The sequence below is a fragment of the Vulpes lagopus genome, chromosome 4 (genome assembly GCF_018345385.1).
Source record: "Vulpes lagopus strain Blue_001 chromosome 4, ASM1834538v1, whole genome shotgun sequence".
Taxonomy (NCBI): Eukaryota; Metazoa; Chordata; class Mammalia; order Carnivora; family Canidae; genus Vulpes; species Vulpes lagopus.
This window is the reverse complement of record NC_054827.1, coordinates 144,804,491-144,875,800: the sequence shown is the minus strand read 5'-3', so window position 1 is coordinate 144,875,800 and position 71,310 is coordinate 144,804,491. Positions and strand designations below refer to the sequence as shown.

General features: G+C 48.4%; 1 protein-coding gene and 1 long non-coding RNA gene across 2 annotated transcripts; one reads left to right on the top strand and one right to left on the bottom strand.

Annotated features, from left to right (window-relative positions):
• Positions 1–33,813: 33,813 nt before the first annotated feature.
• On the bottom strand, positions 33,814–38,037 carry LOC121489634. The gene is made up of 3 exons (XR_005987376.1): positions 37,745–38,037; positions 36,744–37,261; positions 33,814–36,573 (listed from the first exon to the last, which is right to left on the bottom strand). It is a non-coding gene; the product is annotated as an uncharacterized LOC121489634 (long non-coding RNA).
• Positions 38,038–38,234: 197 nt separating this feature from the next.
• Positions 38,235–51,088, top strand: SMIM20 (small integral membrane protein 20). Its single transcript, XM_041752786.1, has 3 exons — positions 38,235–38,430; positions 49,398–49,454; positions 50,415–51,088. The coding sequence occupies exons 1-3, from the start codon at positions 38,322–38,324 to the stop codon at positions 50,450–50,452; spliced, it is 204 nt and encodes a 67-aa protein (XP_041608720.1). The 5' UTR covers positions 38,235–38,321; the 3' UTR covers positions 50,453–51,088.
• The last annotated feature ends 20,222 nt before the right edge of the window (positions 51,089–71,310 follow it).

Here is a 71,310-nt window from a genome sequence, read left to right as displayed (position 1 = left end):
TGCAAAGGAAGAAATGGGAAAGCCGTTTGTGCATTTCAAACCTCAAATTTCGAAGTCGGCTTGCAGAATCATAAGCTCGACTTCCCTCAGTGAATAGAAGAGGATCGGCCCCTTGGTTGGGAGTTTTGAGGAAGGCTTGCGGGTGGTCATTTTCGTACGTATGCTGTGCGTCTAAATGGTTTGAGAAATAAAGGTGATTTTACGTTGAAAAACCACTAGCCATATTCCGTATAATATATATTTTTTAAATTTATGTAAATCTTCAAGTTTTTGGCAATGCTTATTGTTAGTTCACAAAACCATCTACACTAGATGTATTAGTTATAACTCCCATATTACAGTGGCTTCAAGCGGCAGGGAGGGAGGACTTTGCTCCCTAGGGGACATTCGGCAATGCCCAAAGACATTTTTGGTTGTCACAACTGGGAGACAGGGTGGTGTGCTATTGCTGTCTACTGTGCAAAGGCCACTGTCTACTGTGTTAAACATACAACACCCAGGACAGGGGCGCCTGGGTGGCTCAGGGGTCGAGCGTCTGCTTTTGGCTCAGATGGTGATCCCGGGGTCCTGGGATCGAGTCCCACATCAGGGGTCCCTGCAGAGAGCCTGCTTCCCCCTCTGCCTGTGTCTCTGACTCTCTCTGTGTGCCTCTCATGAATAAATAAATAAAATAATAAAAAAATAAAATAAAATAACGCCCAGGACAGCCTACCACAATTAAGAATGGTCTCGGCCAAAATGTCAATAGCGCCAAGGTTGAGAAATCCTGCTCTAAGACAATCACAGTCAAAATTCAGGAAATAGTTGCCTTTCCCTTTCCTTCCCCCCCGCCCAGGACTCTGCTCCTCCAAGATTTATTGTTGTCTTAGAATGCTAGCCATTATGATAGCTTGAACCGAAAATATTTTTTTCAGGTCTTTTGAATCTCCCACCGTTGACTACCTGGGGGATGAAAATGCTATTATGATGCATTTTATTATTAGCATTATGAATGGAGCCCAGAAGTTTATATTTTGAATTTATCTATATTTAATCTCGGTTGTCGATTGAAGCCCCGGCACACAAAGGCCACACATTATCTTTTCGGGAGAGATTATGCCAGTTGGTGGGGTGCCTTGTGTTCTATTAAGGTTGCAGCCAGGCTTCCCTGTCAGGCCGTTACAGTTAAACACATTCAGATCTGCAAGCAGCGAGCGCGAGCTTCCTGCCCAAGTGGCTCATTGTGCACAGAGGAGAGAGCAGATCCAGACCAGCGGAGCGTGACCCTCTGCCACCCCTGAGTATCCTCCCTATTATCCACTCAGGCCTGGGAGGCCAGCCTGCCTGACAGCTCACAGCTGTCGGGGGACACCTGTAATTGAGTCAAGCTGCTGACCAGGGACTGCGTAAAGGCAAGAACAAGAACTTCTAAAACCCTCTTCCTCATCAACCTCTGAGTCCCACAGCCCACACTGTGAAATTGGATGTCTTCCGGTCCTCCACCCATCCTCCCCCACCTGTCAACTTGGCTTCTAAGGGCAAAGCTCCTTTATTTAGGATCCACAAGGTCTTTGCTCACTCTACTCCTGCCGCACTGACCTTCATTCTCATCCTCATGCAAGTCAGACTCTCTTCCATCACAGGGCCTTTGCACAAGCTGTTCTCATTTCCTCAAGCCCCCCGCCAACCGCATCCCTCCATGTCACCTAGTTAACGCACCTGTTCATTGAACAGATATCAGCCCAGGCATCACTTCCTCAAGGACACTTCCCAGACCTCTGTAAGTCAAATCCTTCTAATACCCACTTCCATTGTGCATCATGTTCCTCCTTCAGAGTGTTCGCACTGATGCAGTTTTACAATTATTTGAATACTGTCTGTTAGAAAAAAAAAATACTGTCTATTAGGACACATTATGATACCCTGAGAACCAAGCATGACACTTGGCACATAGTAGGTGCTGGGTCTTGCCTGACCATCTAATTAAACAAATGAATCAGTGAATGAACAAATGAACAAATGAATGAAGAAATGAAAGAATCCTAAGATCTAAAATCAAGAGCAAAGCCATAGATATGAAACCGTGTATGTGACATCTGGACTGTCACTATTTGGTATTTAGATTATTGAGAAGAGCAGAAGAGAAACCTTGCCTACAAAACATGCAAATGAAAAAAAATTGTATACTGCACTTAGAGCGTCATTAAGTTAGAGAACAACTCCTACACTCTGCTCTAAGATGAAACCAACATCCAGATTCTCATGGCAAACTTAGCTTCCCTACAATTCCCTTTTCTTCTTCTCCTTCATCCCACTGCTTCCTAAACGTGAAAAATCCACAGCTGAGCCATTTCTTTATGTTTCTTGGGTGAGGTCAACCTGCCTTCTCCAGTCGTATATTGTGCAATACCCAAGAGGCCAACACTACCATTTGAGATATTTAAATATGACTTTGAGAAATGAGTCTGTCTTAGATATAAAAGCCTACAGTCACCGTGATGAACATGACTGTAATGTTTAAAATCCCTAAATAAAGAGATGCAGTACTTCCTGCATATTCATTGCTGAAATGAATATCATATATGATTCCTGATTTGGGAAGTATTCAAATAAGGCAGTGGAAGGGAACGTGGATTGACTCACTTTTATCAATGAAAACAACTGCACTCGACCAGAGGAAGAACCGTCTCCTCTCGTATCAAGAGCAACGTGTGCATGGGAGGCAGTTCTACAGATTAGTCTCTGAGCAAAGCTTTATTTTTATATTATTGTGTCATTTTATGCACAGTCCCCAAGTGCCCTGTCAGTGACAGCCATTCATTAAATCACTTACACTATCATATAAAAATAAAGATGGATTTTAAGCTACGCTGAGCCCGTCAGTCGGTCAGCAAATACTGATTGCTCCCCAGGGGGTCTCAAGAATTCTTATAGATGAGAAAGGTGTGTATTAAGGAAATATATGGTCCATTTCCCTGAAAGGACTTGGGAGCTAATCTAAGTGACAAAGAGATGAGCCTGTAATAAAAATAAGATTGTTCAGATAAATACCATCTTGGCAAAATGGATTGAGGGTCAACAGCGAATCCTCTTCCCATTCAGCCAATACGACTCAGGTGCTACTCTGGACAGAGTGGGGAAGCCATTCTGTGACTATTATTAAACAGCTTGATGAAAGCCTAGAAGGTCATGACCCTGAGTGAAGAGGCTCTAAGAGGTCAGCTTGGTTCATATACAGCAGAACTCCTCCAACTTGGACAGGCGAAACCACAGGATGAACTTGGTGCATCGTCCAGAAAACACCATTTCCCCCTTTCTGGCATAAAACGTGTAACATTTTTCAACATGGAAATGGACCTGGCTATGTCGTGGAGAAAAAGAACAACAACAACAACAAACTCTGGGAAGAGGCAGATCCACAGGAGCTCTCGTGGACTGAAGGTGGGAGAACGGATTGGTTCAACCACTCTGGAAAACTGGAAGTACTAGGTTAAGATAAGCCCAATGCATGATCCAGCAATGCACTTCTAGACATCTACAGTCCTGAAGTCATGCTCAGGAGCACCACAGATATTTATAGGAATGTTCATGGCAGGGGCGCCTGGCTGGCTCCGTCGGTTAGGCGTCTGCCTTTGGCTCAGGGTCCTGGGATAGAGCCCCGCATCCGGCTCCCTGCTCAGCGGGGAGTCCTTCTCCTTCTCTTTCTGCCCTTCCCTCTGCTCATGCTCTTTCTCTCTCTCAAATAAATGAACGAAATCTTTTAAAAAATTAAGAATATTCATGGCAGTATTGGTCATAATAACCAACAACCGGACAAAGCCTAAACGCCCCTCGACAATGAAATGTATAAAGAAATTGTGATGTGCTCACGTATAGACACACAGCAATGGCAATGAGCAGATGACAGCTGCCCAAAGCATCATAGGTGAATCCCAAAAATGTGTTGAGTGGACAAAGACCTGCACAAAGAAATAGTGTTTGAGTCCATTCACATAAAATCCCCAAAGAGCCAAAACTGAACAATCGCATCAGTGGTCAAAATAATGGTTGGTTTCAGGGTGCCTGAGTGGCTCAGTCACTGAAGTATCTGACTCTTGATTGTGGCTCAGGTCGTGATCTCAGGGTTGTGAGATTGAGCCCCGAGGTCTCCACACTCAGCCGCAAATCTGTTTCTCTCTCTCTCCCTCTGGCCCCCCTCACCCCCCTCCCTCGCGCTCTTTCTCTCTAAAATAAATAAATAAATCTTTAAAAAAATAGTAGTTGGTTTCCTTTGGGGAAAAGATAATGAGGCACAAAGGGGTGGGAGGCTGCTGCTGGGATATTCGTTTACCTGGTGGCCATATGCCTTGTGATAGTTCATTAAGCCGTATATTTGTTTTGTGTACTTTCTGGAATGTATGTTATACATGCATTATATTTCAGTGATTGAAACCTCTTCTTAAAGCACGTGGCCCTTTGGAAATAAAACCACTAGCGTTCAAAGAAATATATTACTTGCAGGTAGGTGCACCCACCCCCAGCAGCCCCAATTTTGCTGAAATATTTGCTCATCCTTTGTAATTTTTTTTAGAGATTTTATTTATTTATTTATGAGAGACATGGAGAAAGAGGGAGAGACACAGGAAGAGGGGGAAGCAGGCTCCCTGCGGGGAGCCCAATGCGAACTCCATCCCAGGACTCCAGGATCATGACCTGAGCTGAAGGCAGGTGCTCAACCACTGAGCCACCCAGGCATCTCCCTCATTCTTTGTAATTAAGCTCAAAAGACATTGGCTCAGGTGGTGGCGGTTGAGGGGAGAGGAGTTATCTAAGACCTGGGAGCTGGAAGGTGGTAGGAGGTTGGCCGGGTTCTGTTTCCTAGCCCTGGGAAGAATCCACCAGGAACACTATTGCCTGGGAACTGTGCCAAATGTAAACACTAAACTGGGGCTACCTGGAGAGGCTGGAAACAGATAAATCAGCAATGGGGGCAGGATTTGGGTATAAGTGTAGAAGCCAGAGGGCAGAGCACGGCAAATGACACCAAAGGACAGATCTAACTGGCAAGGCAGTAAAGAGGGAATAACTGGAGATAAGCTGCTGAGGACGGACTCTAAGAGCAGGTCACAAAGGGAAGATGGGTCAAGAGCTGGGGCCCGGGGGGCTAGGGCTGCTTCTCCCCACGCTGCCATGATCCGGCGTTAGAACCCCCCAGCAATCAGAGAAATCGGAATTTGAACCTGGGCTTCCAGGTGGTGAAGAGGGCATATTTATCAAGGCAGGAGGATAGAACACATTTTGTCGAGCTGATTGTTAGCTTGATTTATAACTTCTGAGTATTTGAGGGTATGGATGCGGGCCTCTGCTGTAGCCTTGCCCCAGGGCCCATGGACATTAGGGGCGGACCTGCTAAAACCTCATATTCCTCACTTAGGAGAAACTGCCTCTCTGGCAGATAGTATGCTTTGCTCCCTTGCCCGAGCTTTACAAGAATTTTCTGGAACACTGATGCTTACGTATCCATGCCTGATATTAGCTGCCCCCCACCCCCACCCTCCCAGCTATGGGCAAACTCCACACTGAGGTATCTATGCCAGTAAAAGTGCTGCACGGGACAGGAGCAAGTCCAGGGCCTTGTAGGAACACGTAAGAGGTGCCCCAGTAGTCTGTACACCGGGGAGGCGGTGAAAGGTTTCCAAACTCTGCTGAAATCAGCTGCTGTCCCTGGCAGGCTGCAGACCTCACACTCGGGGCCCCTGCAGAGCGGAAATGGAGTGGTTTGGCCAGACTTGCCCGCCTCCTGGTGCGCACTGCTCACTCCTCTTCTGTAAGCGTGTGACTCTCCACTCTGTGTCGCATACTGGCAATCGAATTTGGCCACTTGATTAAAGGTGGAGGTAAACAGCACAGAGGAAGCGTTTGTGGTCATCTCCGAAGTTGCTGGTCTGATGGGGGAGGCGGCAAAGACTTTGGGGCAAGGGTCAGCAAGCCTTCACCCTAAAGCACCAAACCAAATTCTACCTATTTCAGGCCTGTGGGTCATCCCTTGTAACCACGAAACCCTGCTTCGAAATCAGCCATGGCCCAAAGGCAGCCAGGGACAATAGAGAACGGAGTGATGCGGCCTGTGTTCGAATAAAACTTTATTTATAAAAACAGGTGGCCGGTGAGATACTACCCACGGGCCATTGTTTGCAGCATGTCTTAGGGATAAATGCCCCCCGAGACTAAGCCAAAAACCGTAGGAAGTGAGTTAATTTTTTGAATCAGTGAGAAAAGCACCACTGCCACCACTGCGTAACCTGCTTCAGGGGGAATCTTGTTGAGAGGCCTGGGCTCCGCGGGTGGAGGCCAGCAGGGAGGCCGTCTAAAACATGAATCTGTGCACGCCTTTCTCAGCCCCAGAGCCTCCGGGGCTCACAGCCACCACGGGGCTGGCTCAGTCACCCTGCCGACCCCTCCCACACCTTGTCGCTCTCCCACACACCACACTGTTCAGCGTGTGTCCTTGAGAGCTGGGCAACACAGGTGGGTCTTCCAGCCTTTGCCAGTGCTGAGACGCCCCTGGCCGCTTTCAAACTCGGTTCATCCTTGAGGACATCATTCAGATGTCTCCACCTTGATGTTTCCCTGGCCCCGTTAGGTTGGGTTCACGTCCACTCTTCTCTCTTCCCGACCAACCGACCGTGGCACCCTGGCCAGACCTCTACTTGGTCAGTACCAGTGGGAGGTGGTGGCTCCTAATTGCTCTCCGCTGGCTTAGCCCTAGCCTGTCTCACCCACTTGCTCCTCCTCCACTGGGCCGTGAACTTTCAGTCCAGGCAGTGCCTTGTGACTCTTCCTTTGCCCGATTTTTTAGCACTGGCCTCTGAGGTGATCGTGCTGCACACATGCTTGCACGACTCCTAATTCGGTGCGGAAACGGGTGGTGCTGGGCACCCCGGGGGCTCTGTGGATTCGCCGTTGACACCGTCTGCTATTTTTTCTAAGATACTTTTGGTGCCTTAATAAGCGACTCTTCCCTACAAGGCGCTTGGGAGCCGTTCATAAATGACAGAACGATATTCAAATCAAATCAGGTCCAGAGGTAAATACACAAATCTCCCCTCTACCTACATTATGTGCTCCCTTCATCAGGAGAGAGGGTTGTTTTAGTTTACACAGAGGTTGTGTATTTATGACATGCGTTTTCTCTTTGAAAGACAGCTCATGAAAATCTCCTCCTCCCACCAGGCAGGGGGACCAGGGCGCATCTTTTTTTTTCTTCTTCTTCTTTTAATGGATTTCCCAAACTGTGTTGATTTGCCCTCCAGCTGCATTTAGAGCACCAAACTGATCATTTATTCGGTGGAATCGCGTCTCCAAGTGTGGCTCTTCAAAGTGCCTTCGAGGGTCAAGTGCCGGGAGAAGGGGGCCCCCAGGCCTACGTCTACACCTGTTACCCAAGGGAAAGGCCTCACCGGTGTCTGAGATCACGCATATGCACGGGAAGTTGGTATTTGAACCTGCCTCGCCAGGCTGCTGCAGTCTCCCCCCGCGCCCCGCCCCCCGCCCTGTTCCCAGGTACTGCTCTCTCTGCAAATGAATAGTTTAATGTTGTTATTAATATTAGGCCCTCCCAGGACTGGGGGGCCAGATGTGTCTTCTCTGCCCTCGGGCTTAGCCTGGGGTAGGGGACAGGGGCAGCAGGGCCACCTTTGGGGGGGGAGGGGAACCACTTTTTTATAATTTGCACGCAGGCACCTTATAGACCCGGACTGGCCTCAAGGAAACCAAGGCAAACATTGCAAAACCTAGGCCCACCCCGATGAGCTCGATAAACCCTCACTTCCTCTAAAATGCCACACAGCTTCATCTTTTTCTCTTTATTTGCCCGGAGGATTCTTGGGGGAAGGTTAGGTCTCTAAGATTCCACCTCAGTTGGCAAGGTGGACTCAGGCCGCCCTCCCCCCCACCCCACCCCCGCTTGCCCTCAGCCTGGCCTCTCCCTCCCCAGCAGCGCCTGCTTCTTTGCTGGAGAATCTGCCTCAGTGGAACCCCGAGCCCACCTGCTGCACCCGGCCCAGGGCATCGAGGTCACGAAGCAGGAGAGAGGAAAGGGGGAAGGAGTGGAGATTAGTTCCTCTTAGGCTCGCCTGATTTCCTCTGGGCCCCGAGGATGGCAGGACATAAATAGATAATCAAAGATTTTTACTTTGCCAGGTAGGGATTATGTAATGGGAGGCTGCTCCTCGCTCTGTGTTCTGGAACTTCGCTGGGAGGAATGCTCCGCGCGTTCTCCCTCACGCCGAGCCTCTTCCCTCTGCTTTTCCTTGGAAATCTTCACGCTCAAGTCAGCAGCCTCTGAAGCTAATCAGATAATTCTGTGTAAATTAATACACACACTGGAGTTTCAACAAACACGTCTTTTAAGATCCTTTGTCGTGTGTGTGTGCGTGTGACGCGAGCTGTTGCATGGTGACATGGATAACTCGTGTCTTGGTGGTTTTTTCTTTAAAGATTTATTTATTTATTTATTTATTTATTTATTTACTTACTTATGAGACAGAGAGAGCACGAGTGGGGTGAGGGTCAGAGGGAGGCTCAATCGCAGGACCCCAGGATCACCCCCAGAACCCAAGTCAAATGCTTACCCGACCGAGCCACTCAGGTGCCCCAGGATAACCTGTTTCAAAAAAGAACCTCGTTTCCTTCTCCCAGGTCCCCTGAACCCAGGACCTCCGCCCAGGGCTTCAGGAATGAAACCCCGCTCTGTCCCCACCCCCACTCTGAGAAGGCACACTTCTCAATTCCTATTAACAGAGGGAGTAATTTCTTCCCTTGGCGTGTGAATCCTGGTTCTCTGAGGCTTGGGGCCCCAACTCTCTCCCCTCGGCCCTGAGACCCACCCTCCTCCTGGGCATCTCCACACATTTACCCCCCAGCCCGGCTCCAGCTCCACTTGTCCAAACCAAACAAACATCCCCTCCATCCCCTCCCCTTGGCCACCAGCCCTGCTCTTTCTCCAGCATTTTCTGCAACCCTGTGAATAAGCCTAATCATTCAAGAGAGAAATCCGATGCCCCAATGAGAACTCTGTCCTGGGGAGCGCGGGGCTTACTCCCATCATGCCCACAGCCTGAGCGCAGGCCCACACATATCAAGTCAGCCAGAGGAACCTCCTCCTTCTTCTGGTCCCCACATCCCCCTCCATTCCCTCTCCCCTAGCCTTACTTAGGTCAAGTGCTTCGGTTCTTTCACAGAGCTCTGCAAAGGAACGGTGGCAGGAGGTGTGGTTCAGAGTGTGGGCCTGGGCTGACACTACCCAGGTTCAAACCCTACCTCCGCTCTGTCTCAGCTCCGTGACCTGAGTCCCATTAAACCATCCTCTGTGTCTCGGTCGCCCCATCCTAAAATAAAATGATGCCTCATGGGCATTTGGAAAGAACAGGGGCTGGCAGGCTTTTCCTATAAAGGGCAGGGTAGTAAATATCTCAGGTTTTATAGGTCAAAAATGCAAAATGAAGGCTATTATATAGGTACTTCTATAAGTAGAGAGAAAATAAATTTCCACAACATATATTATTGACAAAGTTCAAGACATGATCATCATCAAGGACAATTTTTTAATAATACAGGCCTGCTAATGAGAGAGTCATCCTTTTTGGGGTGGCGTGGAGTGGGGAGGTAACATTTCATTTCATTAAGGGTCAAAGTTAGTGTTCCCGATCATCGAAATCTATGGTCAGTGTTCACTTATAAAAATCACTCTTGGCTGGTGAGCTAAAAACAAAAACAGGGGTGGACTGGATTTGGCCCCCGGGCCATACTTTGCCCCTTCCAGGGACAGGATAAAGAGATAGTGCAGCGTGCTTAACGCACCGTGAGGATTCAAAGGATGTTGGTTATTATAATTATTTCTTACCATCCTACCACTTTCAGCCTTGGCTTCAGCCAAGTAAACACTTAGGGTTTCCTTTAGCTGTTTCAGCCCCAAGCCTCTGCTCACACGGTGCCGTAAGCGTTCACCTCCTTGGGAATCTGCTCCTGTCCTCTCTCCCTTCCTCTCTATCTTCCCATCCTCCAGGATTTGGCCACTGCCCCTTCAAGGTCCTGGTGTGGCCCTTACAGAGCCCTGTCCCTGCTGCTGTAGCATTTGATGATTTCCCTCTTTCCCCTGAAACTGCCAGTAGAAACCATGCGTTACGCCCAGTGTCCCCCCAGCTTTGTGCCTGATTACGTTATGTGCTCATTAAATTTCGGCTGGATAAATAAATAACTTCCTACGTGCCCGTGGAAGACTCGGCAGAAACCTTCCTTGACTGCCCACACTCCCAGGGAGCTCTTGGTTCTCTGAGTAGCTAAAGCGTTGGGCCCTCGTCGATTCTCTTATAGGAGACACATTCTAGAACGGTGGCTAAGAGCCCTGGCTCTGGGTACAAATCCCAGCTCTGTCCCTTCTAGCTTTGTGGTTTCGTACAAGTTACTGAACTTCGCTGAGCTCCTACTTCCTCGTTGGTAAGATGTGGATAATGATGGGGCTCACCTCATGTTTCTTTACAGATTAGACGAGATAAAGGATATAAGGCACTCAGCACAGTCAATACTCTATAAATGATTGTTGCCTTGCTCTCATTTGTTGAGTAATGACCATGTTTTAAACCCTTTCGTTAATATGTTCATAATGACCCTATGAAGTAGGTATTTTTGTTAGTCCCCATCTTACAGATGAGAAAACTGAGGCACAGAGAGGTTATATAACTTGCCTAAGGTCACACAGCCTTGGGTGTGGCCGGGCCAGGATTCAAATTCAGGCTGCCTGCCTCCAAAGCTGTCCTGCCAAGCCTAGCTGGTAGGTATCTGACTCTGCGTAGGGATAGATTTTAGGCTCTTTGAGGGTCAGGGATGTGTTACAGAATCCTGAGGCCCCTTCCTAGCTGCCAGCACAGTCTCTTGCACACGGTGACTCCTGGTAGACACCTGCTAATCCATTTACACTGCCCTCCTCCACCCCGATCCAGAGCAGGGACCTGAAGAGCCTCCTAGTGACACATTTTCCTGTCCAGGCCTGACCACCTATGAGCACTTCTGTGTCTTAGAGAAGGAGACAGGAAGGAAAGTAGAAATGGAGCGTAAGGGAAGAAAGAAGCACGGGTGGGGTGTCCGGGGACAATTTCTCCAGCTCGGAAGCAATGGTTGGTTTGGGCTCTGTCTCTGCAAACTCCTATCTCCTGCCACCCCACGGAGGACGGACCCTCCCCTCGGCTCTGAGGCCACAGACTGACACAGGCCAATTCCTCTGCTTGTGGCCTGACTGTCCCTCTTAATCAAAGCGAAGGCATCCTCTGATTTCGGACAGTGAAGGATAGCCAGATGAGGATGGCTTGGGTGGGCTGCTAGCGCTGGCTCTGAGAAGCTGCAGGGCTGCAGGGCCGCTGCAGTTCAATGATGCGAGCAGGGATTTCTGCTGACGAGGGGGCCCTAAGTCTTAATCACCCAGAACCAAGGCCTCACCTGGCTGCGTGTCCCCTGGGAGCTCCCTGTGAGGTCACTGGGACCTTTGCCCACAGTTCAGCCCCGTGAAAACTTGCCTGCAAATGTTTGCAAATTACCTTGAGTGCCTCTGATGGGAATAGGGGAGAATTCTTTATTTGTGGAAAGTTAGCGGAACCCCATCCATGCCTCCCTGACGTGTCCCTCAACGTTACTGGAATCCCACTCCCTTTATCTCTGATTAATTCTGAACTGTGGGCCTCTTTCCTTCGTGATTGATGGGTATACCTCTCAGGTCTTGCCCTCAGCCACACCGCTGGCCACGTCCTGTAGCTCTCAGCCCGTCCTGAGTGGCTCTCTCCAGAAAGCCTAATGCATTTTCCATTAGAATAGCCGACTCCCCTTTGCCTTTCCAGCGGTGGAAAAAGTCGAGAGCCCCCTACCCGGCCCACCCTTCCCTCTGGAAGTAGATGCTCCATCACGTCCCCTGACAGGGGGGCTGAGAGCTCACAGCTGTCCCCTGTCGTGAGACTTGCCCAGGGAGGTGTCGCCTCCCCTCTGGGGACAGCCCACAGCCAGGACTGGCCCAGAAGGAGGCTGGAGGCCCTCACACCTCTGCAGGTCTCACCTGTGAGCACGCCCTCAGGAAACCGCCTGCCCCAGAAGCCCGTCTCAGGCTCTGCTTCTGGGCAACCCAACTAAGACACTTCTCTCCACCACCCTCCTCCCTACAAGCAGAGGAGCCTTGCACAAGTCAGCCTGGTCACGCCACTTCCTTTCTGACAGCCTGCCACGTCTCCAACAGGCCGAAGCCCACAGCATGGGGTCTGATTGCCACAGACTTGGCGCAGCTTACCCCTCCCGCCTCACCTCTCCTTACACCTGCCTCACCTGAGAGGATCCTTCCACCCAGACCCCCCCTCTCTTGGGTCTGGTGCAACTCTGGGTGTGCACACAATCCTGCGTGCTGAGCCCTACCCTAAATTCCATCCTTCTGAAATTGCCGATCTGCTTGTCTCTCTCCTTCTCTGGACTGCACATCGCCTGGTATTCCCCAAGGCCACCCTGCATCCGACTCACAGGAGACTCACAGGAGACCTTCAGCAATAATCTGTTGGTTGACTAAACGAACCTGTGAATGACCGATCTAGGCATTTCACAAATGTTTAATGATGACAGCCAAATTCCAACTCCAAGTTCATAGACCAACTTTTGCCTACTTACAGTTTAACCTGAAGTTTTCCTAAATAGAAGAACTTACCAGAAATATCTTCAGAGAATCCAATGTATTTTTTTTAAGATTTTATTTATTTATTCATGAGAGACACACAGAGAGAGAGGTAGAGACACAGGCAGAGGGAGAGGTAGGCTCCCTGCGGGGAGCCCCATGCAGGACTCGACCCTAGGTCCCCGGGATCATGCCCTGAGCTGAAGGCAGATACTCAACCACTGAGCCACCACCCAGGCATCCCGAGAATTCAAAGCATTTCATACGCCCATATACAAAGGCTGTTTAGGGTGTCTGGTGTAGTCGATGTCCACACGAGCTCAGACATTTCGGAAGGATTCTCATTTCTTTTGGATCCTTAGCTAGCCAAAGATTTCCCAGCCCCACTTGACCTCTGACTATCAGTGATCCTCTGATGAATTTTAAATCCTTTCTCCTCCCCCTGTCTGGTCCCAACAATGATAAAAACAAATAATCCAGGAAAAAAAAAAAAAAAAAACCTGTGCAATTCCAAGCGCCAGAATAGCTCTGCTCACGCGAGGAAGAAGCCCTGGAACATCGCTGAACCGTGCTTGCAGATTTGCAATAGCGCAGCTGACGGCTGGAACGTCCCATCTTCCGACTTGTCTGCTTCTCACTTTGGAGTTGGGCGTACTGGTCAGTAGAGGGGCACTAATCCTGGCCGTGATCACCGACCGAAAGGCAGGCCGCATTAACAAATTACCGGCCACGGACAAGCAAATGAAACAGGGACAAATATTAAAATAGCCCTATCTTTCTTGGCTGTCACCTCATCTTGTCCAAAAATTCATAGAAATACTAATCCTCCTGAAATGCTTAGCAATGCATATACGGTAACATTCTCCAGGAGGCTAATAATTATCCCTTGTTAGCGAGATCAACTTACTGGAGTCTCGCACTGCAGGGACAGAAAAATATTGTGACTTGCTCTGCTAAGCAAAACACGGTGGCGGGATAAATTAGGACATTTAAACTAACAATAAGAAAGACACCCTGCTATAGTTCCCCTCTACATATAATTGATAAAATTAACAGACAATAGACATGGTGGTAATAAAACGATGTATTACGAACGGTTGGTTGAGACACAAAAGGACAAACTTTCTTCCCTCACTTGTGTTGTGATAGCTAATATTTATTAGGTGCCCACTGTGCATGGCACGACTCTTATCAGGGACAAGAATAATAATAAATTACTACCTGTCAGCCACGAGCACGGTAACTTCATTATGTGTCTAGGCAGCACTCTTATTAAGTCTTTAGAATCTATTAAAAGTCTCATTTCGAAACAATGAACCAAGAGGAACAAATTTATGAATTGTGGATCCCAGGTCTTAACCCAAAGACTCAGCCTCGAGAAAGAAAAAAAAAATTCTTAGGCAAAAAAAAAAAAAATTAATTTCTGCCAAGGAAAATCTAAGAACATAAGTTAGCAGGCTCAACCAGATGCTCCTGGCTGTGCTGTAACAGAGATGAGGCAAATACTTAATTTCATAAGAAAAAAAATTGATAGACTAGACTTTGAGTCAGACAGAGTCCAAAAGACTTCCACGCTGGGTGCGCAGTCGAATGTCACAATAAATAGCAATGTCCCTGCACATCCGAGAGGCCCCTGTGCTCTCCGGTGCTCACCGGCATCACACTGTCACCTTCGCTGAGGTATCCAGACACAACTCGCCCTTTCCACTCACCAGCTTAATTTGCTTAGTGAATGTTGTTTGCAAAGTTGGCCATAATGAAACCTCACATCGGTGCATAAAGATCCTTTCACCACGTCACTTTGCACCACCTCCCGCCAAGAGGTGCATCTGTTCCTCCTTGCCTTGAACGTAGGAAGGCTTTGTAACTCGCTTTGGCTGAAGGAATACGACGGAAGTGACGTTTTGGTGACTTTTGAGCGTAGGCCTCAAGGGACCTTGAAGCTTCCACTGTCATCGGGTTAGAACAGTTGGGCAAGGAAGGCCTGGCTGGTGATCCTGAAAATAAGAGCTTGAATGGAAAGAGAAGCCTCACCATTAGCCAGTACCAACCGCCAGATATGTGACTAAGGCCACCCTGGAACTAGTGCTATAACCAAATATTTGTCCCGCACCCCTACCCAATTCATATGTGGAAGCTCTAACCCCAGTGCGGTGGCCTTAGGAGGTAGGGCCTCTGGGAGGTAATCAGGTCATGAAGGTGGGACCCTCAGAATGAAAGTAGGGGCCTTATAAGAACACGTGAAAGGGGCGATATGATCTGTGTGTCTGCCACAAGAGGACACAGCAAGAAGGCGTCCCTCTGAAAATCGGGAAGAATGTACTCACCAGGAACTGGATTGGTTGGCACTTTTCTCTCGGACTTCCCGGGCTTCAGAAGGGTGAGAAATACACCTCTGTGGTTTAAGCCACAAAGCCTGGCATTTGTGTTATAGCGGCCTGAGCTAGGTAACGTAGTGATGCTGCCAGGTGGCAGAGGCTGCATAAGCGACTCCCGCAGAGATGGTGCAGAAGAGCCACCCCGCTGAGCCCAGCATGAACCGCTGATCCTCAGAGTCAGGGACAAATAAAATAGTTATGATTTTAAACCACCAAATTTCGAAGCAGGCTGTTACATCACAATAAATACCAAAACAACAGGCGACGTGATAGACTTTAAAATGTTGTGCGTTATTTTAAAAGGGTGATGCTGCTCTCACTCCCTGGTATAGAACAGAGCCTTCCAGAACCGTGTTATCCTGTGAGGCTAAGAAATTTCTTCATTTCTTCCCCCATCATCTCTTATCGCAGTTCATGCCGAGGCTGGACTGTTCAACCTTCCTTTGCTAAGGGAGTGATAAAAATTGAGGGCTCAGAAATGCTTGTTGGAAGGATGACTGATGGTTTGTCTGCAGTGAGGCTGACAGGGTTGAGAGGCACCCTGGCATTCTCAGCTGTCCGGGTGTGGCGGCACCAGCCTTGCCACAGCAGTAGCACCATCACCAAATCCTGAGGCTGAAGGGAGGGCCTCTGGTTACAGGGATCTTTGGATGGGCTACGAGTCAGGTTCTCCAGAGTTCTGCAGAGAAGAGAACCAATAGAGAAACAGAGCCAACTTGCGCTCGCTCGCTACATATATGTGTGTATTATATGTATATCTGTGTAGGTGTCGGTAGGTCTATATAGACGTCCATATATGTGTATATAAACAGATATATATAGACACACATAGAGAGAGAGATCTATCTCTATATACATACATATATGTATGTATTTTTATATATATTTATGTGTGTGTGTGTGTGTGTGTGTGTGTGTGTGTATAGAGAGAGAGACAGAGACCGAAACAGAGACAGAAAGTGTGTGAATTTATTTTAAGGAATTGGCTCACATGATTGTGGCTTGATCAGTCCAAAATCTTCCAGGATAGGCTGCAAGATCCAGGGGAAGACATCTGTTTGAGTCCAAAGGTAGTTTGCAAGTGGAATACCCTCTTCTTCCAGAGAAGTCAGTCTTTTTCTCTTCAGGCCTTCAGTGGACTGGATGAAGAGGAATCTGCTTAACTCAAAGTCTACTGATTTCATCTAGAATATACCTTCACAGAAACATCTAGAGTGAAGTTTAACCAAATATCTGATTACAGTGGCCTAATTGAGTTGACCTATAAAATTAACCAGCACAGAGGGTGTCATGAATCGAACTGCATCTCCCAACTTAGGTTGAAGACCTAACCCCCAGGACCTCAGTATGCAACTTTCTTCTTCTTCTTCTTCTTCTTCTTCTTCTTCTTCTTCTTCTTCTTCTTCTTCTTCTTATTCTTATTCTTATTCTTATTCTTATTCTTATTCTTATTCTTATTCTTATTCTTTCTTCTTCTTCTTCTTCTTCTTCTTCTTCTTCTTCTTCTTCTTCTTCTTCTTCTCCTTCTTCTCCTCCTTCTCCTTCTCCTTCTTAAGATTTTATTTATTTATTTATGAGAGACACAGAGAATGAGAGAGAGGCAGAGACACAGGCAGAGGGAGAAGCAGGCTCCATGTAGGGAGCCCGACGCAGGACTCCATCCTGGGTTTCCAGGATCATGCTCTGGGCCAAAGGCAGGAGCTAAACCACTGAGCCACCCAGGCTGCCCTAGCATGCAACCTTCTCCATGTGGAAACATGCTGCCACAAGCCAAAGAAGGCCACAGGCACCCAGTGACATCAGAAGCTGAAAGAGGCACAGGAAGATTCTCCCCAAGAGCCGTCACAGAGCTGGCCCTACCAACACCTTGACTTTGGACTTCCAGCTTCTAGAACTGTGAAGCAATGTGTGTCTGTTCTAAGCCATCCTGTGGGTGGTACCTTGTGAAGGCAGCCCTAAGGAAGGGCTAGCTGGGAACCCTGCTTCCAGGTCTGAGGTCACTGTCACCTGTGCCTCATGGGGAGGAGGAGGTATGAATAAGACCCTAACATGGGTCTTCTCTCCTTGCACTCCCAGCCTTACAACATGGGCCTTTGACAAGCCCTGGAAGACAGACCTGAACAGAGTCTGGAAAGCTTCTATTACCTCCCAAAGAGGCAAGGACATTCCTAAGATTTTGGGATCGCCAACTAGTTGGGAGTTGGGGGGAGTTCCTGGCTGTGGGTTGGGGGGCTTGGACCCTCGGCTCCGACATCTGTGGAAAGGATGTAGCAGTGTCCGATGTGGCTCCTACAGCACACGGCTGCTGGTCCTGCATCTGGTTGTTACAAACCACCCCTCGGTGCAGAGCAATTCCAGTGGAAGTCACGCTCAGCTTTCAAGATGGGCAATGGAGCCAGACAAACCTGGGTTGTCAGCGCTCCGCTAGTCGCCAGTTAATAACATGGCTGTCTTTTTACTGAATGCTGAGCACTTTGGGTTTATTACTTCATTGATGCTTTCTAACAATTCATTTGCCAATGAGAGACTGAAACTCAGAGAGGCTAACCGACCTTCCCAAAGTCACACAGCCAGCTAGCATCCTAATCCAGGTAGGATTAACCACCATACCTAATAAAAGCATACTAGGGACACTGTGGCCCCAATTAAATCTCTATACTTAGTCAAGCCTACCAGCAGTCCAGAAGCACCCACTCTGTTAGACATTCTTAAAGATATCTGGGGGAAAAAAAGGCAAAATTAGGGTCTTGGCCTTAAAGTATTGACAAGAGGGCCCCCACTTGCTTATAATTATGACCAACACCATCCCCTTCTTCGGGAGTATGGAAAGTTTGAAGTGCGCCCACAAGGAAATCTTTAGCTAGTAGGGGCTTCCCCATTTTTAATGTGTTGGTATTTTGTCCTCCAAGCACATCAGCAGGTGCATGCAGGTCTTTTGAAGAGTCCCGTCAGCATTGTGAAAAAGTTGAAAATTAAGGAATTTGAACCAACGCTTGACATGCTAAGCAGCAAGTCCAAATCACAGCTAATCACTACTCTAGGCAAATCACTGATTAATTCAGACTTTAGCTCCCCTCATCTTGCGTCTTCTTGCATATCTGCGCTGCCTACCTGACTCCCAGGGGCAGGCTGGGGTGAGGGCTGGTCAGGTAAAAGTGCTATCACATTGCGCTACCACAGCCCGTGTGCCTTCCCCGTGTTATTAAGATATTACATCAAGAAATGGCTTCAACATTAATCACAAAGGCGGAATCACGAGACCTGTATCCTGGAAACAGCCTTGGAATATAAAGGACCAGTGACGTCCTGGCATTAGCTGACCGCTGCCACCAGGCACTTTCCTGTCCAAAGCAAACAGTGGGGCCCTGGTACCCTTTAGGACCAGAGTTTGTTTAGAGGGCAGGTAAAAGGAGAGTTGTCTTAGAGGGTGGGTCCCTGTGTGATCATGGAGAGGGTGAGACTCTGGCTGCAGAGGCTGCTCCCAGGGTAGCAGCTGGGTGGGCCACACAGGAAGAACAATCCGTGGTGAGATTCAAATACAGAGATTCCTGGAAGTGGAACCCTGGGTGGAGGTATTTGGAGGCTAGAAGTCCTAAATCAAGGTGTTAGTGAGATGGATGCCTTCTGAGAGCTTGTAGGGAGAATCTGTGCCATGCCCCTCTCCTGGCTTCTGGTGGCAGTGGGCAGTCCAGGGCGCAGGATCACGCCCTGAGCAGAAGGCAGACGCTCAGCCGCTGAGCCACCCAGGTGTACCAAAAAATGACACTTCTATAAGAATTCTCTCTCGTTAGTCGGAATTTAGCCCAATTGCTCTTAGGAACCTGCCACCAAGATACTAACTCTATGTCTCCGAAAATGTGCCTCTGAGCAGTTAAGCCTATTTCTTGGGTTATAGAGGATATTACTGCAATCTCTGCCTCAGCCTTCACATAGCTCTCCTCCTGCATCTCTGTGGCTAAATTTCCCTTGTGTGAGGGCACCAGGGATGCTAGATAAGGCCCTGCCCTCATGATTTCATCTTCACTTGATTGCATCTGCATAGACCCTGTTCCTGAGGCAGCTTGCATTCAGAGGTACCAGGGATTGGGACTTTAAGATATCTTTGGGGGGATGCAATTCAACTCCTACTAAAGTCCCTATAGGCGTCTCCACCACTGGACTGTAAACAGCTGGAAAACAGGCACTAGCTTATTCATTTCATATCCCCAGCGCCTACACCATGCCTGGCAAATAGCTAATGTCCAGTAAGTGCTGCGTGAAGGAGTAAGCAACAGGCTCAGATCTGTATGACACGGATTACTTGACCAGAACCCTGAGTGCAAAATCCCGGCCCCACTACTTCCTCCCTGAGTGGTCTTTGGCAAGTCTCTTAGTTCCTCTGAGCCTCAATGTTCTTCCCTCTAAAGTGGGTATAACACCACATGCAGGATGATGGTATGAAGCCAAGGAGATGATGTATATAAAATACTCGGCAAACAGAAGGTGTGCAGTAAACGAGAGCTGTTGTTTTAAAGATTTTTTTTATTTTTTATTTATTCATGATAGACATAAAGAGAGAGAGAGAGGCAGAGACACAGACAGAGGGAGAAGCAGGCTCCACGCCAGGAGCCCGATGCAGGACTCGATCCCAGGTCTCCAGGATCACGCCCTGGGCCAAAGGCAGGCGCTAAGCTGCTGAGCCACCCAGGGATCCCCAGCTGTTGTTTTAAAAAGATATTTCAAACTTAACCCAATATGCTACCTTCTATTTCATATTTCTTTATCCCACATTCATTCCATCATCTAAGGTCTTCAAGATTTTCAAAACACAAGGCTAATTTAATTGTATTGATCAAGATGTTTTCAGTTGGCAGTGACCCATTTCAAAAAAAGCAGCATGGAAGGTATGTATTAGCTCACATAGTGCCCTGCTAGGTGGCTTCAGGCAGGGCTGGATCCAGGATGCGAACAATGCTTTCAGAGATCTCCGGTCTCTCAAACAGGCCCTCATCCCATGGCTGCCAGCAACCTCAGACTGAAATCCTCCCAGCCCAACAACCAGGGGAAAGATACGGCTTTTGCGGACTACAGCATCAGAAAAAACAAAAACAAAAACAAAAAAACTCAAGGAAGAATCTGATTTGCTTGATAATCTAGATCATCGAAACCATCACAATGCCAGGAGCATAGGATCCATGGAGTGACCAGGCCTGGGCCATGTGAGTGGGAAGGGCAGAGTCAGCCTCCTGTGGAATGGGCTCTCTACAGAGAGGAGGATTCTCTTTCAGGAAGAGGTACTGGAGAGAGTTGAATAGGAAATGCCCTTGACCCTTGAAACTGTTCATAGGACAGAAGACAAAAGATGAAGTGGAAAACAGACAGATGTCTGCAAAAGTTCTCAGGGTAAGGTTTGAAAAAAATACAAGCAGAAATCTAGAGCTTACATATCATAACATGCTGCTTTAATATACAAAAGCCCGGCTGCCTCTGTGGTCCTCGAAGCAGCATCAGTCAGGGCTGGGGGTCAGGAGGGCTGGGGGGCGGGTGGCCTGCTCTTGCGAGGAGGACCAGAACACGGCTAGCTGAGGTGACTCCTCATGGGCATACCCGGGAGCCCACAGGCCATGGCAGTGGTGCGGGGGGGGGGGGGGGGGGGGGGGGGCGGGGTCGGCACAAGGAAAGGGAAGGTCTGCGGCAGGAATGACACGCCCAGGTGTCCCTGCCCGAAGGACAGCCCTGTCGAAGGCCCCTGAGGCTCGCCTCACAGACATTCTCTTACTTGTTTGTTTTATATGAGACTCAGGCTTTATGAAAAATGCCTCATAACTTGGGTCTAATTTCCCTGGGGTAGACAGATTAGAAACAGCCATCAAATCCTTTTTTCCCCTCTTTCTGCTATTCTAAGCAAACTGGGAACTATTTTCCCTGGAGGAACAATAGTCCGGTCACTCATGCAATAATTATTTTAATGTTATTTGCTGCTGCTGCTGCTGCTGCTGCTTCTCCTTCTTCCTTTCCTTTTTTAAACTTTTCATCATTTGCATACAACCTTCCCCATGCTATGCTTCTACAGCTGTTTAATGACTAACAAAGATGACATATTCATGTGTAGGGTTTTGTGAAAAAGCCAACTTCACTTCATGGCGGAGGCGGACCAGCATGAAAATGGCTCATTGATGGAGCTTGCTGGCATTTGCACAGTGCTTGACCATGCATCCCGCACTCTCATTTCGTGGTCCTACAACCACGAGGCATTACCCCCATTTTACAGACGAGGCAACTGAGGCCCAGAGAGTTGAATGAGCTTGTTAAGGTGCCATACACAGACTTGAGCCCAAACAATAGCAGCTGACATCTACTGTTCTAAACACTGTGTGCAGTGTCTCGTTTAATCCTCTCAGAAATCTTGTGGGATAGATTATGGTTATCATTTTACCATAAAGACATTGAGGCTTGGCGGCTTGAGTACCCATTGGTAGAGACTCAAACCCAGATCTGTCTCACTGCAACCCTGCATCTAAATGCCAGACTTCGCTCCAGACCTCACCTGGTTCTGAAAGGTCTGGAGCAGGTGGCAGTGAGAAGTGGGGGGCTGGACCTGGGGCCATGGAGTGGAGAGAAGTCAGATGTGTGCCGCCACTGGGCTGAGGAGCCTTCACCTGGCAGGCCAGCTCTGTGCATGAACTAATTCCAGACTTTGGTGGTTCCAAAGTGCTGAGACAGCCTGGATGCAACCCAAATGCTGATGTGAAGGTGCCCAAATGACAAAATGCCAGAGTGAGCTGCTGCTTGCTGACCGCCCCCGCTGAAAACTTGGGGACCCCCATATCCATAAAGTAGCTGCAGACAGAAATGTCTGGTAAAGCAGAGCATCCCAGCAAGTGCAGCTACACACTGCAGCCAACAAGCGATGCATCCCCATCCTCCCACCTGGGGTGTGGACGGCACAGATCCGGGCTAAGGCAGCCAGAACACAGCTGACTCTTTTGCCAGCGGCTAAGGGCAGCCCTGGCCCTTCTCAGCCCTAAGTAACAGAGCGCCCACTTACAGTTCATCAAAATCCTGACTACGAATGAGGAAGAAACAGAAAATACTCTGTTAATTAAAAGCTCAAAAGATGCCAGTGGTAACGGTCTGAGGATGCTTTCTTGCTATGCAGATCCTACCCCAAGGCCAGACACCAGCTCTTGGTGTCAGAATTACAGGTGCTGGGCTCAGGCCTGAGAGCATGTAGCTGTGACAACTGGAATAAGGAAGATTTTTAATTTTCCTGAGATCTCAAGCTTTGAAGATAATTAAATAATTAAAGAGAAGCGAGGCTTTCCCCGCCTTCACAACAGAGATTAAGTTTCCTAATATTTCTCCCACACAATAGTGTCCCTAAAATGCCTGGAAAGCATTAAGAAATTAATATCACCAGTCAGTCAACATATATTCATTGAGCATATACTCTGTGCCAAATATTCCAAAAGGTCCTGGAGACATAGCACGGAGATAGAGAAAGCTCCTGTACTTGTGGTGCTTATGTTCTAGAATGAAGGGCAAAGAATAGGGAGGGTTGAAGGACACATGGGGGAGCAGAGGGGAATGAAATCTACTGTAGACTATGTGATTGTGGTGAGCGCTCTGGTGCACCACCCCCTGAGCAGATGCCTGAATTAACAACAACAACAAAAACCAGGCCAAGAGCTGGGCCCCAGGAGTTCCAGACTGAGGGAAGTGCAAGTGCAAAGGCCCAGGGGCCCTATCAGATGGGATGTGTTCAAGAACAAACTGGTAACTTGAGTGGTGGGACCAGTTAATGTGGGAGAATGGAGGGAGATGAAGTGGAAGAGATGGGCACAGACAAATGATCTAGAACATTCTGGGACATGCAAGGATGCTTGGATATTATTCTAAGTGACTGGGGAGCATTTGGAATGCTTTAGCAAGGGGTCATACTATCTGATTTTAATTTCTGTAAGTTAGCCCTAGCTGCTGTGTGGGGTGTGGTTATGGGGGTTGGTGGCAGGGAGTGGAGGAGAGAAAATATTCAGTAGAACTAACACCTGCGTTAGAAAATATTGTTGTAAAAAAAAAAAAAAGAAAGAAAATATTGTTGTTAATATGACCTGATGACATTTATTGACCTTACTACCCAAGATGCTGGTATTTTCAGAATGGGTTTCCTTTACCGTTTGGCAGAGTTCCATCATTTCAGACATCCTAGCATCTCAAGGCAGTGTTTTTCTCGGCTGATGTACCCTTTTACCTGAGACAGGGAAACTGAAGGGACTCTATCTTAGTAAGGTTTCGCTTTTTTTTTTTCTCAGATTTTATTTATTTATTTCAGAGAAAGAGCATGAGTGAGCATGAGGGGGGAGGGACAGGGGGAGAAGCAGGCTCCCTGCTGAGCAAGGACCTGACCTCAGGACCCTAGGATCATGACCTGAGCTGAAGGCAGACGCTCAACCAACTGAGCCACCCAGGCACCCTAGAAAGGCTCCATTTCTGCTGTTTTTCTATGAGGTCCCATTTACTCATGTTCTGTATCTCACCTTGCATCTGAGTAGACCAAAGAGGCTACCCGCCTACTCCAAAGGGGAGGCAAGAAAGTTAATCATTCCCTGAGTTTCGTCCTCGGCCCCTCTATACCTGATAACATCTAAGAAGGCCTGGATTCCGAGCATGTTCCAGGACATTAGCTTCAAACACACCTCAGCCAACGTTGACTGGCCTCAATACCCCCTTACCTACAGCTGTGGAATAACACCTCACACTTGTCTTTGATCCCGTCCTACTTTGGATGCCTGAAAGAGCATGTAGCCTGGAACCCTTTCCAATATAACCCCTAACCCTAAATGATAGCGAGACTCACTGCTTTTCTGAGTCTCCTAGACATTCCATCTGCTATACTCGACCACTTATACTATCAAAAAAAAACTCTGCTCTCATTCTCTTGGCTGAACCTTTGATTTTTATCTTGCATGAAGCCAAAGACTCTCTTGACTGGTCCCGCAGGACCTCCTCTGGGTCCTCAGATCTGGCCTGCCTACATCATAGCCTGCTAGTGACTCAGGAGTATACCTAAAGCAAGAAGAATTGACTACAAAGAGTTAAGAATATTGGCTGGCTGGTGAAATACTTTTGTCATTCCCAATGTGTGTACAGGCTTTATAATTATATCCTTGAAGCATTGAGGACACGCTTGCTCTGTAATGGCCAAGAATGTGGCCACCATTCAAAGGTGATGTCCTTTGGGGTTGGTGCCTCTGTGAGCAGAGGATGGTCAGCCCTATGAGTGCGAGGGCTATGGGGGAGAGAGGCGACAAATATCTCTGCCCTCCACCTTTTTGCATTGACTGTTCACATGAGCATTGAGGAACTGCTGTGGTCTGGATGTCTTGCCTTGCCCCTCAAATTCATATGTTGAAATCCCAACCCTCAGAGGTGACGGTATTAGGAGACTGGACCTTTGAGAAGTGCTAATGTCATGAGGTAAGGGTCCTCATGAATGGGAGTAATGCCTTCTAAAAGGGCCCCGGAGGGCTCCCTCAACCCTTCTATCAGGTGGGGACACAGCAAGAAGGCACACGTTGTGGACCAGAAAGAAGGCCCACACCTACCCATGCTGACACTGCTCTTGGACTCCTCAGCCTCTGGAACTGTGAGAAATAAATGTTTGTTGTTTATGAACTACCCAGTCTGTGGTATTTTGTTATAGTAGGCCAAGCGACCCAAGTCAGGGCCTGAGGTGGTTTTTCAGACTTCGCTCCGTCACTGTCCTTATGTTCTTAATAGGACAGGGCATAGGAGGTGGTTTAATGTAAAAGGTATGGAGATTTTCATTACCATCTGCCTGGATATGAAATTTCCACCTACCTTAGGTTTAAGTGTCTCTCTCCACCAAGAGGGCCCTTGTGCGACATGGACGGACATTCCCAGGACAAAGGTAGAATCTTCTAAAACTAGGATCTCACTGAGCAGGGACATGGTGCTTATTCCTGATGGGAAGTAAATCTAGATTCACTTTTGGCTGGGGGGAAGCAGGTCAGAAATTCAAAGTTGTAGTTCCCTGGCCTGGGTGGATGTGTTAGAACATGAACCATAAACCTCCATCACTTATCTTGGCAGATAGAAAATTGGAATCTGGGAGGAAAGTCTCGAATCGGGCACTCAAGTTTAATAAATACTCTCACTCTTGCTGAGCTCCCAAATGCTCGGCACTCAGGCTGCAAAGGACCCTGGGCGCTGGACCTCGGGACTGCGTGTGGAGCCACCTGGAGCACCTGATGACAGCTCTGTGCCTCCCCCGCCCCCCTTCCTGTACAGCTTTGCTTTCTTCTTCTTTTCCTTTTGTTCTTTGACTCAATGGCGCTCTAGTAACACCAACATGGACCAACTCAAGCACATGTCTTTGGTGCCGAGACGGAGATCATGAGATGGTAACAGAAGACAGGAAATAAGAACACAGGCTTTTAAATGGGTTCAAATCCTGGCTCTGTCACTTACCAATTATGTGGCTTTGGGCAAGGCTGAATCACTCTGTGCCTCAGCTTCCCGACCTGTATGATGGGGATAATGTCTGTCCCATCAGGGTAGAGATAGGATGAGATCATGTGTTTGATTAGATGAGGTCAAATGTACAGTAGCATTTAATAAATAAATGTTTGTGGTGGTGGTGGTTATTACATGGAGAGATTTGGATTATATAATATATAATCTCTCATCAAGGGCTGAAAATCCAGTATGTGAGATAAAGAGACACCTAAATAATTGTAATATAGGGCAAAAGGTAACAAAGTCTATGATCAGAATTTGGAAAAGGCACCACAGGAGTTATGGTAGATTAAAGAGAAGAGCAAGTTCCTCAACAGCACCTCCATCAAGAGCTAGATCCCCTCTTGAAACTGGTCTGGCCCCTGATTTGGACTTGTTCGATACAATGCAGTTGAAATGACTCTGGGTGCCTTCCAAAGTTAAGCCATCAGAAGACTTATGGCTTCGTCCAAATGTTCTTGGGATGCTCCCTCTTGAAAAGAGCTTCCATGCTAGGAGATGTCACTAATGGGTGCTCCAGCTGAGCATCAGCTGTTAGCCATGGGAGCCAACCACCTTGCATGATTCAGTCCAGTTAAACCACCAGCACCCAGGCACATCGTGGGATGCAGAACACCCAGGAAATCTGCAGATTTCTGAGTGATAATAAATTATTTTTAAAAATTTTAAGCACTAAATTTGGGGTAGTAAGTTATATGGACAAAAATAATCCAAACAGAAATTTAAGAGAGAAGAGTCCATCTCAGCTCAAGAAATCATGGAAACTTCCCTAGAATAAATGGGATTTGAAGTTTCCTTGGAGGGAAGGATGGTGACAAGTCTCTTGGGAGGAAGTCATTCTCGAGAGAGGGAAGAAATGGGATAGAGGAAGAAAGCAAAGCTGAAAGGGGTGTTCAGGGTAAAATGACAGCTTGGGGAACAGCCTCAATTTGTTGACAGAATGGAAAACTCGTCCCTGCTTTTCTGAATAAAGGGGCTTTATGGGAAGCAAGAGGGCTCTATGGATAAGGGAGGCAGGAATTTATAGAAGAATGGAAACCATAGAGTAGACTGAGAAGCCTTCTGGACTTCCCAGAAGGCGCTGGAATTGGAAGGTTGCTAGGGATCCCCTAATAGCTCCCCAGTCACACGCACAATAATGTCTTTTTAATTATCATATACTGTATTATTAGTTTCAGAGGTAGAACTCAGTGATCCATCAGTTGCATACAACACCCATGCTCATTACATCACATGCCCTCCTTAATGCCCATCACCCAGGCACCCCATCCCTTCACCCCCCTCCCCTTCAGCAACCCTCAGTATGTTCCCTATGGTCTCATGGTTTGCTTCCCTCTCTGTTTCCCTCTTATTTTATTTTCCCCTTCTTTTTCCTATATTCCTGTTTTGCTTCTTAAATTCCACATATGAGTGAAATCATATAGTATTTGTCTTTTTCTGACTTATTTTGCTTAGCATAATACCCTCTTGTTCCATCCACGTTGTTGCAAATGGCAAGATTTCATTCTTTTTCGTGGTTGAGTCATATTCTATTGTGTGTGTATATATATCACATCTTCTTTATCCATTTATCTGTTGATGGACATCTGGGCTCTTTCCATATTTTGGCAGTTGTGGACATTGCTGCTGCTATAAACTTTGGGGTGCACGTGCCCCTTTGAGGCAATGCATAATAACATTTTAAGTCCTTCATGGCCTGGGGGGCCCATGGCATGGTGCTCTCACCTGGCTACCTTGAGGACCTAATTTTCTTTCCCTGTCTCCTTTGCTTACTTCCCTCTAGCCACATTGACCTCCGTGTTGTTTTTTGAAGAGCAAGTCCACTGTGGGCTCAGCACGTATTCACTCATATCCCTGAACCCTCCAGCCTCCACCTAAAGGATTATTCATCCTTTAAATATTCACATGGTTCCCCCTTCTCTTCATTCAGGGTTCCGTCACCTTCTCAAAGAGGCCTTCTTTGACACCTAAGTAAAAATAGTTGCCCCTACACACAGTTCCCTTGCTATTTATTTATTTATTTATTTATTCACTCACTCACAGAATGCTTCTTTAGTTTCTTTTAATCTAGACTAATCTCTTTCCCAGTTTTTTGTTATAACATGAATTTCTTTACTAGACTTTATATTCTAGAGTAGTTTTAGGTTCCCAGCAAAACTTAGCAGAAAGTATAGAGAGTTTTCACATGTCTCTTGCCTGCACACATGCACAGCCTCCCCATCATCAACATCCTCCACCAGAGTGGCACATTTGTTACAGTCTAGGAACCCACATTGACACACCATGATCTCCCAAGTCTGTAGTTTACATTAGAGTTCACTCTTGGCATGGAACATTACATTCCAAATGTATAATGACATGTATCCGTCATTATGGGGCCATACAGAGTATTTTCATGTCCCTAAACCTCCTCTGTGTTGTATTCATCCTTCCCTCTTCCCAAACCCTTGGCAATGACTGATTTTTTACTGTCTCCATAGTTTTGCCTTTCCCAGAATGTCATATAGTTGGAATCACATAGTATGTAGTCTTCTCAGATGGGCTTCTTTCACTTAGTACTTAAGTTCCTTCAATAAATTTTCATGCCTTGAAAGCTCATTCTTTTGGGCACTGAATAATATTCCATTGTCTGGAAGTACCAGGGTTTATTTATCCATTTACCTAACAAAGGACATCTTGATTGCTTCCAGGTTTTGACAATTGTGAACAAAGCTGCTATAAGGTTTCATGTGCAGGTTTTTGAGTGGACACAAGTCCTCAGCTTTTTGGGGGTAAATACCAAGGAGTGTGATTGCTGGATTGTATGCTAAAAGTATGTTTAGTTTTGTAAGAAATGTCAAACTTTGCCATGTGTTTTTTTAATCTATTTTTTATTGAGGTACAGTTGACATGAAGCCTTATATTTGTCTCAGGTGTACGACATAATGATTCAATAGTTGTATATATTATGAAATGATCACCATCACAGTAAGTCTAGTTAACATTTATCACCATACATAGTGACAATTTTTTTTCTTGTGATGGGAAATTTTAGGATTTACTCTCTCAGCAACTTTCAAATATGCAATACAGTATTCTGAACTATAGTTGCCATGCTGTACATTACGTGCCCATGGCTTCTTTATTTGATAATGGAAGTTTGTACCTTTTGACTCCCTTCATCCATTTTGCCCACCCCCAACCACCCACTTCTGGCAACCACCAATGTGGTTACACATTGATTCAGAGAACTCTGTATCTAGTTTTTTTTATCCATGAAGGCAAAGACTTTGTCTAATGCTTAGAAGAAGATCTGGCATATGCTGGGTGCTCGACAGAAAATGGTAGAAAACAATGAATGAATAAATAGATCCCAGACAGCCTTAAGGCTTGTTACTTCTCAGCAGCAGTGATCTGTGAATCTTCATTTTCATTCTCTCCCATTGTTCTCTGCTTCCTGCTATTGCCAGGCAATTCTCTCATTGCCTGGGAATAGCATCTACTCACCAAACTTTGCTCTCACAGCCTCAGCTGATTCATCACCACAACTTACTCATAGCTCCCTTCATGCTGCTACTGCCTCTCCCTGTGCATCTGTCCAACTTCTGCTCCCTCGGCCAACCCCTCGACTCTCCCTGACTTTCCAGCTGAAATTCTAGAGGCAGAGAATTTCACTGGGTCAGCCCACTCCTCACTTAGGCAGAGATTTTGGACCTTTAGACTGTGTTCCAGGCAACATGTAGATGCTGATCAGCTATGGCCTTAGGCACAGAGTGTGGCAATGTAGACATAGATAATTTCACTCAGCTGAGGACACACAGATGCCGCAGTGGCCTTTAAGGACCTGTTGATCAAAACTTGAGGGGGCACCTGGGTGGCTCAGTGGTTGATCATCTGCCTTCGACTCCGGTCATGATCCTGGGGTCCTGGGATTGAGTCCCACATCAGGCTCCCCACAGGGAGTCTGCTTCTCCCTCTGCCTATGTCTCTACCTCTCTCTCTTGGTCTCTCATGAAAAAAATAAAGAACATCTTTTAAAAAAAAAGCCAAAACAAAAACCCTGAGGTCCATAAACTCTATAAGGCCAGCATTACCTTGATTCCCAAAACCAGACAAAGATCCCACCAAAAAGGAGAGTTACAGACCAATATCCCTGATGAACACGGATGCAAAAATTTCACCAAGATACTAGCTAATGGGATCCAATAGTACATTAAAAGGATTATTTGCCACAACCAAGTGGGACTTATTTCTGGCTGCAAAGGTGGTTCAACATCTGCAAATCAATCAATGTGATACATCACATTAAATAAAAGAAAGGACAAGAACCAAATGATCCTCCATATATATGCAGAAAAAGTATTTGACAAAGTGTAGCATCCTTTCTTGACTAAAACTATTCACAGTGTAGGGATAGAGGGAACATACTTCAATATCATGAAAACCATATATGAAAAAACAACAGCAAATATCATTCTCCATGGGGGAAAACTGAGAGCTTTCCCCCTAAGGTCAGGAACACGTCAAGGATGCCCACTATCATCACTGTTGTTCAACATAGTACTAGAAGTCCTAGCCTCAACAATCAGACAACAAAAAGAAATAAAAGGCATCCAAATTGGCAAAGAATAAGTCAAACTCTCAGTCTTCGTAGATGACATGATACTGTATGTGGAAAACCCAAAAGACTCCACCCCAAACTTGCTAGAACTCATAGAGGAATTCAGCAAAGTGGCAGGATATAAAATCAATCCACAAAAATCAATTTTATTTCTATACTAACAATGAGACAGAAGAAAGAGACATTAAGGAATCGATCCCATTTAGAATTGTACCAAAACCCATAAGACACTTAAGAATAAACCTAACCAAAGGGGAAAGGGATCTGTACTTTGAAAACTACAGAACACTCATGAAAGAAATTGAGGAAGACACAAAGAAATGGGAAAAAATCCATGCTCATGGATTGGAAGAACAGATATTGTTAAAATGTTTATGCTACCTAGAGCAATCTACACATTCAATGCCGTCCCTATGAAAATACCATCAGCATTTTTCACAGAGCTAGAACAAATAACCCTAAAATTTGTAGAGAACCAGAATAGATCCCAAAGAGCCAAAGTTTTATTGAAAAAGAAAACCAAGACTGGTGTCATCACGATTCCCCGACTTCAAGCTATATTACAAGACAGTATGGTCCTGGCACAAAAGTAGACACATAGACCAATGGAACGGAATAGAGGACCCAGAAATGGACCCTCAACTCTATGGTCAACTCATCTTTGACAAAGCAGGAGAGAATATCCAGTGGAAAAAAGACAGTCTCTTCAACAAATGGTGCTGGGAAAGTTGGACAGCCATGTGCAGAAAAATGAAACTGGACCATTTTCTTACACTATACACAGAAATAGACTCAAAATGGATGAAAGACCTAAATGTGAGACAGGAATCCATCAAAATCCTAGAGGACAACACAGGCAGCCACTTCTGTGACCTTGGCCACAGCAACTTCTTGCTAGACACGTCTCTAAAGGCAAGGGAAACAAAAACAAAAATGAACTATTGGGACTTCTTTAAAATAAAAACCTCCTGCACAGCTAAGGAAACTGTGGGAGAGCAAGATTTCAGCAGGTAAAAGAAACAATAAGAACGGGGACAGGCATAAATGACAATAGCTTTATACGTGTGGCAAAAGCCAATTTTTCCTGCCATCGATCCATACTGAATTCAGTAGATGCTGAAGACAGCAATGATGGTGGATAGATAGCCGGGCCTGTTGTGGTCAGTTGTCCCATCTCTTGCAGCCCCTAGTTCATGCTCCTCAAACCCATGCAGATTGTCACTTATTCAGTTCCCTGCTGCCCCTCACGTGATTGGTTTCTTGAGTTGTTTTTCCTTCCTCGCTTCCACATCCTTTACATTCTACGGCAATAATACTGAGAGCCAACCTGGACTGGGGGCCTCACCTCGGCACCTGCCCTCCTTGGTGGTGCCTGATGGTGTAGCCCCCTTGGGCTTCTCTTTGTTCCAAGATATCGGACTCTGAGTAATCATTTTGTCTCTCATCAGAACGGGCCATGTGTCAGGAAACAGTCGACAAAATCAAAGGCAACCGACAGAATGGGAGAAGATGTTTGCAAATGTTTTATCAGAATAAAGGGCTAGTATCCAAAATCCATAAAGAACTTATCAAACTCAACACTCAAAGAACAAATAATCCTATCAAGAAATCGGCAGAAGACATGAACAGACATTTCTCCAAAAAAGACATACAAATGGCCAACAGACCCATGAAAAAATGCCCCATATCACTCGCCATCAGGGAAATACAAATCAAAACGAAAAAAATGAGATACCATCTCACACCAGTCAGAATGGCTAAAATTAACAAGTCAGGAAATGACAGGTGTTGGCAATGATGCGGAGAAAGGGGAACCCTCTGACACTGCTGGTGGGAATGCAAGCTGGTGCAGCCACTCTGGAAAACAGTGTGGAGGTTCCTCAAAGAGTTGAAAATAGAGCTACCCTATGACCTAGCAATTGTACTATTGGGTATTTACCCCACAGATACAGATGTAGTGAGTGGTATATATATACCACATCTTCCTTATCCATTCATATGTTGATGGACAGCTCAGCTTCTTCCATAGTTTGGCTGTTGTGGACATTGCTGCTATGAACAGTGGGGTGCAGGTGCCCCTTGTTTCACTACATCTGTATCTGTGGGGTAAATACCCAATAGTACAATTGCTAGGTCATAGGGTAGCTCTATTTTCAATTCTTTGAGGAACCTCCACACTATATATATATATATATATATATATATATATATATATATATAATGGAATATTACTCAGCCACCAGAAAGAATGAAACCTTGCCATTTGCAACAATGTGGATAGAACTAGAGGGTATTATGCCAAGTGAAATAAGTCAGAGAAAGACAATTATCATATGATTTCACTCATATGTGGAATTTAAGAAGCAAAACAGAGGAGCATAGGGTAAGTCAGGGAAAAATAAAACAAGATGAAATCAGAGAGAGAGAGACAAATCATAAGAGACTCTTAATCACTGAACTCTACCTCTGAACCTAATAGTTCAGGTATGTTAATTAATTGAATTTAAATTTAACAATATTTTATGTTAATTGTTGAATTTAAATTTAAAAAATAATAATTTTTTTAAAAACCCTGAGGTGCAGGCTGAGTAATTCGTACTTTAGGGAGACACTGAAGTCTTCTGAGAAGAGCAGTGATTAACCAGATCTGTCTTTTTTTTTTTTTTAAGATTTTGTTTATTCATGAGAGACAAACAGAGACAGAGACACAGGCAGAGGGAGAAGCAGGCTCCCTGTAGGGTGCCCTATGTGGGACTTGATCCCAGGACCCTGGGATCATGTCCTGAGCTGAAGGCAGATGCTCAACCACTGAGCTACCCAGGCGTACCCAGATCTATGTCTTCAGAAGTACTTTGGGTGCTCCGTGAATCTTTCGGTACTCCACGAATGGGACAGTGTGGTGATGGAAGGGGATGGCACCCTACAGACAAGTTAGGAAGCCATGCACGGGAGAGCTGATGATGCTTCTAAGCAAACCAGCAGCAGTGACAGGAGAGAGCAGAAGCAAGTGGGTCTTGAACCTGAGGATGTTCCCCAGGCATAGGAGGCTGGAATTCAACAGAAAGGCTGCTCTTAACACCTAGCTCCTGAAGTTGTTGGGGAGGAAGAATTTACTCTGCCTTTCAAGTCTCAAAGGCTGCACTAAGAATCAAATTGACATGAGACAGATTAACAAGAGAAAATCAAATTTAATAGGGTAGTTACAGGGAATCCACACAGACAGGGAAATCTCAAAGACAGTGAGGCGACCTGACACGCATGAGCTAAGGAGAGGGGCATGACTGCAATGACACAGAGGGGAGAAGGACCCTTAGCAGAACGGTGAGAGGAGATCTTTGGTGCCCTGTTATGCAGATCAGTTTCTTTGGTAAGGAGGAAGCCCTGTTAATAGTGCTCTTCCTGGTACAGGCAGGCAGTTGAGGGGGAGAAAAAAAAAAAACTTTTCCTCAATCTGCTAGGTTTTGATTGCTTTATTAAGAAAAATTTTTAAGGTTTTATTTTTAAGCAATCTCTATACCCAGCATGGGGCTGGAACCCATAATTGAGAGATCAAGAGTCATTTGCATCATGGACTGAGCCAGGCAGCCCCCCCCCCCCCCCCCCCCCCGTCCCCCCTCATTGCTTTTATTTTTTATTTTTTATTTTTTCCCTCATTGCTTTTCATTCAAAATAATGTTCACGCCAAAGTGGCTCACCTTGGGGCAGCCTGCGCTTGGCCCCTACAAAGTCATAAAGATATTGGTTAAAACTCTAAGAGCATAGGGTGGCAAGACATAAGCCAAGACAGATATCTGGGGGAATCTTTTGGATGTGAAGAACAGATCAAAAAAGTAAAACTTGACAAATGATTGAAATTGGAAGCATTCATACAGATGAGTGGGCAGAGAGTCACAGCGCCTGATAAAAAAAGGAAAGTGTTTACTTATTTTCTTATTCTTAAAAGTTCAGGTCCAGGGGACCCTGCATTAGATGCCACTGTATTCCAAACCCCCAGCTTCTAGTCTGACAGTTTTCCTGCAGAAAGCAATGATACTATGTGAAAATCCACAATATTCTAAAAATACATCAGCCGGGCTGCAGTGCCACAATTAGTGGAGCTGCTGTCCCAAGAAACCCTCATCACCATTTTGCTTAGATCAGAGAGCGGATTAACTTTGATGTCGGTCTGAACCCCATGTGAGACACCACTGGTGGTCTGCTCCCTGCAAGCATGCAATCTTCACATCCAAGGGAAGAAGGAGAAAGTGCCAGATAGGAGCCCAAACCAATTTTTTTTCCCCTCAGTGATTGAGATGAAAATATGCACCCTAGGACTCCTGACATATTTGACTTGCAGCCTGTCTCCTCCTGTCCCCGGAGCTCTCTCCCCCTTTGCACAAATACCTTCCCCTAGGTCCAAATTTCCTTTGGCCCTTGCACACATCAGCACAGCTGAAGCCCCAAGGCCCTGGTCTTTGTTACGTGTGGCAGGTAACTGTGGGACTTTCTGTAACTGTTAGGTCTTCTGCTGGTGTGCAACCGAAACAGACTCCAACTGAGTCTGGAGGGGAGCTTACTGGAAGTATATGGGCGGCCTGCAGGATATAATGAACAACCGAGAATCAGACTGCAAGGGGCAAGAAGAGAATCTCTGGGATTACAGGTAAGTGGAAGACAAGCAGTCATCTCATCGGGACATTAGCAGTGCGAAGAAATTCACCCTAATAGTGTTGCCTGTCGGGACGCCTGAGTGGCTCAGTGGTTGAGTGTCTGCCTTTGGCTCAGGGTGTGATCTTGGGATCCGGGATCAAGTCCCACATCGGGCTCCTTGTAGGGAGCCTGCTTGTCCCTCTGCCTATATCTCTGCCTCTGTGTCTCTCATGAATAAATAAATAAAATCTTAAAAAAAAAAAAAGTGTTGCCTGTCTCTGGGTCTCCACGCTCACAATTCTTATTTCTGGGAGAAAAGGAGCAATTGGACGTGGTTGGAATTGTACCCACACTCAGACAATACGAACTCACTGACTTTGCGAGGCAGCGTACACTGGTGATAATGCAGGTCTCTGGAGTCAGCGGGACGGGATTTGAATCCTGACTCTACTATTTAGTGGCTCCTGGGCTCGTCATTCTTGCTCTGCCCCCAACTTCTCCCTACACAAATGGGGAATCAGGAGCTAATATTCAGCAAGGTTGAGTGACCAAAAAGCAATTACGACCCACTGCCACGTCGTATCCCTCTACCACACCATAGGTGCCACGAGGACAACAGACTCTCTTGTGAATTCACTGCTGGCTGCATCCACCAGCCTTTGAAATGTGGCTGGCACACGGTGCTTGGCTCAGTAAACCTTTGTCAAAGACACAAGTGCTGATGCTTCCTTTTTGTGTTCCCAATCAACCAGCGCAGTGCTTGGCTGGAGTCGGCACACAATAAGAATCTGCCGATTGAATCTGTAGGTCAGTGGGGTCTTCAGAAACGGGGAGAACCTGGGGTTCAAAGAGATGAACCCGTATTGCTTAGGACTCAGTGGCAAGCAAGCGGTAAGTAATTTTTGGTGTGACGATGCTAGCAAGGTGATGAGTGTGTCTGTATAGGTTGTGGCCTGGCTGCTGGTCAGACTAAAACGTTTACATGAACATCAGGGGACAGAGAAGCCCTGCGGTTACTTGCTGCTTGGAGAGGGGGTGGCTCATCTGTCCCACATTAATCCATCTGTGCCTTGGAGGCACTGCGGACAGGAGGACATCCTGGCGGTCTCTAGCCTGGCTTTCAGAGGCTCCTGTGTGTAGGGCTCATGCAGCCATCCTGCCAAGCTTGCTTATGGAGACCGCCAGGGGTCAGGGAGGAGCCTGTCCGATTAGGAATGAAAACTAAACCCTGGTCCTGGCTCAGCTAATGGTGTGTGACCCTAAGAGAAGTTTCTGGATCTCAGTGACCTGAGCTATAAAATAGAGTAATCCTTGACTTGCAGCCCGTGGAACTGTCAAGGAAACAAAATCCCACTCGTGGTGACTTCATCTGGAACTCCTGTTGTAAACAAACAAACAACAAAACAAAACAAAATAACTCAAACTGGCTTCAGCGAAAAGGGAACTTCATTGGCTCCTATCACTGAGAAGTCCAAGGGCAGATCCTTTTCCAGGCACAGCCCGCTCCAGGGGCTCAAAGGTAATGTCAGCACCTGATTTCTCTCCATCTCTCGGCTTTGCTTCTGCTGTACTGTCCTCACGCTCAGTCTCCATATGGTGGTGCCCAGTGACCCCAGGGTCTGATCCCCTCAAGCTCAAATCCAGATTTCCAGCAGCTGGGAGACACTATGGTGAGGTCATGCAGCCAGGAGGATGCGGCTTCGCTGGACGACCAGGCCTGGGCCCTGTCCCAATCAACCCCTGTGGTGTGGCAGCTTGGTCACTCTTGGCGATCCCCTGACCTCTCAGAGCTGGAAAAAAAAAAAAATCATTGGGGTGGGAGTAGGGGTGGGGCAGAGGAGAAGCCCAGTTCACCTCCCCGACTGAGAATGGGAGAGGAGTGGTTTGCCAAGATACTCGGGTGCTATTAAGAGGAAGACAAGTGGACTCCCGGCTGCTAACATGACAAAGGTGCGCTCACCTGGGGTCTTATATCACGGGACAGAAAGCTGCATCACAGCTCCCCTCTGCTGGAGGGGTCCTCTGTTCTCACCCTAGCAAGCCCCCGCAAGCCCGGAGGAGCTGCTGCCTCCCCTGTAGGCCTCTGTCTTCCTCCCCGAACTCCCGCGGCCGCAGGACCCGATCACTCATCCCTACAAGCTGCGCCGCCTCATCAGTCATCTTTTCCTGTATCTGTGCTGTCTCTTCATCCACGTGGCAGGATCCCGGGGAGCAAACGGTCACGGCCTATTCATCTTTGCATCCCTCGGAGCACTTTGCCTGCTGTTTGGGGTACGGCAGAGAGTCCATAAATCTGCCGAGGATCCAACACCTGATGTATCCGCTCGCGGAACCTCGGAGGCCGACGGTGGCTTGGCCCCACCACGACGCTACCCGGAGGGGAAGCCGGTGCCCTCCACACCTGCGGAAGGACCGCACGTCTCCTGCGGGGCCGGATGACTGGCCTCCCGCGCCCCGGACCGCTGGTAGCATCCTTACCTATAAAGGGTTGAGTGAAGGCCCAAGAAACCTTAATCTCGGCCGCTCCATACCCCTGGGCCCCTCGCCTGCCCCCACAGCGCCCCCCCACCCCCAGGAAGGACGGAGGATGGCGACCCTAGGAGGGGAAGGAGCACGTCCAACCTCGGCCCCACCCCAGGCAGCGAGGCACGGCCCCAAGGTCCCACCACTGGGACTGGCCGCGGGCTCCCCGCCTCGCCCTGATCCTACTCCTTCCCCATCCTCATTCGTAACCCAGACCTGCAGCAGGGGAACGGAGCGGACAGGCGGAGGCAGGACGGACCTACTTGCCCTCTGGACGTAGACACAAGACTCCTCCCCCAGTCCTGATCCCGTAGTCCCGGGGCCCGGGTTAGACGCCCCCTGCAGGCCATCCGGCCGGCGCCCGGCCCCTGGCCCCTCACCCCCTCCAGCAGCCCTCTAGGAGGCGCGGTCACTCGTCCGAAGCCGCGCTGCCCTCACCTGTAAAATGGGCCCACAGCCGGGGGGATTGAATCAGCGAGCCGCGGACAGCACGCAGCTCGGGGCGGAAAGTCACCGAAATCAGATAAGGGTGGGGAGAAGGAGAAAGCGTGGCTGGTCGAGGGGAAAGGGTGACCCAAGAGGTCAGGAGAATGGCGGGGGAGCAGCGGAGGGGGGGCCGGGCCGCGGGCAGGGCGGGGGTTGGAGCAGGGTGCGCACCGCCCAGGGGAGCAAGAGCCCCTCTCGGCCCGCCCGGCCCCCAGCACCGCGGCCGCCGCTCTGAGGCCCCGCCCACCCACAGGCCCCGCCCCGGGCCCGCCCACCCGCAGGCCCGCCCCGCCCACTCTAGGCCCCGCCCTGGCCCCGCCCACCCGCAGGTCCCACCCAAGGCTCCGCCCACCCCACTCTGCAGGCCCCGCCCCTGGCCCGCCCACCACGCAGGCCCCGCCCCCGTGCCCTGGCCCCGCCCCCAAGGCCCGGAAGCGAAAGCCGCTCCGCCTCTTCCGAGCGGGGTCACGGCCCGGCGCGCGGGGGCTCGCGGGGGCTCGCGGGGTGCGGGCAGCCCGGGCCCGGCGCCATGTCCCCGAACCTGCGCACGGCGCTCATCTTCGGCGGCTTCATCTCCCTGGTGGGCGCCGCCTTCTACCCCATCTACTTCCGGCCCCTGCTGCTGCCGGAGGAGTACCGTGAGTGCCCGTGACCCCGCGGGGGCCCGGCTCGGGCGGCCGGCTCGGGGCCGTGAGGAGCAGGGCGCGGGAGGCAGGCGGGCCGGGCCGAGCCCCGCGCCTCCCGCCGGGCGCCCTCCTGACCTGCCCGGTCGTCGCTAACGTGAGACCCGTTTGGCCTCCGTGGAGACTCCCAGGTGGCCTCGTCGTGGCCCACACCGCTTACCTGTCCGCGCTCGCGCTGCAGGGGCCGGACGCTCACGTGTCAGCCAAACGAGCCTTGGCACTTTTTTTTTTTAAGATGTATTTATTTATTTATTCATGAAAGACACACACACTGGGGGGGGGGGCAGAGCCGCGGGCCTCGACGCCGGATCCCGGGGTCACCCCCCGAGCCCGAGGCGGGAGCCCCAAGCGTTGCCACTTCTGACGCCCACGGCGTCGCTTTGAGGTCGTCGTCATGCCCATTTGACAGGCGGGAACACTGAGGCTCCGAGAGGTCGTGCGTGCGACAGGCCCAAGGTCGCACAGCCAGTGAGCCGCGAGGCAGGTCTTCTCGGCCCTGGCGGGGCCCCTCCCGCGCCCGGAAGGCGGGGCTGGTGATACTGGAGGGAGGCAGATGGAGCCCTGATCATCCTGAGCCTGAAGGTGTCTTTACGGCTCTTCATTGCCACTCCCAGGGACAGCTTTGAGTGGAAATGTTTCAGACCTAAACTGTTAAACCTGGGTGTTTTGAGTTTTTCCCCACATCTTTTTTTCAGCTCCTGCTGTCTTCCTTCATTTTAAAAGCGGGTTGCTCACATGACAATGCCGAATACCCCGGGAGTAATTTTCCTCCTTAATCATTCAAGTTCTATCATCCTAAAAGCCAAACTCTCCTTCCTGGAGACCTATACCTCAGCGAGGATTAGCACTTTGATACATCTGAAACCATCTGTCAGAGAGAAAATATTAGGCATTAGAGGCTCATTTTGTTCTCCAGGAAACCTGAATCATCTTGGAGATGGAAGAGGGCCAGCCCTGCCCCTGGAGACCATTAGCAGAGGCTGAGAGCTTGGCGATGTGAAGGCAGAAGCTCAGTGTAAATGCTCTGCCCGTTACAAATGCTACATTTGGTTTCCGGAGACAGAGCATTTTAAGCACACACCCGCATTGCCCTGGAGCTTCTTTCATCACCCAGGACGAGGTGGCCTCTGCATGCTGCCTCCCAGCATGCGTCCACCTACCCACGCGCCTGAGGATAAACGGGGGGCGCATGAAGCCCCCGTGGTCTCGTTCCATCATCCTGACCCGATCCTGCCCCAGGCCGTTTTCTTACTAGGGCATCTAGGATTGAACTTGGGACAAGGGGCTCTGCTCCAGATCCCACTGGAAAGGTGTCTGCCAGGAAGACAAACGTAGTGCCTCTCAGCTGGGGACGCTTTTGTCCCCCAGGGGACATTTGGTTCCATCTGGAGACATTTTTTCTTGTCACAGCTGGGGGTGGAGTGGGGTAGTGTGAGTGTGCTACTGGCATCCAGTGGATAGAGGCCAGGGATGCTGCTAAACCTCCGCAGCGCACAGGGGAGCCCCCAATGACCAAGATTACCCAGCCTAGGTGTGCATGGTACCGAGCTTGAGACATGCTAGATCAGATGATGAAGGCGTGGACTTGTGCCACGCGTCCTGGCAAGTCTTTTTTTTTTTACTTTTTTTTTCAAATATTTTATTTATTCATGAGAGACACAGAGAGCAGCAGAGACACAGGCAGAGGGAGAAGCAGGCTCCAGGCAGGGAGCCCGATGCGAGACTCGATCCCGGGACCCCAGGATCATGCCCTGGGCTGAAGGCAGGTGCTAAACCGCTGACCCACCCAGGGATCCCTCTGACAACAGTCTCATAGGGATACCCTAGAATCTGTGATTGTCTGAGTTGCTTGAGACAAAATCAGGGCTTTTAGGTGTACGTTTACCTAGTGTGCCTAAAATGTCTGCATTTTAACTCAAGAGCAGTCTATGCCTGCCCACCTTTCTGGCTCAATTTTAGTTAATTGGCCGACTCTTATTTGAGACTCATAGCTGATTCTTTCAACAGGTAAATACTAAACAGCTAGTGTTTTTTGAGAGTTTATGTCTGCCTCTCTTCCCAGCACCTCATGTATATATTAACCCACATAGTTTTCATAACCGTTTGTTGTAGCTGCTATGTGATCATCACCCACATTTTATACGTGGACACACTGAGGTTGGTTTCTGAGGCGGTGAGAAGGGAAGCAGGGCAGGTGAGGGTCTAAATCCCTTGCAAGATAAGGGTCTTAAGGTGAGTTATGTAACCTTCCTGAGCCCAGTCTGTTTCTTCATCTGTAGCAGTGGACTTTGCAGGATTTAATCTATAGGTGTTGGGGTGTATTAAATGAGATCACAGGTATGGAAACATCTAGTATAGTTTTATTATATTAGGCATCCCCTAAAAATGTTTTTAAAAATAAGGAACCAGGGCACCTGGGTGGCTTAGTGGGTTGAGGATCTACCTTTGGCTTGGGCTGGGGTCCTGGGGTCCTGGGATCGAGCCCCACATGGGGCTCCAAGCTTCTCCCTCTCTCTGCCTGCCGCTCCCCCTGCTTGTGTGTTTGTATGCGTGAGCACACACTCTCTCTGTCAAATAAATAAAATCTTTAAAAAAAAAAAAAAAAAGGGGAGCTATAAGGCAAGGATGTAAGGAGATTTAAGCCCGGCTGGCTGACCTGGCACTAGCCTGGGGTCCAGGCAGGTGAGGCGTTGGTGACCGGGCCATGGAAATCTGGCCTGTCTGTAGGGAGGATGGAGCTGCAATTCGTTTCAGCACCTTGGACTAGTCTTTGCATTTTTTTATAACCTGGATTTTAGCAACGGCTGTGTACCTGGTACTGCGTTAGGTGTCGGGTATACGTGACTGTACAAGATGGTCAGAGCGCTTCTGTCCGTCTCACTGTCCCCACCGTCATCCAACCCATTTCCTCACCCGCTCCTTAGACTCTGAGCTGGTCTCCCTGCTTCCGCCAAGCCCAAATCCTGATTCCCTACCCAGCAGTCACAGTTGCTAATTTTCTCTGGTTGTTCTTTTGTTGCCAATTTCTACTTTACATGCATTTGTGGTTAAAGAATGAGGACTATATGATTTTGATTCCTTGATATTGGTCAAGATTTGCTCTGTGGGCTTAATACAGGTCAATTATGGAAGTGTTCCTTCTGTGCTTGAAGTGGGTATATCTCATTGTTGGGTACAGAGTTCTGTGTGCGCCGATTCCAGACCAAGCTTCTTAATTCTGTTACTTAGGTATCCTCAGGCCATATTATTAGGTGCACACGATAGAAAATGTTCTGGAGGCTTTTTTCCAATTATCATTGTGTAAAGGGTCCTCTTTATCCCTCCTGTTCCTCCCCAGGTCTATCATATCAATATTAGAATTACCAGCATTGTTTTGGTTAGACTTTCCTGGTATATTTCTTATATTTGTGCCTGTCTTTATTTATTTATTTATTTATTTATTTATTTATTTATTGACTTATTTATTTGAAAGATAGCAGGGGGAGGGGCAGAGGGAGAGGGAGACAAGCAGACTCCCCCCCCCCCCCACCAGAGTGGGGAGTCCAGTGTAGGGCTGGATCTCACAACCCGCAGATCATGACCTGAGTCGAAATCAAGAGTCAGATACTTAACTGCCTGAGTCACCCAGGCAGCACTTGGCATCTGTCCTTAAATCTCATAACCAGCCTAACTTGGATTTTTTAATCCAATCTGGTCATTTCTTTCAACTGCTGGATTGAGCTCATTTTCATATATGTTTACTGATAGATTTATTCGCCCTGTCTTGTTTTGTGTTTTCTATTTATCCTTCTATTTCTAGAACTCCTTTTTTTCTCTCAATTTCTGCCTTCACGGTTTCTCTATTTTTTACCTCCTCTGTTTTTTTTTTTTTTTTAAAGTTTTACATTCTCTTTTGATTATTTTGTGATTACTGCTTAAAGTTAGTCAGTATCCTTATCCTCCTATACAAAGACCTGATGAGAATGCCTTGGTCCTTGGACCGCACAGCACTCCTGGTGTTTATTCCTCTCCAGTCAGTACCATCAGGGTTTTATAGTCACTGATTGTTCCTCTTTGCCCCCATTCTTTACTCAGCAAGCCCTACTTCTCACTGCTTCCCAGTGTCCGTTTTCTTCATTCTGAGGTGCATCTGATAATATTTCTTTCTTGAGCGTCTGTAACTGGTGGAGTTCATCCTCGTTTGTCAGAATATGTCCAGAACTCCCAATTCTCCGTGTCTGTTGAAAAGTCTGCTGTCATGCCATTTGTTCTTTGAATTTGATCATCCTGCTGGCTTGATTAAAATACTCCCACAGCCCTCTGCTGTCCCCAGCGTCTAGCCAGTGGAGGCTCATGGAAGTATTTTAATCGGGAGAGTGAGGCGACCGGATTCAGTCTCACCCAGGGTCAAGGCTGGGAACAAGAATTCCAGATAGAAGGAGGCTGTACTTGCTGTGGTCACAGGAGAGTACGGAGAGGTGACTAGCCTGAACCAGTGGTGGTCATGGGACTGGAGGAGGGGAGCTATAGTTAAGAAGTAAACGCTACAGGGTGAGGGAGGAGACAAGGGAGAGTGACAGTCTCCAGGTTCCAGCAGCGGAGGAGATGGTGGCTCTGGTCATTAACTAAGCAACACAAGAAGGAACTGGTTTTGGGAGTGAGGAGGATGAACCAGTTCAACTTTGGACACATGTGTTTTAGGTATCTGGATATGCTCCTGGAGATTTCTGATGGGCTATGGAATATTCCAGTCTGGAGCTGAGGCACTGGGCCTGAGCTAGAGCTAGAGATGGGGTGCTGGATCAGCATGGGATGGGAGGCAGAGCCATGGGAGGTGAGGGCTCTCACCTCACCGCACTGAGAGACCGCGCGAGACAAGCTGGCCTAGGACAGACAACTGGTGAACACGGTGTCGAAAGAGCAAGTGCTCAGAGAGGCGGCCGTCAAAGGAGATGGAGGAGGAGTGGCTGGAGCAAGAGGATTAAAACCAGCAGAGGCTACAGTCACATGTCCCATAAAGACAACTCTGGGTGCAAAGGGGTATGGCCAGCAGGGCTGGGCTTCCAGGAGGCAAAAGATAAGAAGTGAAAGTATTTAGCAATGGGCATTAAGGAGGGCATGTGATGTGATGAGCACTGAGTGTCCCGCGCAGCGGGTAAATCATTGCGTGCTACATCTGATGGGCTATGGACTACGTAGCATATTCCATAAAGTATTCATAAAGTACGTATGTACTTTACGTAGCGTATTTATAAAGTATGTATGTACTTTATGTTGGCTAATTGAATTTAAGTTAAAAAAATATTCAGTAGATTTATGAAAACAAGGTGAAGGTCATAGTTATCTTGTTAAGAATGCCTTAGTGGTTTGGTGGTGGGCAGAGAGCCGGCAGCTGTCCCCTGGATTGGCTATTTCAAGGTATTTGACTGTATGGAGAGAATGACGGAATTTATTTGCAGCAGGTCAGGGGGTCTCGGGAGAGGGTTTTTTTGTTTGTTTGTTTTGTTTTTTAGGGAGAGTTGGGACAGCCAAAATGTCTCTGGACAAAGAAAGGTGAAGATAATTCACAGAGCGACAGGTGGTAGGGGATCTCGAGATCAGTTGGAGGAAAGCCTTGGACCAAAGTCAGGACACCTCTCCCACGGGCTCAGGAGGAAGGGCAGGTGTGGATGCAGCTATATCTAGGTTCAGTGTGGGGAAGTTGTTGGTGAGGACTTCTGTTCTGTCTGTAACACAGGAAGTGCAGTCATCTGTGAGTGAGAGGCACAACCCCCAGCCAGACTCTCTCTCCCTTCTGGGAGCACTGTCTTCCCTGAACTTCTGTGACCACCCAGTGCCAGTCATCTTCCCTTTGCTCTTTTGCTCCTGCCTTTCAGCCACTCCATCTTTAACCTTTCTTGTTGGATCTTCCTCTCCCCACCATCCTCCACATGTTTGTCTTCCCCAGGACTCTGGACAGACTGAGGAGAAGGCCACAGCTGTTGAAAGTGCAGGGCAATGTAGGCCAGACATTCAGTCCTTGGGAAGGGGGCCAGTGGCTGGCAAGGGAGGAGCCCACATTCCCACATAGGGCCTGAGTGTCAGCTGGGCCAGCCTCGGCATGGGGAGTGCAGGGACAGCTGGGTTCCGGGGTCTCTGCTGGAACAAGCCTCAAGGCAGCAGGAAAGAACAAGGCTGCTTAGATAAAGTGAGGTCAAAGAGATCTTCCATGCTTTAAAAGCAGGCAGGCTGCTGTGGCAAGTCTGCTTTGTTGGGTTTCATGTTGACATGCACTGTGACCCTCAGCTCTTCCACTCGCTAAGCGTTACATGGATGACAAGGTCAGTTCTACACTGACACTTCAGTCCCAAAATGAGCACTGGGGGAGACGGCGCTGGCACTGGTGGTCAGCGATCCCAAACCAGAAGTATGGGGACGGTTCTGTTGTGCTCCTGGAGGGAATCCCAGATGATGCTTTTTAGCTTTCATCCTGCTGGCGCGGCGCGGTTTGCTGGAAGAGCCCGCGTTTCGGGGAGACTACAGCTGCTGTAGCTCAGAGCCTAATCTGGCTGTGTGTGTCCTAGAACTAGACAGTGATCCCGAATACGGCCTTTTAAAAATAACATGCATCTTATGCCAGCCAGTGAAATGAGACAGAATAGGATCATTTTCTGTGATCCTGCTTGTTTTTTTTACTTTAATTAGATGTGCAGAAGCATAAAATCCTAGGAGCTTTGCCCAAAAACCCATGCCCCTTCAGTCCCCTCACTTAGGTGACTTAACCAAAGTCACTGAGAACATTAATTGCTGGGTGGACACTAGAGCCTAACTCCCTGACCTTGTCTGCTGCTTAATGATGTGCTGCTTCATGTGCCTTTAAGACAGTGGAGAGGGTTCAGTAGCAAGGGAAAGGTCGCCCAGAATTGCTGTGGAGAGGGCTCTGTCCTCCTACCACTCGATTGCATTCTCTTAACTGCTGTATCTCCTGCCCCCAGCTGGAAGTCTGTCATTCCGGTTGCAAGAAATCGCTTGATCCAGGATACTTCTTACTTTGGAGGAGCATCTGCCCTATTACATGCCAGGTGCTAGAACATGCTTTTTGTTTCTTTCGTTCATAGACTCCAGCGCAGTGCAGGGCTAGCCTGCAGTCTTATTTTCTGACCGGCATTACAGAGCCCCCTGGGTTCAACCAGACTCTGGTGGAGAAACAAAATGTGTATGGCGTCGGGAGGAGTCACTACTTCCGGTGGCCATCTGGTCCCCCTCCACCACAGGTTCACACTTGTCACTATGGCTGTTTGATGCCTCCCACTGCTGGTTCAGCTGGGCATTGGTGCACAACCAGTCCTAGATCACCCCGCCGTCAGATGGAGCAAGGGTCTAGGCAACAGCAGCAGGATGAGAGCACTGGAAAAGTAACTTCTAAATATTTTATTTGCTGTGTGAAAAAAGATGCCTTTAGGTAATTGTCACGGAACGTCACAAGGAAGTGTAAGAACTTCCTAAAAATTTGTTTTGCAGTTGTGTGTTTTAGTTATTTAAAAAAAAAAAAAAAAACGTAAACAACAGAAGAGACCTAAGAATAGCATGATAAATCCCTGTATATTTACCAGTTAGCATCTTGCCGCATTTGCTTCCCCCCATGGATGCTGAATTACAGGTCTACACATACATACATACACATGTGAGTACAGAATTACATATACGTATAGTTATTTCTGTTGTTCTGCTGAGCCATTTGAGAGTAAGCTCAGGACCCTGTGAGCTTTCCTTCCCAGACACTTCGATATGTATTTCCGAAGAACAAGGGCAGTCTCTTACGTAACCACAATGCAGTTATCCAGGCCAGGAAACTTAATATTGACACAATGCTATTATCTCACACACAGTCCATACTCAAATGTTGCCATTTGTCCAAGGACTTCGGGTTTCGAGGGGCTTTTATTTTTAACTGTCCGTTGCTAAGAGGAGATGGCAGGGAGGGGTCCTGAGGCCGTCTTCTCGCTGGGCAGGGCTCGGAGGCCCTGACCTTCTGCACCTGCTTTTCCGTTTCCAGCTGCTGGCCCTCCACCAACGCACGCCCAGCCAGTCAGTGGTCAGCGGGCGCCGGGGAACACTGTCTTCCTTTGTTGTGGAGTTGTGGATGTCAAAGCAACAAGTCACACGATTAGAGCTGTTTGACAGCATGGACATTTAATATAAAGCTATGTTTTCATTTTCAGAGACTTAAAAATTATTAAGTGGAATCACTACAGTAGGAGGAGCAGCCCGCTCACATGCATTAGCAGTGTTAATAATAATACTTTGGCCCTTCGACTGAAGATAACGATCCTCAATTAAAACCACAAATCACACCCCTGCCGTAGCACCAGGGGGCAGAGTCGGGCTTGCTGAGATGCCTGAGCGGGGACTTTGCTAACCAGCATCACAAAGCTCCAGGCCCAGGGTTGCCTATTTGCGTCTTAATCATTCCACTCCTGATAGAAACATGCTCACTACTGAAAAGTCAGTAATTAGCTTATCCTGATTTGTTCACATGGTTAAACCCCTGACTTCAGCATCGCTCTTTTCCTGAGGTTTATAGACACTTGCTGTTTCTCTAATGACAACAAAATAGAAACTTACTGTCAACTTCAGCAAGAGGCACGTACTGCTAAGTCCCGAGGGACCGGTTTGTTTTCCTTCTAGCAAATTCCACATTCACAAATTTTAAAGTGTCTTTGTGTCATGTCATGAATTTATATAAGACTGCTTGGGCTTTAGAGTATTTATAAAACATTAATGGATTAAAGAACCAGGGGATGTAGATAGGATGCTAATACCGGTTATCACTTGGTAGGAACTAGTTCAGCAAATCGGTTTAAATTGCCTGTCCAAGCCAAAAAAACCGAGGTGGTTGCATAAGGACAAGGATTAGAAAGAGATTATGGTCTATTTTAAATAAAGCCTTAGCCTCTCTCCAACCTCATTAGCAATTAGCAAGAAAGTGTGAAGACAGGGATTCCTTTCTCTTCACTTGGTTCTCCATTGCATTGTGAGAGGTTAGGATACAATTAGACATTCTGTCCTTGCTATCAGAAGTCAACTTCCTTTGGTGCTTGGCAGCCTGCCAGCGTCTCCAGCTTTGTAGTACCCGCCTCTTGGAGAATGTGTGCAGTACACCAGGCTGTCAGATTTTCTTAAGTTTATGGCTTAGAAAGCTTTCTGGCAATTTATTATTATTTTTTTAAAACCCACCTCTTCCAGTGGCACCTGGGTGGCTCAGTCGGTTAAGCATATGACTCTTGATTTGGGCTCAGGTCATGATCTCAGGGTGGTGGGATCGAGTCCTATATTGGGCTCCTCACTCAGTGTGGAGTCTACGTACCCTTCACCCTCTGCTCCCCCCCCCCCCCATGTACACGTGCATGCTCTCTCCCTCTCAAATAAATAAAATCTTAAATAAGAAAACCCCACCTCTTCCATAATACTGGCAGGTGGACCTTTTAGGTGTGGAACATCATATCTATGTTTATTCCTGGCACAATCGATGGCAGTGTAGTCTTTCACTGGTTGGCATTTTCTAAGAGCATGTTTGAGACACATCCGTACTTCGAGACCTTACACTTTGGCAGTATGGTAGGGCTCAATCCTCCAGGAATTTAATGTCTTAGGAAATGAGATCACCCTTTGAGTTGGAGTTATTTTAGAAAATCCGACACCTGAGAGGCTCCATTATCCACTCTAGATGGAAGAAACCTTTTGGATATCTTGGTCCGGAGGGTGTTGGTTATCGCCTACCTGCTGCTTTTCAGAGAGGCTCCGGGAAACCACTGGGCCCTTGTCTGTAATGGGCTTCATTATGCTGTGTCTTCCCACTGCCTGTCGTAGAGTTAGATACCGAGATTCACATAATCCCTGTTGTCCAGTGTTTTATTTGCCAAAGCAAAACTTAGCATTGATAAAACTATCAGGTAGGTCACTTGGGATTGACTTTCTATCACATCACTGGAGAAGCAGGTTCCATGAATATTCGATTTGGCAAATCCCTGCTTCTTGTACCTTTACGCTTCTTGTAACTTTATGAGAATCCAGAGGCCAGAATAAAGGGAAAGGCCTGATATTAAATAAGAACTAAATGTGGATTTCAAGAAACACTGTCAGCCTGATTAAGACAAAGGTCTGATTACAACATTTAATTACTATAATTTAGTAGTAAACATCCTCTGGCTCCAAGTCTTTCCGCTGAAAAGCCGCCATTTGTTTGTCAAGATACTTGAAATAATAAGTCTTTGTTTTCACAGACCTTGGGTTTATTCTAAACCACTTAGAAAGATGTGTCGGAGCGCTTGAAGCCCACAGACATAAAATGCCCAATTTCTCTTGGCCCTCGCCTGTTGGACATCTCCAAAGAGATGGGCTGAGCTGCTATAGCTGGAACGCGCTTACTAATTGGCACAGCACCTGCAATCAATTAGGGAAGCTTCAATTATCCAAACCAAAGCCACCCACCCAAAGATTAATTTTCTGCTCTATTTCCTATCAAAAACATAGCATATTTAGCTCTGGGTCTAGTCCTTCGGCGGAGCACATTTGAGACATAGAAACTACATCGTTTTCTTGTTAATTGTGCTTGTTCCTTCAATTCAGCAGCCTTTCCCTCCTAATATCACGCCCACCAGCTTTTCAAAATTGTTCTTTTTCTGTTGTTTTGTTGCCTTTCCAAAATGCTGAGATCACCGAGAAAAGATGTTAGTCGGGAGCTTTTCTTTTGAAGTACAGCTTTCTTTGCTTTTATTGAAAATGCCAGTCTTTCTGCTCTGTTGGATCCAACTTCCATAACCTAAAAGCTCTGAGTATTGGCGTCTCGCGTGTATTGTTTCTGAATCGTCCCCTGTCATTGTCCCACGTAAATAGACAGATTTCCACGACCACGGCCCAGCCCCCACCTTTGTAAAGAGCAATTTTTCTGTTGTGTTTTTCAGAGAAAGAGCAAGCTGTAAATCGAGCTGGAATTATTCAGGAAGATGTGCAGCCACCAGGTAAACTTAAAAATCAAAGCAGGGGATCCCTGGGTGGCGCAGCGGTTTGGCGCCTGCCTTTGGCCCAGGGCGCAATCCTGGAGACCCGGGATCGAGTCCCACGTCGGGCTCCCGGTGCATGGAGCCTGCTTCTCCCTCTGCCTCTGCCTCTGCCTCTCTCTCTCTCTCTCTCTCTCTGTGACTATCATAAATAAATAATAAAAAAAAAAAAAAAAAAAAAATCAAAGCAGAATCGCATCTGTAACTGTGTGTGTGCTGGCCCTGCAGCACAAGAAATCTTTGGAGTGGGGACGCTGGCTGGCGATTGTCCTGTTCCTTGCACAGAAGTTTAACATTTTCACCCCGGAGTACGTCTTGCACGTTTGCCCATTCCTCTTGTGCATTTGATAAATGGGCATAAAAATGTCACAAATGTACGATTGAGTATGAAGGATACTCGGTTCTGCAGACTGATTTACCAAGCACCTAGTTAAACCCTACCCTCCTGGGGAAAAGCCTGCTTACTCTCGAGCTATTCTAATTGATGCAGGATTCTGCTTTATTACAGCAGCTCAAAAGTTCCCTTTGTGTCTGAATGGTTACTTTCACATGGTCCAAGTTGGGTGAGAAGGAGAAGCTTCCAATTGATTAACCAAAACTCTTGTAATCTGTGGCAATGTTTGTTTGTTTGTTTTGTTTTTTGGGTTGTTTTTTCTTTTGGTAATATTGTTATTTATGTTTTAACTTGGCCAGATGCATCGCTTCCTGTTGTGGGGCAATTTCTGAGCCATTTAAAAGTCTCTCCTGGAGGTCATGGCTGCCCAGCCGTAGCATCCCAGGCTCCCGGCAGCTTGCCCGCACTGTTTCAAACTACATGGAAATTCCACAACTCAATTCTGATGTCGTTTTGCCAGTTTGCAGTTGCAGGAAGTGAGGAAGTTGAAAGGCGAATCCTGTTTTGATTCATGTTTCTTTCTATAGGGTTAAAAGTGTGGTCTGATCCATTTGGCAGGAAATGAGAAGGCTATCACCACCTCGATTATGAAAGACATCTTCATGCTTTCCATTCTGCCGCAAGTACAATAAATTGCCTCACGGTAGAAGGATGGCTGGAGAAGAAAACTCCATAAAGCTGAAAATAAGAGTACTGTGCACAAGGACTAATATTTCCCTTCTTAAGTATCAAAAGAGCCCTGGAGCAAATCACACCATTAGGGAGGTTTTCATGATTTGCTTTACTTTCTAAAAATGAAGCTCTCTCACCCAGCTGTGTTTGGAGGAGATCTACTTATTATTCAGTCTCTACCGCTTTCCCAACCAAGCTGTGATGTGAATGCAAGCAGCCAGTGGACTTGGGAAGATCCTACTCTGTCTTGCCATCCTCCAAATAGGAAATTTCAGTAAAAAGCCACCGTGCTGAGCAGCCTCACAGGGCTCTTTGGAAACATTAAGGTTGATAAAATTCTTTGGGGACAAGGTACATTGTACTCTTTAAGAATAAGCAGCTCAGTGTAGCCGTCTCATCGAAGGTTGCTGCATGTTGGAAAACAAATGCGAAGCGAGTTAAACTAAATGGCCGTGCATGTGTAATAGAAATCAGTGTCGAATTAACAGAAGTGAAAATACGTTTATTAAAATGATCTGTTTTTAATTCACAATGGTGTAAGTCTTTTTGAAAATCCTATATAAGCTCATGAATGTATGCTGAGAAGCACTATTTGACTAGAGCATATTTGACAAGATAGTCGACTGTGTGGCGTTTCTCACTTTGTGTACAAGTAAACATGTGAAAGGTAAATAGCAAAGGTGTTGAGACAGACCCTTCTTGGTTGCAGTGCTCTCCGAGGTTCCTCACCAGCTGCTGCAGAGATGAGGGTGAGAATGCTTTTCTTTCTCTGGTGCCCTGTCTGGCCCCTTACTAGACGATACGCTTTTGGAGAAACCCCTCCTTTTCATTTTTAGATTTCCCAGAGTGCCTTGCACATCACTGTGGGTTCTCTTTCGATAAGCTGCCTGATGACATAATGTTACTATTGTGAACTGGGAGTTTGCTTAACAGACAACTGACACAGTGATAATTATATCAGAAAAAAACTGTCAGAAAAAAAACCCAGACTGACAGCTCCAAAACCAAAACCATCATTTTTTGGTAGATATTCCCTGACATTTCATTGACTTACAGTTAATAATCCAATAAAAGAAGTTGACTCATTCAGGGTAAATATGGCCACTATTTTCCTTGGAGGGGGCACCGGGAAGTTGTGTATAGTGTAGCATTCTGTGGGTGCCTAATTGAGATTTCTTTATGACCGAGGCAAGCACGGTTACCATCTGCTTTGGGAGATGTTGTAGAGAACTTAGGGACTGCGATGGCCTGTTTGTCAGTTGGAACAGACTCCGCTTCGTCTCTTCCACAGGATCTTTGTCCTGGCTTTCACCCTGCCCTTGGTACCCCTCTTTGCAGAGATAAAGGAACCCTATGTCCTGCTCAGCTGCCTTGATGTTTATAATAAAAGGAGCAGCCTTCATGTTGTCAGAGGTGTCATATCAGACTCTGCCGCCCACGCTTGACAAAAGCCGGGTGGTAAGAGACGCTACTCTTGGGAACTGACCAAGGGCCTTGAAGTTCATCCACGAGGCTCCCAGGTATGCCTCCAGGATGATAATGAAAGCCGTCTGAACAGGGGATCTTGCTCAGATACAATGAGGAAACACAGAGTTAAAGTAAACATGGCTTCTTTGTTTCTAATTTGATGATTTCCAGGAGAGGTTTACCTTTTCTCAAATGTATTTGACCGCAAAATATTTTTCATGGATTATCTTCTGGGACTAGTGACCAACGACATCCTTTTCAAGAAATCTTTCTCTACATCACTGGTTCCCCAACTTTTGATCTCAGGATTCTTTGACACTTAAATTTTTTGAAGATCCCAGAGTGTTTCTCCTCATGTGGGTTATACCTGTAGGTACTGTATTTGAAATTAAAATACAATTTTAAAATGTTTATTAATTTATTTAATATCAATAACAAACCCATATAGAGTGATATGACATATTTTTTGTGAAAATTTGTTTTCCCAGGGGTACCTGGGTGGCTTAGTGGTTGAGCATCTGCCTTTGGCTCAGGTCATGGTCCCGGGATCCTGAGATCGAGTCCCACATTGGGCTCCCTGTGAGGAGCCTGCTCCTCCCTCTGCCGATGTCTCTGCCTCTCTCTGTGTCTTTCATGAATAAATAAATAAAATATTAAAGAAAATTTGTTTTCCCAAATAAAAAATAATTTGCAATTTTCTTTAATGTCTGGCGCACAGATTCTCTTAACAGCTAGAGTATCTGCTTCTGCATTCGAGCTGTTGCTATACCACATGTCACGTGGCCTCTGGGAAACTCCATTGTACATACTCATAAGAAGATGAGAGTAAAAAAGGCAAAGAAGCAGGGGCACCTGGGTAGTGCTGTCGGTTAAATGGCCGGCTCTTGGTTTCGGCTCAGGTCATGATCTCAGGGTCCCAGGATGGAACCCTGGTGTCTGGCTCCATGCTCAGTGGGGAGTCTGGCTAGGGATTCTCTCTCTCTCTCTCTCTCTCTCTGCCCCCCCCCCCCATGAATAAATCTTAAAAAAAAAAAAAAAAGGCAAGGAGAACCCTCCTACACTGTTGGTGGGAATGCAAACTGGTACAGCCACTCTGGAAAACAGTATGAGGGTTCCTCAAAAACTTAAAAATAGAGCTACCCTGTGACCCAGCAATTGCACCTCTAGGTATTTATCAAAAGGTTACAAACGGTAATCCGAAGGGGCACATGCACCCCGATGCTTACAGCAGCAAAGTCCACAATAGCTAAAATACGGAAAGAGCCCAGATGTCCGTTGGCAGATGAATGGATAAAGAAGATGTGGTATAGACCCACAATGGAATACTACTCAAGCAACAGAAAGCATGAAATCTTGCCATTTGCAACACAGTGGATGGAACTAGAGGGCATTATGCTAAGCAAAATAAGTTAGAGAAAGACAAATACCCTATGATTTCACTCATGTGGACCTTAAACAAAACAGTTGAACATAGGGGAAGGGAAGGAAAAATTAAGATGAAATCAGGGAGACAAACCATAAGAGACTCTTCACTCTAGGAAACAAACTGAAGGTCACTGGAGGGGGGGATGGGTGGGAGGATGGGGCAACTGGGGGATGGGCATTAAGGAGGGCGCCTGATGTAATGAACACTGGGTGTTACATAAGACTGAGGAATCACTGAATTCTATCTCAAACTTGGAAAAAAAAAAAGCAAAACAGCTTTAGTGGTATTATAAAAGTCCTTTTGGCCATGCTGACCTCCTGAAAAGGTCTCGGAGACCCTACAGGCCCCTAGACCATGCTCTGAGTCTAGTTGTGTTTCTCACATTTAGTCAGACCTCCTGAAAATTGTGTGTCTAGTTTGCACTAGTTGCTTGCAGCACACTTGTAGTGAACCATGCTTTGTCGTGTCCACATGAAGGGAGGCTATTGGGGAGAGTGATCGAGAATTTTTTATTACCAAAATGAAGTTGGATCCTTTGTTTTCAGCGTCAAACAATATCCTCTTGAGGAAGGTTCAGGCTGACAAGTCTTTACTTCTCAGAACCAGGAATAGCTACACTGCCCAGCAGTCACTCCATCTACCCTGTGAGCCTCGTGTGGGTAGCTTGTTTCCCTCTGGCTGGCAGGAAGCTCAGCCACAGTTGTGCTCCAGCTTTTTACAAAGTACCTAAGCCCTTGTGGAATTTATGTGGGCCACCGCACTCACTTTATCCTTTCCCCCTCCAGACCTTGTCTTCTTTGCTTTCTCACTCCAGTGTCCTATCCTGTACGTTAGATCCCTCGTTTGAAAATGAGCCAGGGCACAAACAGTATTTATTCAGTTAGAAACCACTAACAACCTAGGAAGGGAAATGAAGTCACAAATAAGATCGAGATGATGCGGAACATGAAAAGTGCCCTCCCAGATGTTCGGGGTGTCTTCCGACGCTAGCATTCACCAGCCCTGGGCCCCTGTAGTTCTACTCCTGATGCAGCAGAAATGCAATTGTAGATTCATCCGTAGACATGTACCAGAATGTTCACAGCGGCCAAATGCCCGTCAACAGTACAATGGAAAAATAAGCTGTGATATATTCACATGATGGGATACGATACAGCAATGAGAATGAACAATACAATGAAGCCGCAAACAATGCTGAATAAATGAAGCCAGTTGCAAGAGTACTTTTAGATTCCATTTGGATGAATAAAAACAGGATAAATTAAGCCATGCAGTTAGAAGTTCGGGCGGGGGCTACTCTCGGGAGGGGGAGGGTTAGTAACCGGGAAGTGCTAGAGGCGTCTTCACGGGGCTGCTAGGTCCTACTTTTCGATCCAGGTGCGGGTTACACGGGTGTATTGAGTTTATGGAGACTCCACTGAGCTCTATGAGAAATTCACGTTCTTTTCTAGATGCACGTCATCCTCAAAGCTTTTTTAAAAACGGTGCAGAGATTGGCTTGAGAAGAAAAAGAAGTTGAATCGGGAACTTTCCAGAGAACCATGCTGTTCAGTGGAAGGAGCAGAGGCTCTAGGAGGGGCGGTAAAACGTACCCTGTAGGACTGCTGGGGACAGTGGGGACCCTGGAGGTAAAGTGGGCCCAGCCAATGCCAGGGCCAGCGGAGGCCAGATCAGTGAGAGCCACTATGTATCATCAGTGGAGCAGCTGAGACTCCGCGGAGCTGTGAAGCATGCGGGGATTCAGACTCATGAGTGACAAGGCTGTGGACTTAGCAAAGCTACGCAGGTGTGGGGGGGAGACCCCCGGCGGTGGCCTGGAGCAGGCACTCCTTAGTGTCTGGAGGGAGAGGGGGGCAGACGAAGGCGGCAGCTTCAGACCACGTGGCGGTCACCCTGGAACGTCAAGGTCACCCCGATCCGTCCTACTTAATTCATAAACGCCTTCAGATGTGTCAATGGCCATGTGACAGGTGAGATTTTATCTTTTGAATCTGATTTAAAACCATAAGCTTGCATTGTGGTTTTGGGTTTTTTTTTTTTTTTTTTTTTTTTTACTTTTTTAGAGATTTCCGCCCGGGGGTGTAGCTCAGTTGGAGAGCACGTGCTTTGTATGCCTAAGGCGGTGGGTGCGATGCCCCATAAGGGGCGCCTGGGCGGCTCAGTCCATCAAGCACCTGCCAGGGGCTCAGATCATGATCCCAGGGTTCTGGCATCTAGCCCTGCGGGGCCCCCTTGCTCAGCAGGGAGCCCACTTCTCCCTCTCCCCCTGTCCTTCTGCCTGCCGTTCTCCCTCTGTCAAGTGAATAAATAAAATATTTTTAAAGAATTTTCCAGGGCAGCCCCTGGTGGCTCAGCGGTTTAGCACCACCTTCAGCCCAGGGTGTGATCCTGGAGACCTGGGATCAAGTCCTCCGTCGGGCTCCCTTGCGTGGAGCCTGCTTCTCCCTCTGCCTATGTCTCTGCCTCTCTCTCTCTCTGTGTCTCTCATTAAAAATCTTTTTTTTTCTTCATGAAAAATCTTTAAAAAAATAATAAAAGAATTTCCCAATGACACTAATTTTATTGTATTTTACAGGGCTGCCGTAGATTGGCGCTTAGAAATGAAAACGGGGCTTGGCCCCAGGTTGGCTGAAAAGCACTGAGCTGGAGGCTCAATCCCACGTTCTCAGGTCCAGGCCAGTGCAAGGCTGTCAAGTCCTCACTATGCTCAGCAAGCTCCCCGTGCTCCCGGCCTGCCCGAGGCTCCTCTGTTCTGCTGCATGAGCAGATGAGAGCACCCTGGTCTCAGCCCGGGAGGGGACTCCTCGGAGAGGCAGAGGCCAGTTCACGCTCCCAGACCTCTCCTGCTCGTGCCTGGGGCCTTCTGCAGGAAATGCCCGGCTCCCTGGCACCCCTGTGTGTGGGGGACGGCAGGGAAGCCCCTGGGGTGTCTGCTGTGGCATCCCGCTGAACATGTGCCCCAAGAAGGCATTAACCCCATGGCCACCGGCCCCAGCGGAGGGGTTCCCAGGTGGTGGCCCCTGGCTTGCCCTCCCTGAGGCTCTTCCAGCTGACTGGAAGCAGCAGGGGGCCCTTCACTCCTCCCTTAAGCGGCCTTTCCCAAACCCTGACCATCTGAACGTACCAGGGAGAAAGGAGGGGTCCCTGCTGCTCCTCAGGAGAGTTGGGGAACAGTCTTCAGCCCTCTCCTCCTCCCGGGGCTCTCTGGGTGGCCGTACATAATGGAAATGCAATGCAATGAATGAATGAATGAATGAATGATGCTCGGTCCAGAACCTTTGGGTTGCAAGTGACAGAAAACCAAACCCAAAATGGTGCAAAAGGGAATTCAGTCGTCACAATCCGTCTACATCGCCGTGATCATTTTTTTCAAATACAAAAGTCCTAGGTCACAATCATTTGTGAATGGGAAAGTGTTACACCCAGAGCCCCAAGGAAGAGGCGCTGGATCTCCTAGACAGTTACAGGCTTCACGTCCCCCGGTAGGCATCAGCGGCTCCCCTTGCCAGCACCTCGCTCCCTCTCTCACGGGAACATTGCACCCCTCTTCTCTTCTCCTCCCACTCCCTGTTGGCTTGTCCCACCCCGTCCGTCGCCCTGCTCCGGGTGAAGCCGACTTTATGCGGGAGTAGGCATGTGATCCACGTTTGGCCAGTCCGTGGGTTGGGCAGACTCCTGGCCTGTGTGGTCAGACTAGAGGAGGGTGACGTCTTCACCAGATTCGGAGGTGTTGGCAGCCTTCTTGCCGCCATGAGGGCAGAGCTGGTCTACCGAACGCTGTTGGAGGAGGAAACAGCAGAAGAAAGAAGCCAGGTCCTGATGCTGCTGTTTCCACCGCCTGGATCCACTTGTGTCTGAAGCAAGGAGATTTCTGGATTAATAAGTACTGTTAATTTCCTTTTTGCACCATTTTATTTATTTATTTTATTTTTATTTTTATTTTTATTTATTTATGATAGTCACACAGAGAGAGAGAGAGGCAGACACAGGCAGAGGGAGAAGCAGGCTCCATGCACCGGGAGCCCGACGTGGGATTCGATCCCGGGTCTCCAGGATCACGCCCTGGGCCAAAGGCAGGCGCCAAACCGCTGCGCCACCCAGGATCCCATGCACCATTTTAGATTGGGTTTTTGTCGCATGCAACCAAGAGTTTTGACTAGGCATCTCACTTATATTGTAAAGAGTTGTGGGGTGTTTGTTTTGAGGGGGGGCGCGGGCAGGGGGTAGAATCTGAAGCAGGCTCCACCCTCAGCATGCAGCCCGATGCAGGGCTCTATCTCACGGCCCTGAGATCATGACCTGAGCCAAAATCTAGAGCCTGGGGCTTAACCCATTGGGCCACCCAGGCGCCCCTTAATTTTATGATCTGAATTACTTTTCTGAAATGTGTTTCACATGTCATTTCCACCTTAAATAAAGGATGTTGGACATGATTCAGCAGCTCTTTATGACTTGGGTTTGTTGTGATTGTACAGCTGTGCCTGAGGGGCTACGGGATGGGTCAGGCGCTTACCTGCTGTGCTGGTGAGCTTTCCGGGTCCCTTATCTCTCTCTGCCCTGCCTCACAGCTGGTAAGGAGCAGGCTCCGGCTTCATCTCCCAGTCTGCAGTGAGATTGGGAAGCACTTAGCCAAAATTTTGGAATCTGGCATCAAATGAAAGTAACCGCCTTTCATGTGGATTTGGAAGCTCTGATACAGTTGAATTGCAAGGGCTTTGTGACATTTTGGCTGCCCCAAGGATATTTTTTTTTTTTCTTTTTGGTTTTTGCTTTTTATTTCTGCATGGTTCTGGATAGATGAGGTTTCCTGATTTTTCTATTGGTTGAGACTTTTACTGCAACAAGCTTTCCAAACACTAGAGGATTGTGCAGTGTGAGCAAGTGAGCGAGGGCCTGGGATGTCTTACAACAGCAGAATTAACTCCGTCGCCTTCAAAGAAGGGACAGAAACCGACAGCAATATTCTGAACCCCAGGCTGACCTTCACCGTGTTTTGCCTCTTTTCTAAAATAGGCCCTTTCTTTTCAACCTCTAATCACACACACTGGCTTGGGAGAGGAGGGGAGGAAAAACAACCAAGTGCGCTTGTATCAGAGAGAGCAGTTCACTTAAGGCAGATGTGGAATCAATTTGGGCAAACGTGGGTCGCCAGCTTCTGAACCTTTCTGCTGAGCATATGCACCCTGGAATACATCGGAGCCGCTTAAGCCTCGTAAATGCGATGCTGGAACATTGGGTGACCATCTGCAAGGGGCATGTGGCTTGCTGCCCTCTGGAGCTGAGGGAAAACCCAGAGGGGCACATCCTCTCTGGGCAGCTCAAATGAAGAGAGTTGTGTTTAGAAAAACATCCAAAATCCAAAAAACCAAACCGAAGTCTGGTTTGGAGATTCCCAGGAAAATGGCACCTCTGGTGATTTATCTTGTGGAATAAGCAAAACCTGCCTTCTGAAATGGTGATTTTTTTTTTTATTAATTTTTATTTGTGCTCCCACTTGACGTGGACTCACATTACAGAGACGAAATACCCGAGCACACAACCGTCATTTGGTGTTTGTAACCCAGAGAGCAGGACTCGGCTTCTGCGGGTCCCTGCCTTTTGCACGTTGGTCTGTGGCTCTGGGGGAGAAGTCAGGCAGAGGATGGAGAGTCCCAAAAGGGTCACTCTTGGTTGGGTGTTGTTGTTTTCTCACCAAACACCCGACTCTTTTAAGATTTATTTATTTATTCATGATAGACATAGAGAGAGTGAGAGAGAGAGGCAGAGACACAGGCAGAGGGAGAAGCAGGCTCCATGCCGGGAGCCCGACGTGGGACTCGATCCTGAGACTCCAGGATCACACCTTGAGCCAAAGGCAGACACTCAACTGCTGAGCCACCCAGGGATCCCCCAGACACCCACTCTTACTTCGTTTGGGCTCTCCCTGAACTTTGCACTGGCTCTTGCCAAAACGCAGTGGCTTTGGGTGATGGAGGGACGGTGATCCCAGTGAGCGCCAGTGAACCTGGCACAGCCCGTCCCGGAAGCCCCGGCCTCCTGAATGTGCTTCCAGCAAGGCAAAGGGAAGACAAGTAAGGGCAGTTGATTCTCCAGTGTCTAGAATGGCTAACACAGTTACATAAACAGAGTAGGTGTTGTGGGCTGAACCGTGTCCCCTCAGGATTCACATGTTGGGGTTTTGGCCCTCCAGCACCTCTGTATTTAGAGACCGGGTCTCAGAGAGAGGATTAGGATCAAGAGGGGGCATCAGGCTGCGTCCTAATCCTGGTGTCCAGGGAGGAAAGACTGTGGAGACACAGAAAGAAGAGAGGCCTCAGAAGGAACCAAGCCTGCCCATACCTTGAGCTTGGACTGTGAGAAAATCCATTTCGGTTGTCAAAAGCCGCCCAGTCTGTGGGACTTTGTTATGGTGGCCCTGGCAAACGAATGCAGTGGCTGCATCCGCTGGATGTCGTTGCATCATCTCTCACGAATATCCTTCTCCTTGCTCAACACAGGAGGCAGATGAGGCCAGAGAAGGCCAGGGGACTTGGCCAAGGTCACTCAGCTGGGGGGTTGCGGGGGCAGGTGTAGAACTTGGGCCTCTAGGCTGCCCCTTCCACACTCTCACTTCACCCGGGGAGGAAATGGCATACTTCGGAGAATCTAGGGTCGCTGTTTCCTTTGGAGGATATTTTGATACATGCAAAATTGTCCTTAAAAAGCACAGTGAGTGAATTTCACCCATTAGGAGATAAAGAAGCTGCAATGACAAAATGCTGAATATTCACATCTAATGAGCTTTCTGTGGGAAACAGCTGCATGGCACATGAAGAATGGACACATTTACTCCTTCTAAAGGACACACTTACTCGTTCTGGGAGCAATGTGGTGTAATGACATGCCTGGCACCGTACCTGGCCCAGAGCAGGCTCTCAGTACCTCCCTAACTCTTTGGACAAATGACATGATTGTCCTCTCCAGACCTCTTGCTCGTTGTGCGTAAAATGTGGGGAGGGACCCCTCATGTTCTAATGGAGAGACCTGGTTTCAAGCTTCAACCTCACTTCGGGATCCCAGGTAAAGTCACCCTATCCCCCTAGGGCTCAGTTTGCCATAACTGTAAATAGAGAATTGATTACAAACTCTCTAAAGATGCCTCTTAGCTGAAAAGCCCTGAGTCTGATGGCCTAGATGTTCCTGCATCCCTTTCTAACTCTACCAACCTCTGATTTTTTTTTTCCAACCTCTGATTTTATTGGTTTTGGAATTGATTTGTTTCAGAGACTGATTTTTTTTTTTTAAGCCTAAGTAAAAATAAAATAACACTTTTCCTTCAGTCAGGCTAATCCCAAGCAAGCAGCTCAACAGATGAGCAAAGAAGTGTCAAGGAGACAAATAGAAGTGAGGACAACCACAGCAGGGGCGTTCCAAAACCTGTTTCTTTTCAGCCAAAGGTGATCCTTGGACAATTACTCTCATCTGTGGGACAGCAGGTAGAAAAGGAAGACCTGAGAACTTGCTCCGACAAACAAGGAAGGATTGTGAGCAAGAGGAAATATGAATTTTCTCAAAGCCTTGTTCTTAGGTTCCGTTTTGAACTTCAGGGGGTGTCTTGTTCCCGAATGGTTATTTTCCCAGAACTCTTAGCAACAGGTTTATGTCACCACCCTGACCTCCCAAAGTGGGTGCCCCAGGGCAGGAACCCGGAACGTAGGTTTCTGAAAGAATGTCACACACAGGAAATGCTGCTGCATTGGGGTTTAATTCTTGATCTGGTTTTGAATATCTTGTGTGTGTTGGGGCGGGGGGGGGGGGTATGGGTGTGGTAGTAAATAATGTGATTGATTTCTGTTTGAAGCAGAACTTTCCGAAGCTCTACACCCAAGCAGTCAGGTACCTTGGGCAGCCAGGTGCTCGTCCCAGCCATGCCAATCTGGGGAAATGATTTTTTAGAATTCCCCTCTCAGACTTGGTTTCTGAGTTGAAGGGAGAGTCTTTGGATTTTTTGTAATATTCGAGAAATGAGACCTTGTTGGTGTGGATTTGAGTCTTAGAAAAGGCCACAGGCCATTCAGAGCAAGACCTGTGGCTTAGAGGGGTTCTCTGGGTCCTGCATGCCCGGCAGAGGAATGCAGCCTGAGACACGTGGGAGGAAGGAGGGAAGCAGAGCATCATCATTTTGTAACTCCGGGGGAAATCATCGATTCGGGCAATGATCCCCAGTGGATGAACTCGTTAAGTGACAGACAGATGGGGGACTTGGCTATGGGGGGGTATCAGGCTGCGCTCCCCGAACCAATGATCAATCTGAGCGCCACAGAAAGTAGGACAGGGTGTGTTTCCCAAAGTGCTGCAACCCCAGCCTGCAGTACCTGCGGGAGGTGTCCCTGCCTGTTGTGCCCCCAGAGCCAACACTTCCATTTACAGGAAGTGGGGAGGACTCGGGGAACAGGTACAATGACTTCCATGAGACCACAAAGAGGCAAAGGGACAAATCCAGAAAGTAGGTCATTTTGCAGGACTACTGACCCCATTTCTACAAGGTAGCCGTGTGAGATAAAGATAGCGGCAGGAGTATTCGAGATGAAAAGAGGGTGGGGAAAAAAAAGATTAAAAGAGACTGAAGAGACATAACAGGCTCACGTAATGTATGGATCTTCTTGAACAAGCCAGCTCTAAAAGGGACATTTCTGCAACGACTGGGGAGATTTGCTTATAGGCGAGGCGTAGGATAATATCAGAGGATCACTCCTAATTTCGCGAGGCACAGTCGTCAATCTGTGGTTATATGACACAGCGTGGAGATGTTTCAGAGCGACAAGAGAGTAGGCGTGAAGAAACGCTGGCCTTGAAATGCATCCGCCAGGAATCAAAAGCAGAGCACATTAAAGATGAAGTAAATGTCGCAGAAACTTGATAATGAGAATGCATCTGCATGGGCCACGGGGCTCCTTGGGTGGGGCTCCTTGGGCGGGGCTCCTTGTTTTTGTTGGAAATTTAAAAAATAAATAATAAACAGTGGGAGGAGGAAGTGGTGGTGACTTTCAAGAACTGGTCACTCTGAAGGTGGGCGTCAGGCCATAGGCTCTCTATGGTCCCTTTTATGTCAGGTCATAAATAAATTCCCTCCAAGGGAAAGAGGAGAAAAGGGAGGCACTTTCACCTATGTGGGTATGAAGCATCTCTAGGGTATACGTTTAGGATAAAGCAAGGGACAGAATAATGGGCCCAGAATACTACTATTCAGGTAAAAACAAAAGGGGGAGAGGGGAGTAAGTCTGCTTTCCTCTGAAAGGACCCACATCAGTGGCTGCTTCACAGGAGAGAAATGAGTGGCTGGGCCAGGGTGGAAGGGAAACTTACTTGCACACCATCTGCCATGCGGTACCTTTCGAATGTGGGACAATGTGCACGTCTTACCTGTTCAAAAAATGCAATTAAAAAAAAAAAAAGAGCCATGCATTTATTTCTCTAGCTTAAGCAGGGCTTCTGCAGTCTAAATCAGGTCTTAGACTTGAAGGATTTTAGATTTGGGGGGATGTTTACGCCTCTCTCTCTTTCAAGGCCTACCTCCCTCAGGACCTGCTGAAGGAACAGGCCTGGGAGACGCGTCTGGGCTGCAGCCACAGCTCGCCGACCAGGCTAAACCAAAGACCCACTCTTCTCTCTCTCTCTCTCTCTCTCTCTCTCTCTCTCTCTCTTGTGTGGACAGGTGCATCACTCTCACGTTTCTTCTTTTAATTAAACACAATTTTTAGTTTTGGCAAAACATACATAGCATAACACGTACCGTCTTAACCATTTTTAAGTATAGAACTCAATAAATACGCCCATATTGCTGTGCAGCCAACCTGCAGGATTCTTTTCATCCTGCAAAACTGAAACTATATCCATGCAACAGCGCCTCCCCGAGCTCCCCAGCCCCTGGCCGCCACCCTTCTACCTCCTACCTCCATGCATATGGCGGCTCTGCGTGTGTCAGGTGAGTGGAATCACAGTCTCTCTTCTTGTGCTTACCTTGCTTCACTGAGCATCATATCTTCGAGGTCCATCCATGATGCAGCAGGTGTCAGATTGTCTTTCCTATTCAAGGCTGAGTAATATTCCAGTGTGGGAGCGTGTGCTCATGCACGTGTGTGTGTGTGTGTGTGTGTGTCTATACTGCATTTTGTGTATACATTTACCTGCTGATGGACACTTGGGTTGCTTTTAGCTACCTTAGAGCTTAAATATAATATAGCTAAAAAATATATATATACATATAATATAGCTACTGGAAGCCATACTAGCTTCTAGTGTTATTTAGAATAACGCTGCTACGAACATAAGTGTACGAATAACTCTTCAAGACCGTGCTTTTCCTTCTTTTCTGTATATACCCAGAGGTGGGATCGCTGGATCACACACTAATTCTGCTTTTTGGAGCCACCTCCATACTCTTCTTCGGAGTGGCTACACCATTTCATATTCCCACCAACAATGCAGCAAGTGTTCCACATCCTCACTAACCTTATTTGCTGGGGTTTCCTTGTGGTCCTCTTGTTTTGTTGTTGTTTTTGTTTTTGTTTTGTTCTTTTTTGATGGGAGCCACCCTCAGGGGTGTGAGGTGGTTTCTGTTCGCCTGGTGTCAGTTGCTCCTTGACCTGATTCCTCCTCTTCAGTCGTGCTCTCTTGCCACAGCCGTCACCAAATCTGTCAGTTTTGTCAGGGCTTCGAGTTTGTTAAACGTCCCAAGACATTCATTATTGGCTTCTCTGTGACTTTTGGAGGCCAAAGACTTTGCCGACCGACACGTTGTTGTTTCTACTTCAGACAGCTGATCTCCGACACGACGCGGTGGAAGAGAGAGCCAGAAGGTCCCGGGTGGGCAAGCCAACTCAAGCCAGCTCTAGAATGTCCGTTCCTCAGCAAGCTCCTTGCAGGAGGTTTACTTCTTCTGGTGAATATTTGTTGAGATCTTTGGTGTTGTTTACAGTTGCGGGCAGATTTTAGTAGTCTCCCTGAGGACCAGAGGACCTGAAGTATGAGCAGTGGTCCTTAAGCCTCTCCAGCCTGCCCAGGAATGTATGATGAAGGAAGGCACCATGTGAACATCTGAGGGAAATCACCCCAGCAAGAGGGCCCAGCAAGTGCAAAGGTCCTGAGGCCCCGGAGTCCCGACTGGAGGGGCGAGGAAGCCAGAGGGGCCGGAGCGGCACTGTGAGAGAGGGCAGTGGTGGGGATGGGGACAGAGGGAGCAGCCACGGCAAAGGAGGGTGTTCCTTCACTCGGGCTGCCATAGCAGAGCACCACAAACTGGGTGGTTTTGAGCAACCAGCTTGTTGTCCGTGGTTCTGGAGGTGAGACATCCAAAATCAAAGCATCAGCAGGGTTGGTTGGATCCTTCTGGAGGCTTTGAGGGAGAACCCATCCCATGCTTGTCGCCCAGCCTCCGGTGGCTGTGGCGAATCCTTGGCACTCCCTGGCTTGTAGACGCATCCGTCCAGTGACTGCCTCTGTCTTCACATGGTGTTCTCTCCATGCATCTGCGTCCAAACTTCCCTCTTCTGATAAAGACACCAGTGATCTTGGATTAAGGCCCTCCCTTCTCCCCTATGACCTCATCTTACCTAATTGCATCTGTAGCACCGCCCCCACCCCATTTCCACATAAAGGCACACTCTGGGGTCCTGGGGGTCAGGACTTCAGTGTATCTTGTTGGAAAACGCAATTAAGCTGACAAAGAAGGGCAACACTGTGCTGAACTAGAGAGCTTAAAAAGAGAGAGAGAAGGAAAGAAAGAAAAAGAAATCACAGGGTAAGCAGAGGCCTTGCAGTGACAGAGGCCCAGAGATCCCGAAACTACAGCCTCCTTGGACCTAGAAGGTGGGGAGTGTGGGGGCCAGAGCCATCACTGAAGCCAGGAGATGAAGGCCGCAGGAACATGCGCCCCAGACCTGGGCAGGCCGGGCTCAGGGGTCCCACACGTGGGTTGCAATGTGGCGTGGTTAGGATAGATGTTAACAGCAAGGACTCTTGAGCTAGACTCCCTGGGTGCAAATCCAAATGTTACCATTTCGAGCCGTGTGTTCTTAGGCAAATTACTTACCCTCTCTGTTTTTTGGTTTCTTTACCTGAAAATGGGGGAAAAGAGGGTTGTCACAGGGCTAACTATGTCAATATGGGAAAAGCACTCCCTCCCCTCCAACCTCCTCATTTCCTGCTGGTAACTTGCCATTGCTGCTTCTGACTTCCCCGGTGCTCATTTTCCACCGACGGAACCCAACTGACAGTCAAAGAGCAGAAGGATCCAGGAGATTCCGAGTCCCAGAAGGACAGAGTATGGATCTGGAAGTTAAGCGCAGAGTTAAGGGCACCCCCTCCATACCCTGGGCTGGTCTTGCTGGGAAATCCAAGGCAACATCATGAAAACAGAGTAGTTCCCTGGGCCACTTCTCCTGGGAAGGGGCGATGTAGCAGTTAGTGCTCTGCTCACCCAAAATTCCACAGTTTGCTTGGGGCCATGCGTCTACTTTGGGCCAACCGGCAGGGAGCAGAGATGACCTGTGTCACTTACCGGCTCAAAGTGTCCCTCCTCCATCCCTCTCTTCCTCTCCCGCAGTGACACACGTACTTAGGAAACCACGGTTTCAGGACAGTGCAGCTTCAGGATCAGGACAGTGCAGCTTCAGGATGGGGGAGGAACGCCGAGCCCAGATTTAACCTAAGTGAGAAGAAACCCTTTTTGGAGGGTAAGCCTCTGAGATTTGGGGGTGCACCTGTTAGAGCAGCATCACTTGTCATGTCCTGACTAATACAGGAGATGAACCGGGCCTGGAGAGGCCCCGGGCAGGGGAGAAAAGTCCCAGCTGAGACCTAGAAATATATGGGAAATGATAAGAAATCACCCCCCCCCCCAAAAAAAAGAAATCACCCCCACCTACTTCCATCGTTGGGGGTGGTGGCAAGTTGCCTGTGCTCTCTGTGTGGTCAGAGTGAGTGGGCCTCGTGAAAGGAGAGGCTGGGGGCAGAGAGTGTGGGGACCAGACTGAAGGTACAACGGGGCAGGAAAGCCAGGGTGGGGAGCGCTGAGGGAGGACAAGGGAGGGGCCTTTCCAGTGTCCTCAGCCCAGCAAAGGCTCTAATTACAAATGATGCATTTCAGCAATGGAGCACTTCCTTTTTTTTTTTTTTTTTCAAGGAGCCGAGATGCCAAGGTCAATATTATACCCTTTGAGGATCTATTTGCGTTGTTAACATCAGAGGGTAAGGAAATTTAAATATCAGGCTTTACCTCTGGTGTTTTAAATGAATGCCTCGAACATCACAGGATCCACAAAGGGAGCAGAAGTCCCGCTGCATGAGCCGGACCCAGAGGGCGCAGACCCGGGCCAAGTCCCAGGCCGCAGGCGTGGGACGGCGGGACCCTCGGCAGGTCAGAGCCTGCAGTCCAGAAAACTCCAGTGGTCAGTGGTAGCGCTCCAGCCCCAGAAACCCAACACACGGAGAGAGACCTGGACGCAGAAAGAGAAGCTGGTCAGCCTTGGCCTGGACCTTGGGGCTGAGGCCTGTGCTGGGGACCTCACAGGCCAGGGTGGAGAGAGGGCGGGGGGCTGAGAGAGGGCACCCGGAGAGGAGGTCTCCCGCTGAGTGTGGGAGCTGCACTTTCTCCCCGGGGGGCTGCACAGCAAGCCGGCAGCCACCCCGTGTCCTAACCCCAGACATGGAGGGCACGGCCGCTGTCCCCGCACCACCCCAGGAACCACGGTTCTCCACCTGCGGCCTGGGCGACACGCGTGGGAGGCATTGCCGATAGCTATGTGACCCCCCAAAGCCCTGCAGTCAGAGTCCCAGGGGTGTTATGAGCCTCCCTGGCGGCTCCCACGTCCAGCTGGGCCTGCAGGGCTCTGTGACAAGGGCGGTCCTCAAAGCGGGGTCCCTGGACGAGCGGCAGCGCTGGGGGGACAGGGTGGGAACGCAGCTTCTCAGGCCTTGCCCCCCCCTACACTCTGACATTCTGGGGCGGGGGCCCCGGCAACCGGTTTTAGTCAGTCCTCCAGGTGATTCTCACACACACTGAAGTTCCAGAACCACTGCATTTGGGGAGAAGCAAGGTCGGCTGGGGGGTCTGGCCCTCCCCGTGCAGAGGGCCCATCTCTCTGGGAGCATGGAGGGAACACCGTGGTGACAGCCCCTCGACGGCTGGCATTTGGTGGCCACCCCATGTGCCCAGCGCTGCATGTGCCTCATCTCATTTGATAAACCTCACAACATAACTAAGAGGTAGGTATTAGGATGCACATTTTACTTTTTTTGGAAATGTATTTGGGTAAAGGAGAGAGAGAGAGAGAGAGAGAGAGAGGGAGCACAAGCAGAGGGAGGAACAGAGGGAGAAGACTCCCCACCGAGCAGGGAGCCCGATGCGGGACTCGATCATGACCCCAGCCAAAGGCAGACACCTAACTGACTGAGCCACCCAGGCGCCCCCATTTTATTTTATTTTTTAAAATTTATCCATGAGAGACACACACACACAGAGGCAGAGACACAGGCAGAGGGAGAAGCGGGACCCCATGGGGAGCCCGATGCAGGACTTGATCCCAGGACCTCAGGGTTCATGCCCTGAGCCAAAGGCTGATGCTCAACTCCTGAACCCCCCAGGTGCCCCCTGTTTTACTTTCTCAAGAGGCTGAATCACCTGACTGAGGACCCAGCCAGCCAGTGGGGCAGAGGCTGGAGTTCCGAGAGCTCCAAGGGGCCCAGCCCTGCCCTGAGGCAAGGACTAGATCTTTCCCTGACAACCTGGAAAGACCGCAGGGCCTGTCAGGCTGCGGAGAGAGAGGAGGAGGCCTGAGGGGCTGGGTGCTCTGGGGCCTGGGTTCCCTGCCTCCTGCACAACCCCGTGGTCCCTAGAGAGCAGTGACACTCGGGGGGGGTCCTGGGTGGGTTGCTGAGAACCGCTCCCATGCGCCGAGCCTTTGGGAGAGTGCTGGCTGTTCCTGTTCATCCCAGCCTCGGCTTCCCTGCCAGGCCCCCCTGCACCCCACACCCCCTGCGGCCCTCCCCTGCCTTATGGGGAGCAGGTGTTCTGGGCCCCCAGGGCCTCTGCACTCCCCTTGCAGGCTGCAGGGCCCCATGGGCCCTCTCAGATGCTCTCAACACCCCGATCCAAGAGACACAGATGAAAGCGGTGCCCCTGAGGCCCCGGGCGGCCTGGGCAGGCTCCTGCCCCTTTCTTCACACGCCACATGCAGGATGGGATTCGAGGGGGGCTGGGAGGAGACGGTACGAAACCATTTTCTCAAGAAACTACTATCGGCCTCGTAGCAGTGAGGGCCGCCCGGAGGAACAGAACCAATAGATTTTATATCATAAAGTCTGATACCAGGAGCAGAGGGAAAAGGGGAAGAGAAAGGGCGGAGAGGGTTCCAATTCTGCTGGAATTCCTGGTTCCAGGAATCCCCAAGCCCTGCCCTTCTTGTGATTTTTTTTATTAATAATGAGCGAATCAATTCCAGCTTTTTTGGCTTAATATGTATGTGCTTGATTTTTGTTGCCTGCATGGAGAGAGGCCTGAGTTCTCCAAGGAGGAAGTGGGAACAGGGCCAGGAGTAGGGTGAGGCACGCAAGCACCCAGGGCCCCAGATGGAAGGAGGCCTCGCCGTCAGGCTAGGGCAAGTCCACAGCCGGCCTCTCAAGGGAGCGCCTTCTTCCATTCAGCGCCCTTGGCATCTCTTGCCCCCGTCTCCCCGGCCCTGGCTACCCATGGAAGCCTTGACTTTGGGGAACTCACAAATATCACCGCCCACTGATTTATTTGTTGATTTGCTAAGCAAGCATTGATTGGGTGCCTACTGAGTCCCCAGTGCTGTGGAGGGTGCTAGAAGGGGCAACAGATGAGGGACCACGCCTTAGGGACAGACAGCCTGGCCAGGAAGACAAATGTGCCAGAAATAATAACTTGAGAGATGTGTCATAAAGGGCAGCATCTGTCCCAGAAGCACCGGGAAGTGGGTGGTGTTGCTGAAAACTGAAGGAGAAATACAACTTAGATAAGAGAGAGAGAGAGAAGCAAGTGCCCACTGGAGTCGTCCCAGGAAGAGGGGCGGCACAGAGCGCATGCTCGGCCACTTTCCATGTCCACTCAATAAACACTTGTCCAAAACCTATTAGGAACCAGACATGGGCTAGTCTTCATGGGTTACAGAGAAAAAAAAAATCCTACCCTCGGGACACCTGGGTGGCTGAGCAGCTGAGCATCTGCCTTAGACTCGGCATGACCCCAGGGTCCCGGGATCGAGTCCCACATCAGGTTCCCTCCATGGAGCCTCTTCTCCCTCTGCCTGTGTCTCTGCCTCTCTCTGTGTGTGGACAATGGACACATAAATAAATGGACAAATAAATAAAATCTTAAAAAAAAATCCTACCCTCAAGGAATTGACCCTAACAGTGAAGGAGGCAGACAGGAGACCCTGACCATGTAGAGCAATGCATTCTATGGGGTGGGGGTGGGGTAGATACAGAGCAGGGTGCTCACTTCATCCAGGGTGGGCAAAGGACGGCTTCCCGGAGGGGCACTACTCGCCTGAGCTGGAGTCTGAAGGAGAAGTAGGTATTAGCCAGAGAAAGAAGTCAAGGCCAGCCGGGGAGAGAGACCAGTCCGCGAAAGGCAGGGGGGCAAGGGGCCGCAGTGGGAGGACTTCAGCGTCGGTTAGGTGCCTGGGACGCCCACGGGATGCAGGCTGGGCCCGAAGTCCTATATAGGGTCACAACAGTAGGAGAACTCTGGAGCGGAGTGCCGCCCACCTCCTCTGTCGGTAAGGCCCACGCACCAGCTCCTCTTCCAGCGGGAGCAGGTCACCGCGGCCTCGGCTGAGCGCAGGATGGGCCGCTGGCCTGCATCGAAGGGTCTGCGCCGCGTGGCAAAATATGTCTTTACACTGGAATGAAATTCGGTGCCCCGGGATGTTGTTCCATTAGAGTCTGACAAGCGAGAAGGAACTGGGATGGACCAAGGGAACCCCAGATTTATAGCTGGGAGGTACCCCACGCTCTCTAGGGCATGGCTAAGTGGGAACGACGGCAGGCAATTATCTACAGTTTAAAAAAGCGTTTCTCTCTCTCTCTCTCTCATTATCTCTTGTTACCTACAGATGAAAATTCACATATGATGCAATTTTTCTCTGTGCCAGGAGCATCGCCTCTTAGGAAAACAGATGGTGGGACCAGCTGCCTGGCTCGAATCCCAGCTCCACTCTCCTGTGTCCTTAGCGGGGGGAATTACTTCTCTCTGCTTCGGTCTCCTCATCCGAAAAATAGGGACACTAATATTATTAGGAGGAATAAATTAGTGCTTAAACAAATGATTGCATGTGGGAAGCACTCTTTATTTTTTTTATGAGGATTTTTTATTTATTTACTTGAGAGAGAGGGAGAGAGAGCACAGAGGGAGAGGGCAAAGCAGACTCCGCACTGAGCAGAGATCCCAATGAGGAGCTCCATCCCAGGACCCCCGGGTCATGACCTGAGCCGAAGGCAGATGCTTCACTGACCGAGCTACCTAGGCGCTCCGGGGAAACCCTCCTTTAAATGAGAGTCATTGGGTGCCCTTTAGCCTCCGGCCATGCCAATCTAAGTGTGGACGGCAGCCTGGCACTACCTGAAAGATTGTAAGAAATGCAGAATTTTATTGAATGGATCTATATTTTAATAAAGTCCCTGGGTAAAGCTTGAGAGACACTGAGCTAAACCTACACAATTCTGTTTTTTTTTTTTTTTTGACTGCTCTCCCCGTGGTCCTCGCCAGTCCAAAAACTGGCTTCACCAGCTGTGCCCAGAGAACGGCCCTCCTCATCACCAACATTTGGGTTTGGGATTGGAGCTCACCTCACACCTTC

Excerpts from the sequence above, each read along its gene's own strand:
- SMIM20 (XM_041752786.1), top strand. The coding sequence starts at position 38,322 with ATGTCCCCGAACCTGCGCACGGCGCTCATCTTCGGCGGCTTCATCTCC. Across the intron at positions 38,431-49,397 it reads GCTGCTGCCGGAGGAGTACC|AGAAAGAGCAAGCTGTAAAT; the intron begins GTGAGTGCCCGT and ends TGTGTTTTTCAG. Across the intron at positions 49,455-50,414 it reads GGAAGATGTGCAGCCACCAG|GGTTAAAAGTGTGGTCTGAT; the intron begins GTAAACTTAAAA and ends TTCTTTCTATAG.